Raw genomic sequence first — 71,844 nt, forward strand, 5'->3', positions numbered from 1 at the left:
AGAATTAAAGACATTTGTTAAGCTACACAAGAAAATCATTAAGTCTGATCTGAGTGAGAAAATATAGTTGAAGTAGAAGAAAATGTAACGAGAATAATAAATGAATTAAAGTTTTATATATCTATTTTTAATTGTAACTAAATTTAAATAATTTTAAAATATAGTTATTTTTTAATTTAATCAGTTTACTGTGAAATTTAAATTTAAATATATAAACTAGCAAAAACTTTAGTTGAAATAATTATTTGTAATTATTTAAGTAAAGTTCTTAATACAAAATATTATATATTAAATTTTTATTTTATTTCTTTTGTTAAACATTAAAAATAAAAAATATTTGGTAATTAAATTAATTAGTTTTTGTAAACTATAAAAAAATTCTAAAACTTCTTTTTATTTTTTTTATATTTTATATACATTTTTTTCTCATTAGGCTATTGACAAGCTAAACCTCAGGCAACTGAAATGTCATATCAATTGTGTTACCAAATAGTTGGAGCATTGCAAGGAGTTGCTAGCCAAGTTAGGGCATGGGCAAGACCGCAAGGCAGAGCGAGCGCGCCTATAAATAAATAATGCAGAGATACGTGCGAAAGGGAGGTAAGAGAGAAGACACTTCACCCACACAGACAGGCAGACGCACACCCACACACACACGGGTGGAATGGCTATAAATGAAATGAACTGCAGAGCGCAATGAAGACGCGGTGCTGGTCATAAAGTCCGCTAAGAAATGTAGACGTTTTCAGAGTTCCTTTTGCTGGCCAACAAAATGTGCGGAAAATGTGACGGTCAACAAATTATCAAAAAATACCAGCAGTGAAGGGAGAAAGGAGTAAAAGGACGAGCACAAAGGACAGAAATAACAAACGCGGATGTTGGCCAAAAAGTAAAACGTGAAACAAGTGCCAGAAAAAAAAGAAACCGCAATGAGGCAAGAGCGAAGAGAAGAGCGAAGGACACAACAATTGGAGGGCGGCACGAAGGAACAGCTGTGAATTTCAACGCCCAGCGCGGAGGTCAGACGTTTAGCTAAAGAGTCAAAGCCAAAAGGAACAACAAACAAACAAACAAACAGACAAACGGACAAAGCAACAACAACAACAACAACAACAGTAAGAAAAAGAATAACAACAAGAGCGAAGCGAAACGGAAACGCGTCCAAGGAACTGGCCTACAAAATGGCCAAAATGAAAAACGAGTCAGCAGCGTACGCTACGAAAAAGCTACTCGGGTGCAGGCGACTGCGCCATGCTCGCTCAGAGGGCACAACACGACGCGTTCGATTCCAAATTTCCATTCCAAATACCAAAATAGTAAAGAAATATCGATTTTCTATATTCTGCTTCCACTTATCGATACTTGATATAATGTCTCTTTACAGATATGACCCATTTGCCTCGGCTAATTTGCCGTCAGGTGCGATATTCGATATGGTTAAGTGCTTCGATAACAATTAAAGTTATCGATATCTTATCGATTTAGATAAGCTTATTCTTTACAGCTGTGAAAGGCAGCAAATGGTTTTGTCACACAAATATCCAAAAGATGATAGAACATGAAGAGCCAATACGCCCGCTTAGCTGGTCAGACAGAGTACAGTAAAACAGAGCTGACCAGCTGCTATCGGCTCTGGTGCGGCATCTAAATAATGGGGCTAAGCACTGGAGAGAATGTGTTTATGCCAGCCTAGGCTTTATTATACTATTAAGTGAGACTCAAAGAACTGCCGAAGCGTTGCCAGATCGTTGCCTGATTGATGGCATTTGCGTATGGCGCTCTGATGGGCTGCATTTAAGCTAAGTTCTTTGCTAATTAAGGTGTAAGTATATAATTGGCATATGTTAAAGGTGCTTGAAGCAGGCGCCAGCGTTGCCAGATTGTCGTTTCTCTTAAGTAACTGTCTATTTGTCTAGAGAAATAAGTATCATATGCATTTATTGATCAGGTATGCAATATGACGAGGCGTTGCCAGACAGTTGCTAAATGAATCTCCGGTTGGTTGGGCTTACAGGCGTTGCCAGATGGTTGCATGCTACCTGTCTAAGAGGCAAAGAGTAGCTGCAGCTGAAAAGCGTTTTAGTTTGGTTTAGCTGCGTTTAGGTTATTGCGAACAAGCTTGCCAGATAATTGATGCAGTATTTGGCTTTCGAGTTCAATGGAGTTGCCAGATAGCTGGCAGATTGCTTTTAGCAGTATCACAAATAGAGATATCAGAGTAGAGAAAATAACCTATTAAGGGAAGACTAAGCATAAAACGTCATCATATCCTGGCGTTACCAGATCGTTATTAGTCATAGAGTTCAAGGAAAGTTCGATTGTCATAAGCTCCGTAGTGCTCTTGTGCTGCATTCAAATCAAATACTATCAATGCCACTGATTAATGAACTCAATTGCCAACTCAAAAACTTGACCTGCCAAAGGTTGCCAACGGATGGACAAGAGGTCAGGCGATGCCGGCAAAAATTAAGTTGTTACTTTAGTTACGAGGGGCTGTCGTTTGTTGTTGCTTGTTCCTGCTCCTTGCGTATATATGTATATATATATATATATATATATATATATATGTATATATATAAGACATATCTACTTATTGTTGCTGCCCGGTGTCCCAGTAAGCGGAGCGAGCTGTTGGGTCGTGTCTGCGGGCTGGAAAGGATTGGCTTGGGCTTGACTCGGGCCGAGGCGGTGGATGTGGCAGTGGCTGTGGTCGGGTCTGTGGACTGTCCCAGTGTTTTTTTCTTACTTCTCTGTGTGCCCTTGCCTATGCGAAACCTTTTGCCTTTCATTTTGGTCAACTTGCACTTGGCGTCGACTAGCGTCGCGCCTCGGCCATCTCACCCAGCGCTCAGTCAGAAATGTTTTTTGCTCGGCCACCCACTTTTTATTTTTTATTTTTTTACTTTTATTCCCATTTTTCTTTTTTTGTACATTTTTTGTTGCTTTCTTTTTGTTGCTCCTTTTTGTGGCTAGATACAAAGGCGGCTGGTTTTTGTGCCTGTTCCTTGTTATTGTCCGCGCTATTGTTGTTGCTGCTGCTCTAGTCCGCAAGTAGCAAAAGTCTGGGTCTGGCCTGGGCTGTGGGTCGAGGCGTCTTTTTTGTTTTTGTTTTTGTTTTTTTTTGTGTGTGTGCCGAGCCCGGTTGTTAGTTGCATGAATATGAAGTGGTCTTATAATCCACACCAAACAACAAAATGACCCAAGTGCGAAATTAAAAGGCGAAAATGTGCTGAGGGGAGTTGCCACAGCGCTAGAGTTGGGGCTTGCGACGTGCTGACTGCAAATGGACGAAACGTTCATTTTGTTGCTGGCATTCCATGAAGACGTTACGGCCGGAAGGAGCAAGCGGACAAGCATGTGACACAAAAACTGGACAGTAATCGAGTACAACTCACAAACCCCCTCTCGCATACCCCCTATGTACAGCAAGCGCCCCTTTAACTACTTTAACTCCAGCCATGTCAATTGGGATTTAAGTGGAGCAAATCTTCTGAGCATAAGCTGCAAATCCCAACTGAGCCAATTAGCTATATTCAGACTGATCAGCTTGCGCTATCCACTGCTGCTCTATATAGTAACTTAACATTCTGCTATTCTAACTATGTTATGTTAAAAGCTAACAGCTGCTTAAAACTGTGCGAAATGTTAACTAACAGACGCTCTCAGTGCGCGCGCGTAATTAACGTTCTCTCTCTCTCTCTGTTTTTGTCTATGTCTCTTATATTTATAGCAGCTGCTGAAACTTGGCTAATAGTAACGGTTCATAGACTGCCCAGCTGGACAGAGCCGTATAACTCTATTTGAATTGAGTTTCATTACTGAAACTCATTGATGTTAACTCGCTTTTTGTTGCCTTACAAAATGGAGCTCGTGCGCAGGCAAGAGAAAGAAAGTCTTCTACAACTTATATTTGCTCTTATATTTTTAGACGTATGTTAATGCAAATTCGGAGTCGCTAGTCGAAATTCCGTTGACACTTGAAGTACTTTGATAAGCTATTGTTATGTTTCTTAATTTTTAATTAGAATATATATTTGTTTATTTTTTTATAATTAATATAAAAGAAATTTTTCTTATTAATTATAAATAAGATCAAATTGTAAAAAAAAAATTAATTTTTGACTCTTCATTATTTGCATAGCATAAAAAATAAATGAGCAGTTGTAATTCAAGATGAGAATTAATCTCATGATTAAATGATTAACATTTGATCAAAAATCGTGTTGAAAGAGGAAAAAGAATACAAATTTGAACGAGCTGGAAATATATCGTGAAGGAGAACAAATTGGATTCTAAACTCAAGGAAGCTCAATCAAATACATTACTATTCTATATATAATTCTATAGTTCTATATATAATATCAAATACATTACTGTTCTATATAAAATAGTATTTTCTAAAACAAACTCAAGATCACGTAATATCTTACGCCATTTTAGACTTACAGGTATTTATTTTACTATTGCTATTTTTCTTATATCCATCACATTACGTATTTCATGTAACGTAACATCTGTAAGCGCGCAGACTATTTACATTTGATGCAACATGTTTATGCGTTCATACACCATCATCATTCATAGCATCTCGGGGTTCCTGGTTCTGTATTGCACATTGAGACTTTAACAGTTTTCTAGTCCAACTCTGCATTTTTCTGCGATCGTTGCTCATCGAAGACGCATTGTTGAGGCATCGCCAAGCTTATATAAACAAATAAAGTACTGTTAGATTGCTGTAGTATATACGAAAGCATTACATTTGTATTTTCATTTACATTTGTGTTCAGTGGACTAATCAATTCATGTTATGAGTTCAATGTTGAATCAGAATTTAGTACACTTTGGTTGCCTTGCAGCACTGCTGAAAGCTTTCCTAACATTAACATAGTTGTGATGCAGCTTTCAGTAACAGTTGATGGAAACGTTACAGCTTGCGAGCTCTGTTAACGCGCTGCTAAATAACATCGAAGCTTGTTTCGCATTGGCACAAACTTTGCCTTTGGGACAGCACAAAAAAAAAGCTTTGCAAATGGGGATATTAGGGGATATTTATTAAGGGGAAATTTGTGAAATTTCCACTTCGAGGCAATTTTAATGGTCAACTTTTCTGGCCTACTTAGTGGCATGCCGTTAAGCCTTAACCTGATTGCCTGAACGTGAGCAGATTACGTATACGCCAGCGTGTCGCAATGCCGATTGCACGGCCCGTTGGCTGGGCGGACTTATCCGGGTGCAGCTCTGACTCCGGTTCCGGCTGCTGTAAAAGCCAGCGGCTATCAACGCAGCATCGATAAATAGAGGAGACAAAAGCGTAAACAAGGCCAACGACAAGTCCATTGTGTATAATAAATTTCCAATTATGATCGGTCGACTGTTTGCGGTTGCCAACGCCCGCCGCACACCCATGCACAGGCCCCACTCTGCGTGCGCGTATGTATCTATCTGTGCTTAATTTATACGCTTAACAAATTGGATTAATTATGAAACCATGAAAATTGGGTTAATACCTTTTGGTTAAATAATTGCCAAGCATTTGCTGGCCATTGAACTCAACAACTGTTGCAGCTGCATTTCGGCCACTTTCCTGCCTACCTCCCCCCCCCCCCCCCCCCCCCACTCCATTGCGCTCAGGCGCCTCCATCTGGCGGCATGCGGCAGCGTGTGGCACGTGCTGTTGCAATTACAATGCGCTAATAAAAATAAATGAGTTTCACGCGGCGATCAGCTGCCATTTAATGTAATTATTTAAATACAATTTACAATTTGGCTCGCTTAAACGAATGCGCCAGGTCAGCAGAAGGTGCCAAGCCAACAAAACGCCAACCAATCCGCCCAGCCACCCCAATAGTTGCCTGGCTTATCCACTCCTATCCATATAAATATATACATATATATATATTTATATATGGCCTATCTGTATCCAGTTTCCCAACTGGCCAAACGTTAAACACGTGTCGTCCGCTGCTTAACTCGCGCTTACTTCGTTTACTTATGTTTTGATTTCCATAAGTGTAATTAATATTTCACATGATAGCGCAGCAGTCCATGGCAAAGGGGGCGTGGCACACAGAACAGCACACATTTAAAAATGTGTCGACAAAGCGGATTTTGCCCTTGGTTAATTTGCTTTTAATGGGATACCCTCGGAGGCTTGGTATTCAGACTTTTGCTCAGAGTTTGAAACTTGTTTTCGTTTTTTTTTACCTTTTTCAGGACAGTTCCAGGCTGAGATGGCTTTACGAACAACAGAATATACAAAGCACAGCTAATGCTGGAGCTGTAGCTGGCATTGCTTATTGATTTAAAAAGCCATTGCAACATTTCTTTTATGTTTACTATTTATCTTGCTTGACTTATCGAGTTTTCACATAAATTCCCTCTATCAACTGTCAGCAAATACTTCAACTTTCCCAACTCAAAAGCTTTGCTGGCGCCCTCTACAGTTTACAAGCTGCAACCGTTTCAATCGAATTTCGAGCTCACAGCTCTGGGAGCTAACAGCACATGAGCTTTGGCGTTATGCTAACATATGTTAATAGTACTAAATGTTAAGTTAACAGTTGAAGTTTAAGCATCATATTAAAATAAAGCATATGTAAAGAACTGTTATAAAATGTAACTTTGAGGCAATCTAATTAGATTTATTTGAATTTATGCTCAAATTTGATTTGAAATTATTGAAGTTTTTTCTTTTATGTTATGTCTTGGCATAACATATATGCTATAAATATTTGTATTATGATTACAAGTTACACTAATCTGCAATCTGTAAGTTCTGTCTCTCTCTCTTAAACACTGTTGCAAGAAAGGCTATTCCTTGGTCCCACTGCATTTTGCTCTATTTGTGCGCACGTCATGCTAAACATTGAATCAATAAATAAAAATAACAAAACCAACTAGTTAATGAATTTAACCCCCTCAGGCCCCACTCCCAACGCCTGTCCGCCCCTTGTCAACTGCAACTTGGTCTCTGGGCCACTTTGGAATCTTTATTCATAGAGCGTTGGTGACGTTGTCAGCCCAATTATTTGGTTATTAGTTATTTATGAAGCCGCTGTCGCTTATTCGTGTAAGCTGCTCAACTGGCCACAAGCCGGAGCCTAGTAGACCCCGAACCCGAACCCGAACCCGAACTCGAACCCGAACTCGACGCCTGCCGCCTCGTCGCTGCCCTCTGCGGCAGCCTTGTCTAATTGCACAACATGAGTCGCCTGTCAGTGGTCAAAATATGTTGCTGGTTGCCCATTGTCCAGGTAATCAATTGGCCAGCTGACTGAGAATATTCGATGGCGTGGCTACTCATTAGTGGCCCAGGGCTCGGGCCGGGTATATCTGACGACGGGCTGAGTGCGGCACGTTTTTTAGCCTTCCATCAGCTTCATGCATAATTTTTGATGATTGTCCTTTAATGAATGCAGCAAGCAGCTAAAGTGGCTAGAGTATACGACGAGTAGATACCCTACACATTGAAAGTGGGATTATCAAAGGGTGTATTCTTAAGGCTTTTCATAGCTGACAACTGGAGTCCCGTGCTGAGTCGATAGAGCTGAAGTATACACGCAATCCATATACCTTATACCTGCTCTGGGTACAGGGTATATTTAATGAACAAAAAATATGGAAAGCGTTTTGCGAAAAGTTAAAAAAAAAGAACAGCCGGGCAAACTAACTAACGGCTATTGTTTGGCCAAAGGGCCATCATTTACATGGGCTATCACGGACTCACATGGCCTAGCCTCTTCCTTCCTCTCTCTCTCTCTCTTACCTCTTTGTCGCACAGTTTCAAAATATCGACTGGCCATTTGGCATGCCTTTCGATACAAAATTATGTTGCCTGAGTGTGTGTGTGCGTGTGTGTGTGCCTTAGAACAATGGCTTTAAATGAAAAGTGGAAATCAGCGGCAAAATATGCACAGCGCGTGCCGTCTCTCTCTCTCTCTCTCTCTCTCTCTCTCTCTCTCTTTCTCCTGCTCCCTCTCTCTCACTCGCTCTCATTGCCAGCTACATTGCACAATGGCCTGCATTAAACATAATACGTGTAATTATTATCGTTTTGCATCAGTTTCTATATGACCTATGCTCAGCCCAGTGGCGTCATCAGCTGTGCAATGAAGGCAAATTTGCTACTGAACTGTGAATGGAGTTAGTAGAGCGAGCGATAAATCCTATTCTGCAGATAGAAAGTGTTTCAAAAGAGGCTTAGCTGCGTTCAGAGGGATCCAAATATTTCTTTCATATGATTCCATCACTCTCTCTCTCTCTCTATCTTTTTCTGTCGTTTTCTCTTTCAGTCTGTTCCGCTTTCACTCTTTCTCTCTTTTTAGCGCTCTCTTTCTCTCACTCTCTCTCTCTCTCCCTCCTTCCTTCTTTTTCTCTATCTTTCTCTCTCAGACTACCTTTATCTCTCTTTCTCTTTCTTTCTCTCTCTCTCTTCTCCCATCTCTCGTTTCTCGTCTCTCTCTCTCTCTCTCTCTTTTTCTCTCTCTTCAACTATCTCTCTCTTTCTAAACAGTTGATCTTTATATACTTCACACCTTTAGTCCATCCCATGTCGCCCTCTATCGCCCAAGTGTGGCAACTTGTAACCCCTCTTAACATCTACGCCCCTGTTACAGGTTCTCTTGTTCAGTTCAGTCAGCCACACGCTTATTGCCAATTTATCGTTGATTGTTAACTATTTATTAACGAATAACTTTATAAATGAGTTCTGCACACACACACACACACACACACACACACATAGAGCGACATGCATGTAGACACATGCTACACAGACAATGGCAGTGCAATCGTCAATGGTTGCATTTCAATTGCATTTGCAAAATGTAATTTTGTCATAATTCCATGGCAAAGTCAATTTGTTCTCTCACCTGCAGCCAGGTGGAAGAGCCGGGATTCGAGAATCTGGGCGGCGTGTGACTCATTAGCGTCTGATGCAGCGATTGATTGATTTTAATTTGTTGTTCAATTAGTGGCGCCCATTCAATACCAATTTCAATGCAATCAATCAAAAATTAGGAGAATTTACCTCAGCTCTCGGCTCGCACCTGATTTTCAGTTTCAATTTGAGTTTCTTTCGTGTTGTTTCTTTTTTCGGTTTCTGTAATTAAAAATTTGATTTCAATTTCAGTTAAATGTGAACTGATTCCGTTCGCAAATGAGTTTCTGTGTGTTCATTAAACGTGTCACGGAGTGAACTAGTTGACGTTTGAGACTAGCTGAGCTTAGGAACTCGGAGAAAAACAGACTTCAAATTGTATTCATATCGAGCAGTTACTTACTTGAGCCAGGCAGGCAGGGTTTTCCTCTCTAGAGTATGTGTTCTGAACTAGTTCCGTTATGAGCATAATCACTTCTAGCTGTGGTATTTTAGGTACTCAACAACTTCACATTGATTGATCTGCGATGTCCGTTTGAACTGGTTCCAAAACTGAGTTCAATTTTATGAACTAGTTCACAGATGTTACCTTTAGGTATGCGCACATGAATTCATGTTTTATTTATCAACTGCAGCTTAAAGTGAAAAACTTTATAAATATTTGTGTGGCACACAAAAGTGCACAACTTGCGTATCGATAGTTTTTGTAGCTTTTTTTGCGCCTTTGTTATCGATGCATAAAAAGCGGCTTGTCCGCCGAGCACATACATAAATTCGCACACATTGCGCCCACAGGCATGCAATAAAACTTTATTTATGATTCGCAGATAGTTTTCGAATAGCATTTGTCCAAACAGTGGAGCCAAAGCCGCTCTGTTAAAAACCAGGTAATGCCGAGCTTTGAAAATCTCGTAACTCTTCAAGTGATTTCTATAATCGCATTTGGCTTTGCTGACTTTGAGGGAAAGAACGACGAGGAGGCTGCGTGTGAGGCTTATCTATGTTGCTTTTCATATATGCACACGTGTATAACTATATATATATATATATACAGATACAAATATATTTTTAATTTTCTCTATGCGTTGGGGCTTTAAAAAAAATGCTTAAGCAAGCATTCAGATGGCGGCCAGGTGGGTAGCTAAGGTCTTTGCGGCCGCCAACAAGTGCCAGCAAATGTGCCGTGAAGAAACCATTTAGGATTAGTTTAATATGATACAAGCGCACACACATGCACACACACACACACACACACACTCGCACACAATGCGCTAGTTGAGGCACAGTGGCTAAGGCAGCTGAAATAGGCAAACAGTACTTAAAAATGGCCAAGCCGCAATAAAATGTTGACTACTTAGACACGCTCACACACACACACACACACACACACTCAAGGACAATACTATTAGCAGCGCAACGAAGGACCAAAATGAAAGCTAAGGCAACAGCAAAAAAAAAAACTCATAAGAAAAGAAAAGAAAAGTTGAGCCGGCATAAGAACACGGACAAGCAAAATATTGGTTAGCTAAAGCAAGCAGCCATCGCCCCATCTGCTTGCCACAGCGAGGACACACGCACAGAGGCAAGAAAAAATGACAAATTTGCAAATGTTAAGACGAAAAGAAAACATCAACATAAGTTATAGGCTTAGTGCGTAATCGTTTTTCGTAAAACGATGGCAGCCAGCGACAGCCCCATGGCTCCGTCCATGGATGAGCCGCAGGATGAGCTGCGGGATGAGCCGCAGTGTCTGATGCTGGCGACGAGCGCCAGCCATTTGCAGCAAATTGCAACATGGTGGCAACTCGACACACTACAAAAGCGCCCTTGAAGCAAAACTGTTATCGATAAATTACAATTACCTAACGGTTCAATTGGGCGTATGCAGCTCAACGCTTGACTACGTTACTCGAACAATAACAGTCTCTAAATGATCCCTGAATAGCAATTGTTTAATGTATTTAGCTGCACTTTTATGTAATCGATAAAGTATCGATAATTGTTTCAGCGTTTACCAACACTGCTGGATAGGTGTCAACTTGCAAATCGTTTAACGATGTGCATAACGCGACGTCGAAAATGTTATCGATGCATTTATCGATATTTTTTTAATCGAAATCTTATCAATAACAACATTATAACACTTCTCGTTGGTAATTAGTGCTGCTAATTATTTTCCAACACTGGTTGACAAATTATAATTGAAAACAAAAATGATTTATGCAATGCAATTATCGATACATTTTTATTATAATCCTATCGATTGATGTAATCGATCTTTTGCTCTATTTTGTATGCTAATTATATAACATTTTCTGCTCAGGTATAGCCTCTTGAGTCTAGCCCAGCAGGCTGAGGCACCACGCCCCCAGCGCCCACAGGATTGTCCGCTGCTCAAATTAAAAATGCATAAAAGCAAAAATGTGGAATTATTGTGATAAAATAAACACAGGAAAGCAGCCGCAGCGCAACACTAAACTACGTGAATAATACAAAGAGAAAGAGATGGCAAACACGTAAGACAGACGGAGAGAGAGAGCGAGAGAGATAGAGAGAGGATAATAAGAAAAAAGAACGTGACATTGGCCTGGCCATTGTGAGGAGTCGGTTCTCGGGGCTGATGATGTGGATAAAATAAACATGGGACATTGGTTTCGGCTTGGCTGGGGCACAGAGTGAGCCGAGGGGGGCTTGGGGGTGGCTGGGTGGCTGGGTGGTTGGGCATTCAACAAGGACAAGACAGACGAAAGCGTGTTTAAACATTAAAAGGACCATTAGATACGCCTTAAAGTATGCTTCAAGTAGATTATCTTCCATCAGTTTTGTTTGCTTACTTGGAATTGTTTCGCTTCATTTTTCTCGTTTGCAAACACACACACACACACTATAGAGAGATGTATGTGTGTGTGTGTGTGTGTGAGTGTTCTTTCTGCACAGCTCGAGTCGTTCGCCTTGGCTTTACTTTACTTTACTTTACTTTACTTTACTGTACTTTACATGGGCGCGCGGGCACACAGTGAGGCGTCATTTGGTGGTCCACGACCAGGACGAGTCGGCAGTCGGCAGTCGGCGTTATTATAAATTGTGCGCGTGTCCTTGTAAAATAACATCAAGTGAACCTAAAGGCCAGCACAGACCAGCTCACCCACACGCCTGGCCATTGCAAGTTTTGTCCCTGTGCTGCTTCTTAAATTACCAAGAGTGCGCGTTTTGTGGCGCTTATTGCTTTTGCCCCGCCTGCTTGGCCGCATTTTCAGTAAGACGAGAAAAAAATTGAGACACCGAGAGCGAGAGATAGGCAAGGGAGAGGTCAGGCGCGTCGCCTTGGCTCAATTTAAAGCTGCATTTGGCTTACTTTTAAACATAACCTCACTTCGACGTGCCTAACCTCACTTTGTTCGACTGAACCGTAGACACATGCAACTTCCTTTGAGTAACAAGAGTTGCCTTTGCCTATCTACATACATTATGTGAGCAGTCTCAATGCAGAGGTAAGGGTATCAGCTAGTCGGCCGCTCAGCCCACTGGAGCCCGCTGAATGGTCTTTGGAGTCGATTCGGTTAATCAAGCATATCAGCTTATGTAAACGCATGTGGCCGTATTCCCAGCTGCAAGTGCTGCATTTTTAATTATGCCATTTGATGCAAGGGAGCCGCAGTTAATCGAATCCAAGTTGCGAGCATCAACTGCAATTGCTTCCAATTAGTCAAAATTATCAGCACAATTCCATTAGAGCGTATCGGCGCAATCAACAGCAATTACATTAGCGCCTGCCAGTTTGCCGAGCCCTGCGGCAGCTCCTGCGGGCTGCCATTCAGCCCGCAACGTTGTGCTCATGCGGCCACCGGTTGGCCTCTTGCTGCTCTGCAGCTGCTGCTGCTGCTGCCTGGGCCTGGGCCTGGCGCCAGAGCAACTCTTTGGCCGGCCGCCTGTCGATCGGGATGTACAGCGACTGGGCGAGGCCGCGCTGCATGTGGCCAGCCGTCACATTGCCACCAGGATCAACACGCTTCTGGTGCGACAGCACTGCCTGCACTGTCCAGCAGAGCTGGATCACCAGCAGCGTCAGCTAACGGACCAGCTGCTCCAGCAGCTGGCACTGCACATGTCCGTCCTCTTCTACAGGGCATCCGCCTTCGTCCAGCAGCCCTGGGACTACACGCTCTTCGTGGTCAACGAGGCAGAGGCTTTTGAGTGAGTACTTCAAGTGATTCCTCCTCTTGCTCTCTCCTTTAACTTAGCATAGCTTCATTTCAATATCCTCTCCTCTCTCCCTCGCAAGACAACTCCATCTGAACTATACGCATCTGCTGCACGAACGTGAGTTCTACTTTCTGATAGTCCTCATGGTGCGGCAGCCGGCAACGGAGCTGCAGAGCTCTGTGACTCGCATATGCTATGCGGCGCTCGTGAAGCGCATTATCAATGTCGTCGTGCTGGCGCAGCAGGACGATGGCAAGATCGCGCTCTATTCCTACAGATTGTTCCGGGAGCACTGCACGCCGGGCATCCACACCTATCGGAGCAATCGCTTTCTGTCCAATGGTAGCTTGTTGCATCCGGAGCTCTTTCCCGTACGCTTCACCAATCTGAGCAATTGTGCGTTCAATGTGACTGGACACGTATTGCCGCCGCACTTCATGTACCTGCCGGCAGATGGCGCTATTCTGCCGGCGAACGGGGCGCTGATTGACATGCACGATTTGCATGGGATCGGCGGGGAACTGCTGCGTCTGGTGGCCACCGCGCTGAGATTTCGCATTAATCTCAAGATACCCATGGAGAAGAGCGAGATCTTTAGCACTGACAGCCTGAACGGCTGCTTTGCACAGGTGAGACATGGTTGGACAAATACCCTCGAAATATTTGAATGCTTTCGTTTCTCCCTCCACTCAGCTGGCATCGGGCGAGGCTGATCTGGCGGTAGGCGGCTTCAGTGGCTCGGATAAGCGTCGCCATCAGTTCGCCACCTCGGCCGTGTATCATCAGAGCTACTTCATCTTTGTGGTGCGCTCGGAGCGCTATTCGGGACCCTTTGGCCAGCTGATACGTCCCTTTGAGCCCGTTGTCTGGCTCTGCCTGTTGGCCACGCTGCTCGCCGCGCTGATCTGTGCGCGCTGCTTGGAGCAGCGCGTACGTCTGCAGCATCCGGTCGAGAACTTGATAGCCTCAACGACGGGCAATCCGGTGCCGTCGCATCGTGTGCCGCACAGCAGCTTTCTGCGCCATCTGCTGGCCAATTGGCTGCTGCTGACGCTTGTGCTGCGCTGCGCCTACCAGGCGAAGCTGTTCGATGTGCTGCGCATACCCAAGCAGCAGCCGCTGCCGCACGGCCTGGCCGGGCTGCTGCGGCAGAACTATACGCTGATTAGCAGCGGCTATCACGACTTCTATCCGCGCCAGCTGACGCAGCTGATGGAGGGCAACTTCTCGGAGCGCTATCAACGGCTGCAGCAGGCACGGAAGGGCACGCGCCTGGTCACCATCTCGCTGGACAACAATCTGGCACACTGGCAGCGCAAGCGCCGCCGTGGCAGCCGACTCACACATATCCGAGAGCCCATCTACTTGTACCAGCTGGTCATCTACTTTCCGAACAACACGATCCTCAAGTTCAGCATCGATCGCAAGATCGAACAGCTGCGCAGCTCGGGCGTCCTGTCGCACATCGAGCGTCGCTATCTGCCCGCGGGCAACTTTGGGCAAGTCGACAGCAATGTGGAGCTGGTCACACGCATCACCAACGATATGCTGCATGGCCTCTATCGCTGCTACGTTGCTCTGATGGCCATGGCTGGCTTGCTGCTGCTGCTCGAACGGCTGGCGGGGCGTTGGAGCAGGCTGCGGCGCCTGCTAGACTGGCTGCAGTAGAGTCTCAGGTCTTAGCTGCTGGCTGGAAGCTGAGCACTCAAGGGCTTTGAATGCTTTCAGCCTGGTTAATGGTCAACTCAAATGCTGAATGCCCACACTCTTGCTGTGCGTGTGTGTGTGTAGTAGTAGTAGCTCTTTCTTTGGATTTGTTGCACACATGGCCTTAACAATTGATTCAAGACTTGTAATGCATGACCCTATTGCTTCTGTGTGTGTGTGTATTTGTGTGCGTATTTGTGTGTGTGTGTGTGTGTTTGGAGCAGCGGCAACTGGCCAAGCGGCACGGAGCGACACTTGAGTTAAGCTGCGCAAACGTTTGCATAATCACGTTCCAATTTAAATTGCTCTATTTGCCGTTTTTCCTCTCGTTCCTTCACCTTCAGCGCGTCCCCTTTACGCTCTCTCTCTCTCTCTCGCTCTCTCTCTCTGGAGAGGGGGCGTTGGCGTTGGCATCTCTCAAATTGGAAAAACTGGACAATTTTTATTAGCTGTCGCCGCTGAAGCGTGGCTGTTGATGCTGTCCATTCCACAAACGCCCCTCAGGCATTCACTCTGTCCCTCTCCCTCTCCCTCTCCCTCCGTCTCTCTCTCGCTCTCGCTCCGCTTGCTTCACCCTCTCCTCTCACTCTATATATTTATCTGTTTGTTGAGTGTGCTGCAACTATGGCAACATCTGATTGTGTTTTTGATTTCTTTCTATCTCTCCCATACGCCCATCGGCAGCTCAAGTGGGTGTGAATGGGCGGGGTATTTTTGCGGCTTGTTGCTCCAGGTACAATGAATTCAGGTGAATGCAGTTCGCCTGGCTGCTAAGCACTTCTTTCTTGCCAAACTGTTTTTCTAGACGCAATTTCTCAAGAGACTTAACGAAATATTTTTGCGAACTTTTCTTTATTTTAGATATGGTTAGGAAATTCGAAATTGTCCTCTTCAGACAACTAAAAAAAAAGCAGCAAATCTTGATTTTATTTACTATTCAATCCAAAATTAGTTCAATAAAAGTTTCAAAACTTACTAAAGTTCATTTTGGCTTTCAAAACAATACGAAATATCCGTAGCTCATATGATGCCAAAAGCTCCAAGGCTGAGAGACTAGGCGCGCATGATTTATTGCTAACTCGTTTGGTATTGGAACTAGTTCATGTAGTCATATGAGTTAGATATATAGCAGATGGAACTGTCAACATTTGTGATTGGAATTATTGTAAAATATTTAATTGGAACTAGCTTGCTTGGACCAGTGTACAATTGGAACCAGTTCACAATCTTTTATGAAAATTTAAATTGGTTCACATACATTACAATATATTTACAATTTAGTTGTCTATTACGGATAATTCTGGAACCATACTTCATGTCGAATCATTTGGCACTAGTTGGTTGCCGAATAACCTCCGCTAGCTTAAAATGAGTTAATATTTTTGACGAACTAGTTCGCAAATTTTGGAACTAGTTCACAAATTTTGCAACTAGTTTACAAATATTGGAATAAATTCACGTGTTTTGGAATCAGCTCATAATTCTTGGAACTAGTTCACGTATTTTGGAACTAGTTCAGGATTTTTGGAACTAGCTCCATTTACCTTAGCTAAATCCAATGGCTTTGTCGTCGCGTATAATTGGATGACCACTTAGTGCATCATCCGGCCGGCACTTAGCCGGATACACCCGTTGACCCACGCCAGGATTTTTCTGGTTGCCATGAAACTCCAAAGTAAGTCTCTCCCAGTCAAAGATCTGATCGTTTTTAAAGTACAGCTTGATGCTCAGCTGACGGAACATCTTGCGCAGCTTGTTGTAGTCCGGCTTGGCATCGAAGCTCAACTTGTGGCAGTAGTTCATGTACATGGTAAACTCGCTGGGATAGTTCTGGCAGAGCACCTCGTTGCTAATGGAGCACTTCATCGCGTAGATGGCCTGGTATTTCTCATGCTTGGTGCTGGCCACCAGACCCTGCCAGGGCAGGTTGCCCCGTAGGAAATATAGGAGCACATAGCCAACGGAGATCAGATCATCGCGGCGCGACTGCTCCAGGCCCTCGTGCGCAGCGATGGACGCATAGCGCGCTGTGCCCGTCAGGCAGCTGTTCTCCCGATAGGGTATGTGCACATGGGTAATGGGGTCCCAGTACTTCTTGGCCAGGCCGAAGTCTATCAGATGCACCCGCTTGCATGTAGTGTCGCGGCCGATCAGAAAGTTATCCGGCTTGATGTCGCGATGCACAAAGCCGCGCCCGTGCACATACTCCAGGCGCGAAAGCATCTCATCCGCCAGCATCAGCACGGTCTTCATGGTAAACGTTCGACTGCAGAACTCGAACAAATAGCTTAGCGATGGTCCCAGCAGCTGCATGACTAGCGCGCAATATTCGTCCTCCTCGCAGAAGTAGTGGATGTAAGGCAGCCCCAAGGCCGGTCGGATTGCCTTGTACACGCGATACTCGTAGGCCAGCTGTGGGTACTTTATGCCCGCCTTCTCCATCTTGACGGCACAGCGCTCGCCGGTGTACAGAGATGTGGCCAGGTAGATGTCTCCGAAGGTGCCCTTGTCGAACTGGCCTTGCAGCTTGTAGTCGCCCACGAAGGACTCGCGTGTCTCGTTCCCGCGCAGCTCCTCCATTTCGTGTGGATGCCTGTCCTCTGGTATTCGCTGTTCCGAAAATTTCCTCTAATAAAGTGTGTAAAATATTTTTAATAAATTAAATTAACAATAATTGCCAAACAAGCGTTGAAGTTCTAGTTTCAGTGAACAACTGACTTTAGCTGCAAAGCTTTCGGCACATGAAAGCTAGAAGCAGAGTTGAGCTCACATGAGTGAAGAGCTTAGTGAAGTTTAAGCAGCTTTAGATGAAACTTTGAAAGCTCAGACAAGCTACTGGCTGGGAGCTAAGCGACGAAGACTTATCAAGCTTCTCTAAAGCTAATTTTGGATTAACTCGCTAAGATGCAATGGGCATATCTCAACAGCTTTGGACCACTAAAGCTGTTTGAAAACTTAATCTCATTAAGCTTAAAGTTCTATTTTGACTTCTTTCCATAAAGAATTTGTATTATAATTTCAAATTTTTCATTTCAATAAACAATTAATTTGATTTATTTTGTATTATATCAAACGCTCTTAAAATGAAATTTGTTATAAGCTTAAATTGGTTTTTTCTTTCGGGACGGAACAGCAAATTAAAAGCCAAGGAACTTGAAGCTGAAGTTGAATGTTTTAAAGTCCGGGACACAACAGGCAGCAGCAGCAGCAGCAACACACGCTTGATGATGTTGGCTGATGGGCTGACATGGTCTCGGTTTCCAATCTCTAGCTTCACACATGCACAGAGAGTGCGAGAGAGAGAGAGAGAGAGATAGATGGAGTGAGAGGGAGAGAGCATGCAATGCGTGTGCGTATCGATTATCTGCGCCATAGCAGACGGAGACTATCCGTACAAGGATGAGGCGTATGACAAAAAGAGAAGGCAAGGCAACAAGCACAAGCACAAGCACAAGCATGAGCAGCAGTTGGAGTTTACGGCGACGACGACGGATCAACTAGCCAGTAATAATGTCTTTCGCTGACATTTGACATTTTGGCTATATTTCACTCACTTTGTGACAACTGGCAACTTGGCATTCAAATATAACCAGGGCCAAGCTACAGCCGCAGTGCCATACCCACTCTCGATAGCAATACCAATGCCCAGACGCAAGTTCCAGTTAGCTGGCACAGTCATTCATTCATGCTCAGATGTTTAAGAACAATAAATTTGTGACTGAGCTGTGTGTGTGTGTGTGTGTGTGTGTGTGGCGCAGACAGACTAAATGTTTGGCAGCTGCAAAGCCCCATGACAAGACGAGCAGCGACATATTTGCCTCCAACAGGAGTCGCAGCTAGAGCAGTACTTGCAGCCGGAGCCAAAGTCACAGCCGGCGTCGCAGTCGGAGTCGGAGTCACAGCCGGCGGATTGTGGTGGCCATTATCATCAGTGGCAGCAGTCGAGTGGCTCGGCATTTACATCATAACATGGCCAGCTGATGGATAGACAGATAACCAGCATTAGCATTAGCGGCATGATGATGACCCAATCCCCATTTACATGGAGTCAGCTTCAGATAGATATCCCATACTCGCCCCTCCCATGCGCTGCTTGTGCGTGTGGGCGTGGCATGCCACGCTGATGTTGAAACATGCGGGTAAATTATCTTTTCATTTCCGTCAACGTCGTCGCTGTCGTCGTGGCAATTGCCACGTCCTCCCGCATGCAGCCACAGCAGCAACAAATTAAAGTGGAGAATGTTCGGCTAGGCAATACCCTGTAGTTGAAGGATATCATCAATCAACGACTGGCAGTCGCTTTCAGCTTCTTCATTTAATGCCAACGATATTCATCGATTTTCAAATTGGTCAATTGGCAATTTATCGATAACTTCTGTCATTGTATCGGTATATGGGACGAGCGGCTGCCATGCTCTGTCTGAGGGCCTCCCCCAAACCACTCGCTGCAGGGTATATATTAACTGCGGGCAGTCAGACGAACGGACAGCAACGATTCAATTGCCGGCTCTTAAGCTTTTTGCCTATCGGACATGCCGCCCCCTTCCCCCACCAGCCGAAGGGGCAGCTCAAGTCCCATGTCGAGTTTCATTAAGAATGCCGCGAAAGGACATACGTAAACAATGGACGCATTCTGTCATTGTGTGCGGCACTTAAAAGCGGCTTAAATCAATTTTTCTTCTTCCTTTTGCGCTAATTGTTATTATCAAATTGTGTACGTTCAAGCAAGTTGATTATCGGACAAAAACGAACGAGTCGCAGTTCATAATTTATCGATAGTCATTTCCATTTGCAAGTCAATGATAATCGTTAGCTTTGCGGATGTGTGAAATGCCTTCAATCGATAACTATCGATGCTTGCAACGATCTGTTAACGACGTGTGGCTTACCTTTACGACAGCGTTGCCACCTGCTGAGCAGCTTTTTGGCAATTTCCCCTACATTCCAACACTCACGACAGCTGCATGCTTAATTTGCAGAGCGAATTCCCCGACGCGTTGTGATAAACTACGGAATTTGAACGTGACAAAAGTTGTTGATGACTAAAACAGCAACAACAATTGACACAACAACAACAACAACAACAACAACAAGTTGAAGAACAGAGAGGCAAAAGTGCAATTGCCGGGGTGGGGACAGGCGGAGGTGGAGATTGTTGCTTGTTAGACGAGCCGTAGCAGCCGTACAACAAACAGCAAAATAGAAATGACTTTAATAGCTCATCAATGATTCAAGCGGAAATCCGGGCTGTCCAAGTGCAGTCGGTTTATTGGATACCGGAAAGGCATTATGTAGCCGTTGTCCGTTGTCTGTTGCCTGTTGTCCGTTGCCTGTTGTCCTGCCCGTACAGTTCGCCCTGTCTGCTGCTATTGTTGTTGTTTTTGCTGTACTTGTTTATTTGTTTGATTGGGCTGACTGACTGCAGTAGCAGCAGCAGCAGCAGCAGCAGCAGCGAAAGCTGGGTGTCTGCTTAGCTGAAATGATTTTCACGCTGGCTCCAAAAAGTATGCAACAAAATTTGCATATTGTTTTGTCATACGTCTACACCCGGACCAGATGTGTGTGTGTGTGTGTGTGTGTAGCATATGCACCCCATTTGTGCGTGTGTGTGTGTGCGTGTGTTCACTCACACCACGGCTCGGTTATATGGCATGACATTTCCCCTCGAACGCCGCCCTTTTGCACCTGTCTATGCGCCCGCTCCCCCGTTCCTCCGCCCCTGCTCGCTTGGCCTCCATTCTCGGTTTTATCTGGCTATGTTTGTTTGAACATATATCTGCATCATTATTATCATCATTATAGATGGCACACGGCCAGTGGCTATGTGACAGTAGCCGCTTGGCTTTTGTATCTCATTTATTATGCAAATCTGAACGAGACTGCAACTCGAACTGGGACTGCGGCTGGTTGGGGGCTAGTGACTTGGGACAGGGGTCTGGGGGTCTGCCTTCAATACGGGGCGGCAAATGGTCAACAAGTTCAACAGCTACAACAATTATGTTGTTGCACTCACACGAAGCAACAACACGTTGAATTACTGCACATAGACAGGTCTCGTCCTCGTTCCTCCTGCTGCCCCTCCTCTGCCTCACTCCTCATGCTCATCAGCATTGAACATCCTGTGCTTTGGCATTGTCGCCTTCATCTATTACTCTGCAGCTGCCAGCAATTACAGTTGTTGCTTTCTATACTCTAGGAGAGGGCACGTTAATATTGGGATAAACTCTGTCTCTGTCAGTCGGACTGGTGTTGCCACTGGCCATGCTGAAGCGAGACTGCAATGCAGGCCTATATATATATTATATTACAATTATGTTCATTATCATCATGAGCTCGAACTTCATTATCGTTATTACCATGAAGAGCATCCGACTTTCGGCCTATCGAAACGATCCCTCTTTTTACGCCTTGTTTGTTTGCTATTTATTTATTTATACTTTTATAAATTATGAATGTAATTTTTAAATTATTGCACACCCGCACACATGCACACACACTCACACCCACGCACAGTGCGCCCATTAATAATGAAGCTTATCGAGAGTAAATATTACAAATCAACCAAATTAAACAATTTAAACGCCAATTTGAATACTGAAGTGTAACTCGTGAAATTTTTAATGAATTTAAAGCAATTAAAATTGGCCCAGTTGGGTGTTGCCAATTAGATGTTTCTCGGCTTCCCGTGGAGAGAGACAGAGCAAAGAGAGGCAGATAGAAAGAGAAAGGGGGAAAGAGAAAGAGAGAACAAGACAGATAGTGAGAGAGAGTTAAGGAGAGTGAGAGAGATAGCTAGAGATAGAGAAGGAAAAGCTACAATGACGAATAAAAGTTGCTTAAATAACAGAAATTTGATATCGATTTTAATCGATTTCATGGCATTAGAAATATAAATCGATTACGTGACGCAAACTTGTATGAAGGCACAGGCAACGCAACACTGACTCAGTCCAGCACACTGTCAAGGAGTAAGTTCACTCTGTATGGTCGAAGAGCTCAGAAAGAGTTGGGAATTGGCCGAGTCGAATGCAAAACTGAAACTGGAAAGTGATACATAATAATGACATGCAGATTGAAAGCTGTGCAAATGCTTAATGCGAGCAAAATTGATGATTAAAGTTAGGTCGCGGAGGCGTGAATTGTCGCCAGGCAATAATAAAATGTAAATAAAAATTTCAATTTTGTCAGTGTTCATCAATTACGTGTTTTAATTGAAAATTCCAAAGTCAATAGCAAAAAAATAAATATAAAAATGAATATAAACCCATAAACAAGCTCTATATACACAAAAGCATATATACATATATAATATATAGAGCTGTATATGATATATGTATGTTTATATATATATATATATATATATATATATATATATATATATATATATATATATATATATTAATTTCAATATAGCTTATCTATCAATTTCAAATGCACAGAGTTCTGTTTATTCAGGCCTATTGAATACGCCATGCGGCAGTGGGAAGGAGAGAGTGGGAGCGAATCGTTTGCCTGATAGAGAGAGAGAGACAGCGATAGATATAGACAATTGGAACTGTGCGCAGTGAATCGTCGCATTTTGTTTGCCGTCAAATTGGTTTTCAATTAACATAAAGCCGCAAAAATTAAAACGCGATTGAAGCAACGAAAACAATTGTATTTACTTATAGAAGGACTTTCCATAGCAGAACCGAAAAACAGCAACAACAACAAGAGAGAAAAAAATTAAAATATATTTACTATATATGTAGGCAGGGGCAAGCGAAGGGGCAGAGTAAACAAAAAAAGGAGTAAACAAAGAAGCGAAAACTCAAATTACATTTACAACAAGGCAAAACCAATTTGAAGTAAGTGATTCAAGAAGAAGCCAAGCAAGTGTCTCTGGCAAGTAAGCTATATGCAGATTATAGTGTAGCTATATAGCAGGGTGGACTGTAGTAGCGTATGGTAGACTGGACTGGGGTATGGTACAGTATGGTTATAGTACAGTATAGTATAGAGTATATGGCATAGAGTGGTAAACTGTGGTAGAGTATAGTGTAGTGTGGTATAGTATATCTATAATATGGTATATGGTATGGACGGGTATGGTAGAGTGTAGTATAGAAAAGAGTAAGGCATAGAGTAGAGCATAGACTATAGTATAGTATAGAGTGGTTGAGTAGAGTGTAGTGTGGTATAGTATAACAATAGTATGCTATATGGTATGGTATGTTATAGAGTAGAGCATAGATTATAGTATTGAATAGTGTGGTAGAGTAGAGTGTAGTATGGTATAGTATAACAATAGTAGAGTATAGTATGGTATAGAGTATGGCATAAGTATATAGAATAGTGTGGTAGACTGTGGTCGAGTAGAGTGTATGGTGTAGTATAATACAATTATAGTAGTGTATAGGTGCAGTACAGCACAGTATAGCATAGCATGGTATGACTGTAGTATAGTAGAGCATAGCATGCGAACTCTATGGAGTCTCTCTTGAAGCGTTGTTCATTAGGCGTGCGATAAACAAGCTGCAGCCGAAGATAATTTTTGAAGTATGCGCCACACAGGTCTTAATGGTCAGGAATCTGGTCTCACTCCAAAATGCAACGATAGTGGGAAAAAAAATATTAAAAAAAAAAAACTAAAGAGAGACAAAGACAGAGAGAGTCGAGCAAAAGAGAGAGAGAGAGAGAGAGAGAGAGAGAGGCAGTAGAATAGCGAAAAGGACATTTTGCACTGAGGCTGTGTGAATTGTTTCGACGATGCTGGCGATAGGGAAACAATAAGAAGGCACATCCGAAGGCAGCCAAGGAATGCACAGCAATCCAGGCGAGGCGTCCTTGTACAACTGACGGTCTGTGTGTGTGCGGGTGTATGTGTGTGTGTGTCAAAACAAATTTCATTTCACATTCAATTAAATTAATTTTAACACCATTTGCAGGCGGCAGCACGACAGCAGGCAACACCAGAAGATGCCAATGCCAATGAGGACACAGCAGGATGCTGGACAACAGAGATGGAGTTGGTAACTGGGGAGCGGGTGCTAAAGTTGAGAGTTCTGTTCGAGCTGCCGCATGCCTTTGCCACGTTTTCCACATTTCTTCACTTTACCGTTAATGGTTTTATCTTTTCCTTATTGTTGCCGCTGAAGCATCGCAGCATCGCCGTCCCCCACCGTCTATAGATCGATCGAGTCCGAGTCCAAGTCCAAGTCCAAGCCTGAGCCTCTGCCCCGGCCGAGCCAGCGAGCGAATTCGAACAGCGAGTTAATATAATTACAGAAATAAAGTCTGGAATTTTAATTAAAACACAACTTCATTTACAGCCGCAGACGACAGGCGAACGCTGAACAAACAGTCAAGTGGGGATGAAGAGCGGAAGCAGTGCGGTGTGTGTGTGTGTGTGTGGGGAGGGTGTGGGTGTGTGTGTGAAGTTTGCGGGGTGTGTGTGGCAGGTGTTGCCGCAATAGACAATGACAAACGAATAGCCGCAGTCCCAGCTCTCAGCTTTCAGTTCGCAGTTCGCACAGTTCGAATGACTGTCATTTGGACTAGAAAATTTCGATAATGAAATTTGAACAATTAAGAATAAGCGATAAAGGGACGGAGAGTAAGAGACACAGAGACAAAGGGATAAAGTGCCAGAGAGCGGGCTACAGGCAGAGAGAAGAGACAAACTATGACTATAAACTGAGGAATGTAAAGAGACAGAGAGGTAGAGGCAGAGGGAGTAAGAAGGAGGCTAAGAGAGAGGCTAAGAGAGCTAGCAGAAGAAATCGATATAGCGAGTGAGGGAGGGAGATGGAGGAAAGAAACTGACAGAAAGATAGGGAGCGAAAAGGAGATAGGCAAAGAGTGAGAGAGAGAGAACAAAAAGAGACTGCAAGTGAAAGTGAGACTGAAGAGAAAGAAAGAAAGAGATTGAGGGAAAAAGAAGCCAAGAATCAAAGGGAAAAAGAAGGAGATTGATAGCTAAAGACTGAGAGATCAGCAGTAACAGATTAAGGGAGAGTAAGAGGGAAAGCTAGAAGGGAGAAGAGAGAGGCTGAGTGATGAAGGGAAGGAACAAGAGAGGCAGACAGCAACTATTTGAAGGAAAGAGAGACGGAGAGCGACTTACAGTGAAAGAGAATGAGCAGAAAAGAGAGAGCATGAGTTCAGATGCCATCATCTTGGAACTGCTTCAACTGAATTCTTTAAGCTATGTGATACAAATCTTCCTTGCAAATGGAAGCAGTATCTTCTGGGCTTAATTAAACAATCCGAAATAATAAAAAAGCTGGCATCTAGCAGACTTAAGCTTGGCTTTGGCTGGTGATGCGTAGCAGGCAAGGGTTTTCTTGCAACTATGCAACTATGCAATGTGCAACGTGCAACATGCAACATGCAACGTGGGACAACGTTTGCTGCAGCCAGCGCCGAAAATTTGCTGCTATTGCTGCTGGTTGTCTAATCAAAAACAGAAGCCGCAGCTGTGACAAGCGTTGGTGGCAGCTGGGCTAGAGGCGTGAGGCGTGAGGCGGGATGCTGGAGGCGTGGTCGCAGCTACAGCAGCTGGTATATGCACATGCGAATACCAGAGTGTGTGCGCGTGTGTGTGTGACATTTTGGGCTAGGTTTGTCATGGGCTGCTTTTGCGGGCACACGTTGCGTATGCGCAACGCATTTTTGGGGCAACAACTAATGGATAAAATTTCAGCTAAAATTTGCAAAATTTGCATTTTTTGACGTTGTTTTTATGCAATGCCTGCCCTGGCCATACACACGCCGCCCCCGAACACTTCTGCTGCCCCCTCACTTCTCGCTCGCTCTCTCTCTCTCTCTCTCTCTCTGACCGGCTGTTTGTGTTGCAAATATAATTTTTAATTTAAATGCAAATTTTGGAAATCATTTTCGAAGCATTATGTGCCCATATTGATACGCAAATTGCTGTCAGCACACGCATAGACATAGACATAGACATAGACACAGATATAGACGTGGGCATACACGCACACACACTGTGTGTGCACACACACATGCAGATTTAATAACGCATACGCGTCAGTCAACCGCTGGAACAGGCCGCAGCCAACAGTTTCAGAGCATCGCGCCTGACTCGACGTGCGCTGTGACCGCCGTAGCCACCGAAAAGCTGACAACATCAGCGAAGCCAAACACCGAAACCCACCACACACACACACACACACACAGACACTAAAACTGTTGTGTGTATTGATTTTTGAAGAATTTGTTAGTTGCAGAGCGCTCAATGATGGGCCGCCTCGAAATGCCTCTGTTTTTAATGTTTATTGGCGGTGGCACTGCGACGGGAACAGCAACAACTCGAGCTACCATTAGTGATAAGCCTGCCCAACTGCTAAATACCCTGCAACATTCACTTGTTGGTCTACACATTTATTGATACTCGCTGATTGATTGATATAGCTTGAGAGTGAGTCGAGTCTTGATTGATTGAGTGACTGATTGTCTGCTCGACTTTCAATTGATTGACTGATTGATTATCACGCTGATGCATCTCTGATTGACTGAACAACTTTCAATTGATTGACTTGCTACTTGAGAGTAAGCTCACGCTTGATTGATTGGCTCACAGACTGATTGAGTCACCAATCAACTTGCAATTGATTGACTAACTGATTGATTGATTGACTATCTCGCTGATTAGTGGATCGTCCCTTGATTACTTGAATGTGACTTGATTGACAGTTAAATTGATTGACGTAATTGACTGAATGACTGAATGATTGATTGATTGTTTGATTCATAGTCTTTCGATGAACTTATTGATTGATTGACCGACTATCTAACTATCTAAAGACGTTGAACCACCTACCTCTACTGGACAGCTGCAAGGGCCACAGGGTATAGCCAGGCACAACAACAACGACAGAATTGCAAACGCAGCCGCAGCCAGCGAAAACAACAACTACATCATTGGGGAAAAGCGTGTAACCAAGCGAAGGTGTCACTCTGTCAAAAGAGTAGGCAACTCTATTCCCCCGTCCCTGGTGTTGCCCCCTGGGCATGTGGCGCTCGTACTTTGAATTATATTGCCCAACCACTCATCAAAGGCACTGAAGTGCGAAATACAAATGCAAAAGTCCGCCTACACTGCGCCAAAAACCTGATCAACTTATCAACTTCAATTCAATCAAAGCTCAGAAATTCTGAGCATTGAACTGAAAGCAAATTCGGGGCGGGAGCTCGGCTCGACAGTAGCTCCAATTTGATGGGCCTACAAATAACCTTTCGGATTTCCTATGAGAAGTAAGTACTTAGCTCTCCGAGGGTTACATGCGTACACTTAACTAATATCTTTTAGTTTCTATATCTGAGTTGGCGATCAGCTTGCCGTTACCTGCAAATGCTATCTAGTTTCTTTGCCTGCATGTCCGATGGTTACAAGTTTTTGCTCTCTGCTGTTTGACGCGCTCCCCATCCATCGAGGTTGGTTAAGTGCTGCACCTACTAGGCGCCAGCCCACATCTGCCCGCATCACGCGCTGCCAGTCATTTAAAACCATTTCACAAGTCGTCAAATCCGATTATGAACTCATTTCACTATTTTGCCCATGAACTACTTTGATGTTTAATTTGCAATTTAATTTTAATGTGCCTAGATGGCGAGCCCTAACCTCCTCCACAATCCCTATGGCCTCATCCCCTGCCAGTGCTGCCGCCGCTGCTGCTGCTGTTTGTGGGCGCGCGGCCACCTGGGCGTATGAGCAATTCGGAAAAGGATGCGCACGCTGCCATGTTTTGCGGATGCTTTCCATGGCGATAATTTTATTATTGTCCTCGCTGCTGTTATTGCTATTGTTGTTGCCGCTGCTGATGCTATTAGTTGGTTGCCAGCTGGCCATTAACGTCCATTTAGTCAGACGCCACGCATTTCTAAGTTGGTAACATTTTCTAATTGCTGCTGCCAGTTGTTTCGCTTGGCAGTGGAGCACGTGCGTGGGGCGGTGGCTTATGCTAAAAGGATGGGGGTTATATACTGCATAGCGACTTGAACGCTTATTACAACTGACATGCTGCAGCAGTGGCAGAGGCGGGGCTTCGGCTAGGTGAGGTTTGGCAACCTTCGCCATCGATTTCACCCACATTTCCACTCGCCCCGTGGGCGCGGCAGCAATTAGTGCATCGTAGCTGCAAAAATCCCTTCGACCTCAGCTGGCAGCGCACTTATCACACACAAACGACAAATGCTTTTTGCCCTCCAATTATGAATATTTTAAAATTTAGCTGCTTTGTTGTTGCTGCTGCTGCTGCTGCTGCTGCTGTTGTTGCTTGTTGCTATTGAAATCTAGTCGGAAATTAAGTTGTCCCGCTCGACTGCAGCCTGCAGCCATGACATTGGCATCCTTCGCCAGCGCTACCTGAGACACCTTAATGGACACGCCAGACCAAAGTTCAGCTGGGAAACATGCTGATGTGGGCAGCTATCAGAGCTGGTTGCGAGACCTCAGCCCCTTGTGCAGCCAGAGGTGGCGAAAAGGGTGCGAAGAAGCGTCTAAGGGCGACTGATTAGAGTCTTGGGCATGGCCAAGTCTTAGATCGTATAGCAAGTTGTAGAATCTCACAGATGGAAAAATATATTTTCCATAATGAAACAGTTTCCCAGTTTCCAGATTGTGCTCTGCTAGCTGTGATTGCTGCACAACGCCTCTGGCTGGGCGCATGTGACCCGCATGGCCGGAACGTTGTCAGTGCTAACCAACTCAAAGGAAGCTGTGCAAGTGCCGGAGCCGGAGCTGGAGTCAGGGCGCCATAGAATGAACCCCTGAGACGAGCAGGAGAGTCAGCCCGGAGCGTCGGAGCTTTCACCAGTTTCACCTTTTGGCTTTTGCCCTGCCAGCCGGCCAGAGGGGCGCAGCACTTTGCATGCAAGTCGAAATGGCGACACGTTTGGCAGCAGTAGGCGCCGCTGCCAGTCGAAACGGAACTCGGTTCCAGGTCACGTGCCGACTGCCAGCTCCTTGCTACCTTCAGAGGCTAACAAGCTCTGGGAGCAAGCGAGCGTGAGGCGTTTTGCTGGCGGTCAGGCGGGCCGCCCGAGACGCCGCGTTAATGTTTCTTTTACGTGAGTGGGCGCCACGTACCCAGGCCCTCCTCAACCCACTGCCCCTTTCTCTAGCCTGCCGCTAAGGCCAAGCAACTCTTGGCCCCTTAGCTCATTGTCTGCTGCTGCTGCTGCTGCTGCTGCTGCTACTGCTCGCTCGCACTTGTTGGGTAATGTAAGTTAATAGCCATAGCCGTTGTCTCTCCTCGGCTGCAGCTAAAAAAGGAAAAAGGTAGAAGCTTTATTGATAATTATTGTGCCATGCTTCTTACGTTTATTCATCTTGTTGCTGCCGCTGCTGCTGCTCTTGTTGTTGTCGTTGTAGTTGGGCCATGCATAAATTTAATTTGCTTAATTAATTAAGAAGAAGCGGGCGACGCTGGGTGGGCGCACTCTAAGTGCAAAGCAGACAACGCCGAATAGGGGAAGGGGTGCATAAGGGGGGCAAGGGGTGGGCCGTGTGGAGTAGGTGCTGCGGGAGGTAGGGTCAAGGCAGCGCAGCGCTAATTGAAAATAAAGACCAATTTTTTAATTAAACTTTAAATTAATTTATTGAAGTGCAGCACGCTGAACTTTGACCCGCAGCGAGCGTGTTCACTCAGCTCGAAGATCAAAGCGTTGGCCAAAAAATAACACACGGAGACAGAGAGAGAGAGAGAGAGAAAGGGAGAGCGTGCCAGCGAGAGAGCCTTAATTTTACACATTTTTTTTTATTCAGCCATCAATTTGGCACGTTGCACAGTGGGCGTGGCAGCTGCCCAAAAGCCAACAATGCGCTAATGCTCATTTAATGCGATTTTGCACGTTTGCATTTTCTAATACACACACTGCACACACACACACACACACACACACACACACCCACACACACACAGAGTGAGAGGCGCGCACGCTCGCATGCATAGCTAAAATTTATTTATCCGAGTTTTACGCAATATTTGCACTGTATTACATAACCGCATTGTTGCCACCATCAATAAAAGGGCAGAGAGAAAGGGAGAGGGAGAGGGAGAGAGGGAGGGAGAGCGAGATAGAGGCACTTCACTGCATTTGTATGCACTGCGCGAAATTATGCGATAATTTGCATTTATTTAGCCATTTGTTAACAGCGCCAAATTTGCGTTTGCATCAAATAATAATAAACAAAAGCAATTAGCGCAGTGCTGCTGCTGGCCAATGCCTGGCTGTGCCCCACATCGATGCGCGATCTGCGGACCGAAGTTTGCTTAGCGTTTGCTGTGTGTGAGCAAGTTGTAGACGAGTTCCAAGCAACGTGTGATACTCGTCCACCTAAACCAAGAGTGGAAATTAAAGTCAAGCAAATGAATTTCTTTTAATCCGTCAAAACAGCTTCCAGATTTAACTATAAAGACCGAATTTCTGGCTGATCTATAGAGCAAGTCAACGGCCAGCCAATTACCTGCAATTCAATATTGGAGTAATGCGATTTCAGGGTAGATGGGCAGAAGAAGGCGTGTCAGACCAAATAAAGTATTTTCTTGATCAGGAAGGCGAGCTGAGTATATTCAGCTCTGTCTGTCTGTCTGCCCATCTATCCGTCCGTTCGTCGTACGTTCGTCCATCCATCCGTCAGTCCATCTGACCATCTGTCAGTTTTCTGTGCACAAAACGCTAGAGACTAGTGAGTTTATCAATTTTTATCCTAATCGATAAAAATCGATCAGTTTTAGCATACCTTGAATACTACAAAAGATGGAAACATCCAACTTAGCTGAGATGAACGCAGTTTTTTTTATATTTTGTATTTTAGAAACCTCCAACCTTTCCCTGATCGTAACGCGACTCTAGCTTTGCCTAAGCATAAACATGGTAATGTGGGCCAACTCCAGTGGATATCTTTGTCTACAATATCGACGCCTTTGAGCATGGAACAGTTACCGATGGCTTCCAGCATATAAAACAATCGAGTCCAGGAGGATCGAGTCATAGGAGCAACATTTGTGCCCCAAACTCCAGTTACCTTTCGTGGGAGACCTTGGCCATGTAGTAAAGTTATTTATAGGAAATGGAACGTTACAATTAGAAGATAATTTTAATTTATTGCTGTCGCTTAACAGAGGGACGAGCAGCCCAAACACCTGCAATGCTTAAAGTATTTGAGCTTTGAGGCTATGAGAGGAGACCTCAAAACTAGATATATATTTATGTAGAAAAGGGATTATCGATGATTAATTTATCGATGCATATGTAGTTAAGCATTTGATTGTGGCAACAGCTTCAATCCATTTGCTTGCCCAGAGAAGGCGCCGCCTCATCAAGCGTAACCCAATTTCCCTCTAGCTCTAATACCTCAAGCAAATTGCTCAAGATTCATTTGAGTGAATGGATATTTGCCAGTTGACAGACTGATGTAGGTAATTGAAAACGCAGTAAACATGAAATGCGTTAATTAAACGGGCTTGACTTGCTGGAAACTGAAGTGAAGAAGCCTTTCAGCTGACAACCATTGAATGGAAAATAAATTCATATGCGATTAGATATCGAATTGCGGTTACCTGTGCGGCAGATATCGACAGTTTCATTGGAAAGTGACTTCAATCAATTAATTTCGAAACTTGTGATGTAAACTGTAAACTGTAACTGCAAATTGAATGGATTACAGCTTGAATAGCTTCATAATTTGTGTGCAGATAAGTGCATGCACACACACACACACACACACACACACACAGACACACACACATGCATATGTTTATGTATATTCATGGCAAATATGCAAATATGCATTGTTCAATTATCACCTCATTAGCTGCTGCATTCAAACTGTTTGACTAATTGACAAAAGTGGCTCTTGAGCGGCCCAAGGGAAACCCGAACCCCAGAATCGAGACGCTCAGTCCACAGGCAGCACTTCAAGCGCTTTCGAGTGCCGTTTGCCCTTCGTTGTTGTTCTTCTTGTTGTGAGTGAGTGAGCAAAAAGTGTGCACGCACACACTCACACACACACACACGCACACACAAGCAGAGCAGAAGACAAGAGCAGCAAAAAATATACAGATGCTGCAGAGTGTGCCTGGCTATGAGATGCCCTGCAAAAGGCAGCGAGCTGCAGTTGATGTCTCCGAGCTTGATGTGCCTTAGCTGTTATAGGCAGAGCTTGTAGCCAGATAGTTGAGCAACCTGAGGTATTGTTTGAGATTGCTTAATTATATTCCTTAAATATGTGAGTGCAACTCATCCGAGTTGTAGTTAGTTGTATAGTATACCCTTTTTCATTGGGCTACAGGGTGTGCACATTAAGAGATGGAGCGCAGCTCGAAGCCCCGCGGCCAGGTCGAGGCTGAAACAAAAAATATTAATTAAATTAAAACCACAAAACCAAGCCCGCAAATATCCGCACACAAAATGTTGTAATCACGATTTATGCTGAGTTGGTTATTTACACTTTGCACTTAATGTACACACACACACACGCACACACACATGCATATAAATTTGGAATGCATGTTGCACACGTTGCGCGAGGCTTTTTGCATGTTTAGCAGAAAATAATATGCAAATTATGCAATTATTTTTAGCTATATATGTGCATGAATGTGTCTGTGTGTGTGAGTCTGTCTCTTTCATTTTTTCCCTCTGCTGGTGTGTGTGTGTGTGTGTGTGGCAGGTGCAACGTGACCAACACACTGGACAACTGCAACAGCAGCAGGCACTTTGCCTGATTGCTCCCGTCTGCTCTGTGTCGACCTCCGGACTCTAATCGCTTTGCAGGGCAGCAGCTCAGAGAGGGTAGTGGGTGGCTGGCTGGCTGGGGTGGTGGTCTGCTTGTCAGTATGCAGCAAGTCGGCTTTGGTTAGTGCTGCTCTTAAGCGGCTCTGATTTCTGCCAGATCATTTGCCAACTTTTGCCCAGCCCAGCCCAGACCAGACCAGCCCCGCCTAGCCTTGTGCTTAGCCTTCTGTTGCTCCTGCTGCTGGCTGTGTTCGTCCTGATGCTGATGCTGGCTGGCATCCGTAGTCCTGCTGCCAGACAACCGCACTCATTTCCATTGTTGTGCTGCTCAACGTTTTGGCACTGCATATTGTTTCTTTGCACTTTGGCTGGAGTGCTAAGGCTCAGCCTTAGTCGCAGTCTCAGCCTCAGCCTCAGCCTCAGTCTCAGTCGCAATCGCTGTCGCAGTCTCAGCCACTGTTTGTTGTCCACATGCTCGGCCCTCGCTGCCTCGCTGCCTCGACTCAAAATTTATGACAACATTTGGCCAAAACATATGTTGGCAACGAGAGCATTAGCAGCAATTGCTGCCAGTGCTCGGTCCCATGCTTCGACAGCCATCCGCTTATCCAGTTCGCATTTGCTTTTCTATTTTTTCCTGCTGCTTCTACTGCTGGCTCGGTTTTGTTGATCAGGCTTTTGTCAATTTGGGCCTAAACCATTGTTGTAATGCCACTGCACCACAAAGCGGCTGCCCTGCGCCTGCCACTGACTGGCATTACGTATTTTTTCCGCTGCCCTTAGCTGCTTCTGCTGCCAATCTACGATTTATGGCCATTGTGAGAGATTTGTTTACTCGTATTCCCGAAGCTGACGGCACCAAGGAATTCATCAATTTTTTTAACTAATCGGAAAACTGTTTCTCCTAAGACAATGCTCGAAGCAAGCTTCAGTAACTGACACTGATCCCATGATTCGATGAGGCAATCTCTTGAGAGGCTTAAGCTAGTTGCAATGTATTGAGAATTACAAAGAGTTACTATATATATAGCATTATGAAATCACTCAGATTAAGCGCAGTTCGTAGCCCTCAAGCTGTCGCTGAGGCCAGCGCCCTCAAAAGTATGCTATGATTTCCTGCACGACTCGATGTGACTTCATGTTTGCCAGAGGGGCGTGCAGGGCCTGGCTAGCTATATGAAAGCCACTCAATAAACTTGAAAAGGGGCGTGGCTAGCAGCGGGCGTCGCCCCGGGGTACATACATTTATTAAAGCCGCCCTCGGCTGAATGCCTAATGAGCCCAAATGTGATTTGTACAGTTGGGTAAAAATTATTTATTGACTTTCATATGCAAGTTGGCAGGCAAAGTGAGTGTGTGTGGGTGTGTGCGGGTGTGTGTGTGTGTCGCTTAAATTATGCAACACCCGATCTCAGAGCTCAGGCAGAGGACGGCCCATAACAAAGTCACTTGTCAAATGCAGAAAGCAAAGCGAAGGCGAAGCAGAAATTAAAAGCTACAACAACAACAACAACAGCAACGGCAGCAACAGCAACACTTAACGCCAAAAATATGGATAATGTCATTTTTATTTTTATTTTTTTTTTTCCTTTGCTATTGAACTCGATTCGAAATCGAATCGCACCACCCAGCCAAGCGCCCAACCGCACGCAGGCAGCGCTCAGGCCTCGCTTCCTGATGTGATTATGATAAAATATTCTCGAGCAGTTTTATGATTTATGACTTTGAATATGGAAAACAAAACGCCGGCCAACTTGTATTGATGGCAGCGTGCGGGGTGTGGGGGCGTGGCACAAAAAGAAACCGTCTGCCGCAGCAACGTCGCAGCGCGAGGGGCAGCGACTGTTCACAATAAGCACTCGAGTGCGTCGGCATAATTTATCCATGTTTGCTGCGTCGCGTATTGGCAAAGTTTTTTATGGGCAACTGGACGCTGAGCCAGCAACCACCTGACCAGGCTGTGGTGCGAGCTGCGGAGCACGTCTGGCTGCCACTTTTCGCGCATAATTTGCCCCATTGTCAGGGCTGAGGCTGTGCGGATGAACTTGAATTGCTATTGGCTGGGCCTAAGCCGATGCGAACAGCACGCAGATCGAAGCGTCTGCTGGAGTGGGCTGGAGTGAGCCGTCTGCTGTGTGGTGCGTGGTGTGGGCGCATCCTTAATTTTCATCATTTTGAAAGCCACTTGGCGGCATCACGCCCAGAACTTACAAAAAAATGTTGAAGCAAGGGTTCTTGGGCATTGTATTTGGCTTAATTCGTTTCACCTGCAGGCGCAACGGATTTTCAACTTTTCGTTGGATTTCGAGAGTTTGTAAAGCCCACAAATGATTATTGATGGCGCGCCCTGAGAGTGAGTGTGGCGACGAGTAACTGGCTTTATAGTCACATCTAGGCAACTGTAGTGGGATCGATAGCATGATAACTATCGATAAGTATCGATAGTTATGCATAATATTACTGCTTGCCTTCTGCGAATACTTTCATCTTTCAATGTCTTTCTCATCTTAGAAATTTGATTTAAATTTATAAAAAATTGATTTATATGAACCAAAGCGCTAACATATTTCACACATCACCACACACACGCACACCCACACACTTGTGTGTCTAGACAGCGCGGACCACGCGTCAATGCAAAGTTTCTGTCGATGGTCAAGTGGATTGGTTGAATAAGTTTTTGGTGGTGGTGCAGCTGCAGTCAAGCTGATATGGCCACTAGCTCTGCGAACTGTGGGTGTGCGGGGAGAGAGGGGAGGGCGGGGGTCAAGGGGGTCAAGGGGGTTCAAACGTTGCCATTGATGCCAGAGCAAAAGTCTTCTGATTTTGGGTGGTTGCTCTTGATGATAAAGCATCAATTGCCACAAAAGAACACACAGAGAGAGAGAGAGAGAGAGAGAGAGAGAGAGAGAGAGAGAGAGACACAGTAAGAAGGCAAAGCGAGATAAGCGTGTGCGTATGTGTTGCTTGAATTTAGTTTATTTTGATGAATGCAATGGTCACGCACAGCTGAACCCGCCATACAAATGAGACATATGAAATGTAATGTAATGAATTTGATGATCTATTGTCACAGTCGGAGTCTGGGCGGAGGCCTGTCGGCCTGTTGGCCAGTTGAAAGGCTTTTTAAAGTCAACTCGTTGCCTACTTTGTATGCGTGCCAGCTACTAGGTGTGTGTGTGTGTGTGTGTGGTTGGCTTGCCTCCCCTGCCACTACTAACCAGCCCATCTTTAGCATCTATCAGTCTGTAAAGCTTCCTTCCTGCCAGGCCAGACCAGCCCCGAATTGAACGTGCGACTATGCGTGCGTCTACCCTCTGGGATGTGGCTCCCAGTCTTTGCAGACTCTGATATTTTGGAATGCGGCGACAGATATGCATATGTGAGCAGGCGCGCGCACACACACACACATACTAACAATGCATGCATGCGTGTGTTTGTGTCTGTGTCTCTCTCTCTGTGTGTGTGTGCTCATTCATTCATTTCATTCGAAATGTCTGTATGCATCTCTGTCACACACTCGCTCCACCTCTAGGCCGAGTGTGGGGCGGCATATTCAATTTAGCAACAGAGAAGAAGATGACAAAACGATTGCTTTCGACTGCTTGTCATATGGATGATGAATTGTTCCTGTTCCTGCTGCTGCTGCTGCTGCTGCTGCTGCCTCTGACCCACCAAAAACTTCCGTTAAGACCCCAGCCGCCAACAGGCTTTGTTTTTGTCCTGCTGCTGCTCTGCCTCTGGCTGAGGCTGTGGCTGTTGCATATTTATGCCTACTGCGCTGGCAAACTTAAAGCGGAAATTAAATTTGGGGCAATTAGGCGACTGAAAGTGAAAAGGCGCCACCTGGCGTTTGCCAGCATGCAACTTTCTTTACCAATTACTTTGGACAATTTCGTCTAGCTGCTATTTTAGCTGAAGATTGTCAAGGAATTTTGGTTGACAGAGAGAGAGAGACAAGAGATAAAAAGTGAGAGATATGTAGGGAATAAGAGAGAGAGAGAGAGATAGAGAGAGAGAGAGAGAGAGAAGAGATAAAAAGTGAGAGATATGAAGGGAGTAAGAGAGAGAGAGCGCGAAATATAGAGTGAGTGATAGAGAGAGAGAGAGAGGGAAGTAGACAGAGAAAGAGAGAGAGAAAGAGATAAGGCGAGCATGGCAGAGCTAGCGAGAAAGGCAGAGATAGACAGTGAGAGAGAGTGAAGGAAAGATAAATCGAGAAACAGAGATACAAAGAGTGAGCGAGTGGAGAGATCAATGGAAATAGAGACAGATAGATATAGGAAGAAAGAAAAAGAGAATGAAAAACAAATGAGAGATTTTAAGCATCTCCTGGCAGAGCACCTCCCGCAGCTATTTATGCCTTGCCAACAACAACTTAGCAGATAGTTCCGATATTAAAAAAAACTATTATACTATAGCCAGGCTATTCCCAACAGGTTTCTAGGATCTTGCCACATGCCAAGCGAGTGAGTTAGTCCAGCTGCATTCAGTGGACGGCAAACAGATTGAGGCGCACTTGTGGGCAGGTGCAATTCGAAGACTTAAAAGCTTTCGGCTGGATTTGAAGTAAATTCATTATGGCGGAAGCACTCGAAGGTGGCAGTCAACAGCTGGCAGAGACTGTTCAGTGTCAAGGAGCCTGGGTTGGCTGGGCGTCGAGTGGGAGCAGCACCGGCAAATCAATTAGTTCAATGCATGCAAAAGCGCAAGCTGGCATTATTTGGCGCACTTCCGTTTCCGCTGCATTGCCAACAAACAAAACTAATTACAAGCATTTTCATTAACGCCTACAAGCGAACGACTTTTGCCCCAATACCCCCAGCCCCCAGTCGGCGTCTGTTTGGGTGTTTGGTGTTTGGGTGTGTGGCAACTACTTAAAAGTCGATGCGCCAAGAAGGCAAAAGCAAGGCTAAAACACTTTTGCAGTTCGCTCGCTCTCAAGTGACAATGAGGCTTTGTTGGGGACTAAGGGGTCGCGGGGTCGAAGGGGTCCACACCTAAACACTCCCACACAAAGTTCCATGACGCTGTTGCAAAACTTTACCGCCAATGCGGCGCGGCTTCAATCTGTGCCGTCAACAACAACAAGAAAACGGAAAATAAGAAAAGGAAGGAAAATTTCGTTTTTCCTTCTACTTTTTTTTTGCTTTTTTTGATGCGCAACTAAAACCCAAAACAGGGCCTGAGACTCGAGTGGCGAGTGGCGAGTGAATTGTCTAATTACAGCTGCCAGTTGCAAGGCAGTTGTTGTTGTTGTTGTTGTTGGCGCTGTTGTTACGCGTCTACCGTTGTCAGCGACAGGCAGGCGAGCCGGTGGCGGGCAGGCAGGCTGGCAAAACGCCTTTTGTTGCCATCTACTGCGCCAAGTCGAAAACATCTTAAGCACATTTTTAATTAATTTAAATGCGTTAAGTTGCTTGTCACTTCATTTGGCGATGTCCTCAACATGCCCCCTACCCCCACACACACACACATACCTACATACACCTAAATATATATATGTATATAAAGCAGATCTATGAGCTTCTTGTGTAGTTGCTGCCACTTGAACTTTGAGAGCATTGCCAGCCCGTCTCGCGTCTAGGCAGCGCAAAGGGCCCGCCAGCCTGCCGTCTGATGAAGCCGGCAGCTGCTTTCTTCTTCTTCTCCTCAGCTCTCGCTGTCGATAAATTTGCAATCGCATTGCTCTAATCCTATTTGACGTTTCATTTGGCAGGTGAGACGCGCCTTTGGCTTAGTCCTTAGTACAATTAGGCATGGCCCCAAGTCTAACAGGTAGTCAAGGCACTTGTTTTGCTTGATAGTTTCAATGGGAATAGGGCTGTATAAATATATATAAATATACTCTATAGCCGAGTTGTGCTCATCTATATATAATGCCAGAGATCAAAAGCATATAAAAGTTGATTTAACTTTCGATATTTCAAGATGATTTCTGTTGTTTGAAAAGTCTTTTAAGCTGATTTTGATTGTCAATCTGAATATATTTATATAAGTATATATATATATATGTAAAGTCTGGTTCAATGACATTTTGTGGAATTTGTTCTCGTGTCATTGAGCCTGTGTGTGTGTGTGTGTGTGGAACAGGTTCGACTGTGAAATGCCCAAAAGTCTATTATGTCGACAACTGGCTACAAATTGTCCAACTTAATTAAAGAAACGCTGTTAAGCTTTGCCATTGAGCGCGACCACGCCCACATCAGTCCCATATGCAGCCGTCGATGGGGTTAGAGGGAATCGAAATCGGAGCCAGAATTCGAAAAGGAATCACATTCAGTCGCCGGCCAGAGCCAACTAGCATCGATGGAGGCCAACGCAAAGAGCTTTTTGCATTATAACACAATTCAATGGAATGACTCCAGTGACGAGAAGGACGCGCACAAGGATAAGCGCTCCATGCGCTGCCCACGTCTGCGGCTGCACTTCATCGCTTTTGCCAAAAGGGGCAATTTCCGTGCCGAAAACCGTTCGCGACAACAACCAAAAATGAGCAACAAAGCAAGTGAGAATGCGCCCGCACCCACCTCCCCCCTTTCTGAAATATGCCCGACTATCAGTTACCCTGCAAGCGCAAAAGCTGAAAGCTTATTAAAAAAGGATTTAGCAACTGAGAAAAGTCAGAAAAAATGGGTAAAATTATGAGACAAGGCGAACTCAAGAAGCAGAAGCAGAAAGTAGTAGAATACTACTTTTTACTCTTTTCTACTATTTTTATAGTAGTCTAGTTCTATGAGCTAAAGTTAAGTCAAGAAGATTTCCTAGTACTTTTTAGTACTTTCTAGTTTATTCTGCTTAGTTCATAAAGTACTCTAGTTTTATGCGATTTTGTTTATGCAAGAATATTTTCTACTGCTTTCTACTACTTTAATGGTTGTTGAGTCCTATGAGATTAAGTGACATTCAGAACATTTTCTATCACTTTCTGCTATTTTAATAGTAGTCGAGTTACATCTAGTCTATACAGAACTCGAGTACTTCTTAGAGATAAGCAGTTTTAATACAAAGTTTTGCTACTTTTATCATACATATTTCAGATGATTTCCTACTACTTTTTTAGCAACCTAGTTCTATATAGCTCAAATGAGATAAGTTCTACTACTTTTTAGCACTTTCTACTACTTTTACAGTAGTTAAGTTGTACATAGCAAGTGCCTCAGCCGCAGATAGATCTGTCGTTAGTAGCTTACGAATACAGCAACAGCTTTTCAGGCAGCAGCAGCTACTTTCGGCGCTCTGCTTGTTACAGGGTATATGCATAAAAAAGGGCAAACAGAGAAAAAGGAGTGAAAAGAAAAAGGTATGCGAGACAAAACTGAAATCGTATCTGCGCAAAAACTGTGCGCTGCTTTTAATTGAAAACGCAAATTGGTCATCAATTAATTTGACATATAGACGCGGCGGCCAAAAAGCTACGGCGACCATTTGCAACTATGATGTCGCCTGCCCCACCAGTCGACCAACCAACCACCCCATCACCCCACCACCCAACCAGCTGGCAATCAATGGGCAGTTTGCCTCTAGTCTGTAAATTTCCTGTTGGCCATTGAATTCAGTTACTGCCCCCATTTAATAGAATCCAAATCCGAATTGAAAGCCGTAGCGCTGTCAATATAGTGGCTATCAGGTAACTATTTTACGCTGCGCATTTGGCTGACACTTCAAGAAGTCAATTTGGGCCTGTTCATAACATGAGAATAATGCAAATCAAATACCCTAAAAGCAGTGTAAGAGAGAAGTATCGATTATGGTATGAGCTGAAATATCAAGAATTACAGACAAAACTCTATAAGTCAAACCTAACTAAGATTCCAGCTCAAGCACAATCCATTGGCTGCCCTGATTCGATCTGGGGCCAATCAAGAATGAAGCTTCAAGGTTTAGTGTGTAGATGATAAGCTAAGCTTAAGCATACCCTGCGTAAGCTTAAGCATACCTTTTGGCCAGCGTGCATAGTTATATAAAGTCTTTCAAGTTAGAAACTGACATAAAGCACAAAAAGAAGATTACGAATTTCTGTCATCAAGTGCCTTGGCCAGACACGACCAATCGTGGCCAACTGCTGCCACACCTTACAGCCCCGGCTCTGGCCCGTTGGCCACGCCCACTGCATGGCATAAATAAAAATTTTGTTTGGCAATATGCGCGTCGCGTATTTTGTTGCAAAAGTCTTGCATTAATCTAAATATTTGCATGCCTGCAACGGCTGCAAGGGGTTGGCGGGGGTGGCGAGGGCGGAGCAGATGGATGCCAGTGTGGCAGCTGGTCAGGGGTTGGGGGCGGTAGAGGACGCTGTGGAAGTAATGCGAGTGGGCTCTGCGCTGGCTCTGCGTTTTGGGCTTTTGCCTATTTATTTATTTTCATCGTCGACGCCAAATTGTCAACGACTTTTAAGTGGGCAGTGGCTGGGGGGATCGCTGCGTGCTGGCAGGGTGGGGAGGGGTGTGGCTGGGCTGTTACTGGGGACTCGTATTGTAATGGGGTAAGCGCTGCTGCATTTTCACATTTCGCATTTCGTATGCGGGCGAAAAAGTCGCATTTAAAATGCATTTCGCTTGCGACGGCAGCGCGGGGCATTTCCATTGCAAATGCAGCAGACGGAAAAGCCAAAGACAAACCCAAAGACAAAGACCGAAAGACCGGAGCCAAAACAATAATAATAATCATAATCATCATCATCATCATCAGTGTCGTCATCATCATCATTGTGATGGGCATGTGGAGCTGGGGGCAGTTGCTGCATGCAACAGCGCCGGAAATATAAAAAATGCTTTATTTATTTGTATTTTCTGCCCATTTCGTTTTTCCACTTTTTGTTTATTATTACTTTTATTGCTGTTGCTGCTGCTGTTGCTCTTGCTGCTGCGTTTTAAGTAATCAAAATCGTTTAAGCGAATTCGTGCCATTTGCATTTTGTGGGCAAGTTTTAGGCATTTGCAATTGGCTTGCATATTTGTTTACTTGCGAAACGTTTTGGAAGTGAAACAAAAAATAATAAAAATAAATAAGAAAGTTCTAGTCGGGGCGCCCGACTAAGAGATACCCTGAGCCCCAGGTTCTTAATGTTTCACATGGCTTGCGTCGATCAGAAAAAAAGAAAGTCAAATAAATACATATTATATAAGTCTATAGTAAATATAGGTATAAATATTAATACATAAATTACTTAACATTTTTTATGCTTTTTCATTTGTTTTTTTTTTTTTGACTTTTGGCTTTTTTTATCTTAGACATTTTTGTATTTTTGAAGAAAGAAAATTGTCATAAATATTCATTTTGTAATACATAAATAAATTATTAAGCAAACATTTGTGAATGTTTTTGTTATTTTTTAATATATTAAATATATTTATAAATAATACATTTGTATTTCTTTTGTAAAACATTTTTCAATATAAATAAATATTTAATATATATGTGCAAATATATAATGTTATAAAAATGAAAATTAAGAGAAGAGACTCTCTGCCACTTAGCACACTTTGCAAATAACTTAACTATATCACAAGGAGATAAATAAAATAAAGTGCTCTTAAATATTATTTATATTGCTAAATATATAGTAATAACAAGTTTAGTAATTAACAAAGAGAACAAAGCAGCAAGGGTATTTGCTTCTCAACTTAATGATCATGATAAAATAACATTGTTAATGATCATTATCGTTAATGATAACTACCAGTAATAAACATGAGCATAAATGATCATTCTTCCAAATGATCATTGTCGCTAATGAACATTACGACTAACTTCATTATAATATATATATATATAATATATAATAATATAATATAATAATATATAATATATAATATATAATAATATAATATATATATATAATAATAATTACAAGTTACTTAAATACTAACATTTAAACATTTAAATATTAAATATTTATTAAACAAATATACAATAAACTAAAACAAAGAAAAACTTAAATATATACTTACACATTTATTAAACAAAAAACCTTAAATATAAATATTTAAACATATACAATATTATTAAATAAATACAAACTATTTAAACTTAAACAATTAAAAAAAAAAACTTAAATTTATTCACTATTTTCACTGAACCGCACTGCGACTGACCCAGTCCAGGTCATGAACTTGACTGATCGTTCACAGCCGCTGCTGCGCCCTTTTATACCCAAAAGTCACTCAAAACGCAATGGGCTCAGCCCATTGTGAGTGAGAATTTCCACTCATCTTGCATAAAGTTGGAAGCAGAAGAAAAGGCGAACGGACCGAGCTAGCTATAGGCACGCAACTTGTCATTCTCTATAGATATACTTCATATGTATGTGAATCAAATGTGTTCTTTCTTTCTGCTGTTGAGCACAATTTCTATTTTTTTTTTACTCATTTCACATGATACAAAAGACAGACAAATACAATACAATACAATACAATACAACATAATAAAGAAAATAAATATTAATATAATAATATATAAATAATAATATTAATATTTCTAAATATAAATTATATAATATAATATTTAGAGCCTTTATACAATATATATTTATACCTACATCTAATGCCCTTCAAGAATTATTTATTTATTTGGTAGAGTTGATGCGCATTGTGTAGGCAATGTTGGCTCGAATCTTGGTGATTCTATTTTTCTTAATATTTGTCATTTTTTGGTTAATTATTTTAGTTATTTGATTCATATTCATCATTCCTGCTCTTATCATTTTAAAGACATACGATCAATTAGCAGCTGCTGCACAATCAATTTAAGTTTTCTGAGTATTCGGAATGGATTTCAAGCTCTCTCTCTCTCTGTCTCATCTCTCTCGCTCTGTCACGGCTCACTCTCTTTGGTGGCCCAGCCATAAAACGTTTGCTATAAACACGCTTGTTCGGGTTTGTGACTGTGCTACAAATTGCATGGGGCGTAGCCACGCCCACAAAGACTGAAAACTGAAAGAGTTAGCTATGCAGTGGCTGTCGGTCGCTTTGCATGCGAGAGATGTTAATGGCTATCCATAAATTCTCACAGCTCGCACCGCCTGAATAATAACAATAAATCATAATTGTTCTTTAATAATTATTAATGCAACATTTTTGATTTTTATGTGTGCGAAACAAAAAGTCACGTAATTTATCGAATGAAACTGAAATATGCGCTGGCTCCATAAGGTTTTCTTTGTGGCAATATTTGAAAACCAAGTGAAGAAGTCGCTTAAATTAACTAAACGACAAAAGTTTCCATATGTGAAATTCTTTCAGAGTCGCACCAGCCTTAAATGATAAGAAAATATTTCCATACGGAATCTGTATTTTAGCTTAAAAATGGGAAATGCTCGCTGCTACGGAGGGATACTATTTTTTTTATAAAATTCTATAAAAAAATTCTTAAAACTTTCCAAAGAAAAACCAAAATCGCTTTAAGGTTCTGATTCACTTTTTCATCTGTTTTGATATAATAGTATGAAGATATTGATAGCTTAAGTATTATATTTGTCTAACTGATTTCAATATATAACCCAAAACAAATGAGTTTTTGGAAGCTGGAACTGGAAGTATCAGAACTCTAGAAGTCTTAGCCAGCGCTGTATTAGTCCTCTCAAGACTCGACCAAGATAGCTGTCTTTAAATACTAATTCCGATATACATCAAGTAGCACAGGTAGTAGTCAGTGTAAAGAGCTTCCTCAGCCTTTATTTGATAAGCTAGACAAGATTAGTTGGCTGCGACAAAGCTCACCTAAGCTTGCCGTTGCCTATTTTTTCTGGATCTTGGTCTGTGCCATTTTATCAGTGGCTCTACGTCTCTTAGTCTTTGCTTATGTTATTCACGACTCAAATAGCCACAGTATTGAAAGTAGTTTGGATTACGCCCATCCAACCTTAAGCCGCATCGATTTAGATTCATGTTGAATATGTTTTGCACTCGAATTTTGATATTTTGGTGTTTTTATGGTCGATTTGCAGATGCAAAATTATCAACTAATTTACATATTTCGACTATTGGCACTTGGCTAGCGGCTCTGATGTGATCAATTTCATTTGCAGCCACTCGTATGCCCCAGATAATCAAGCACAACAACAGCAACAACAACAACAATTAGCTAAAACAAGAAACAACTATTTTGTGGCAAATATCAAATAGTATTCAACAATAAAGTGCGTTTGAAGGTTCGACTTTGGCAGTGAATTGCTGCAGCTGTTTGGTCGGCAGCAACTGGCAGTCATGCTCGACTAGCACATACCCATTAGTTGAGTTTGTGCTCTTAACTCTTAGTTATTTTATCGATTTAACATATTCTCTAGTGCCGAAACTCTCTTATATCAATATGCGCTATGGCTTCCATGAGTAGAGCTTAGATTAGATGTTATACCCCACAGGGGCTTTGGAGTATCACAAGTTGAGTTAGTCAAATTGGCAGGATTACAAGCACACACAGCTGTCGAGATAGGAGAGGAGAGGCGAGGAGAGGGATGAGCAGTGCAGAGATATGGAATGGCTGATGCCGATAAACTCGAATTGCACTTGAAACTTAATTACAAACTCGCAAATGTGAAATGCAAATGCAAATACCTGACAAAGCCGGAGCCCAAACTGATGCTGATGCTGAAGCTGAGGCTAAAACTGCAGTCGAGACAGCAGCCCAAGCGAGGGCCGCAACTAAAATGTCTGAGCGCCTGGTTAAGTGCTCTGTGTGCGTGTGTGCCACATGGCGTATGAGTAATATGCATGAATGCCAACTGCATGTGTCTATATTGTCTGTAATGGTCTATAACTCGGGCACTTCTTGTCGTCATCTTGTTAAGTAAATTCTAAACATAGTTGCTAGCAAACAGAAAGGCCCCACGCACACGCACACACCCGCACACACACCCCAAATATGCTGTGTGTGAGTGTGTCCATTCACTTATGTAATTAAGTGTCTTGTTAAAACGGAAATGGAATTTGGTTTTCCCTTTAATTTACATTAATTGACGATGCATTTATGCCAGCGAGCACTTTGGGAACCTAAAGTCCCATATCTCCATCTCTCTCTCTCTCTTCCCCTCTCTCTCTCTGTCTCGCTGCTGCTTGCTTAGCTACTTGTTAGTATTTATTGTTTAATATTAATGTTGGTGTCCTGGACACAAGCGTTGCCTTTGAAAAATGCATGACACGAGCACATGAGAGCTTTGGCTAACTTGGCTTTAATCGCTCGGCATTAGGCCCCATGCAATATGCATATGCAGACAGCTAGGGGTACTGGCCGTAGCTCGACTCGGCCACACACAGACGTGCACTCATGAAGAGTGTAACCGGGTTATGCACTGACCCCGATTGCCTGCCGCTGCCGCTGCCGCTGCCGCTGCCGAAATGCCAATGGCCAGCGGGCATTATTAATGGCACTCGGAGTGCACTTAGTTGTGGCAACAACTTTGATTTATTCATTGGGCCCCCTCCCCCACCCTCGCCTCGCCTCGCCTCACTCATTCATTCAGCATTCAACATTCAACATTTAACTATTGCAATTATTATTGATACGCACTGAGACACAAGCTGCATTAATTGTCTGCTTGTAGGCGAGACCTTGTTTGTTTTCACAGTTCCCATTTCATTAGTCTCAGATCTCTCTCCCTGCCTCTCCCTCTCTGTCTGCGTGTTGGGTTAAATCTAACTTATGGGCTATATTACAAGTGCTTAAGCCAAGGCTCTGTTATTTGTACAGCAACTAGGTAAACTTGAATGTGTCGAAAGGCTTCTGCTTCTGGGAGAGCATAGTCTTAGTGCCTGGGACTACAGGTAAAGGAAGTCCTTCATTGAATGCTTCTAATCTGCTTTCAATTTGATGCTCATCTGCTGGAGGGCGGCTTCAGTTCTTCAAGCAAAAAGAGATTAGAGAAAAGAGAATACACAAAGAGCAGCAGTAAGAGAAGAGAGTCTATTGTTGGCCGTTGGCTGACTCAATCAAACTAGCTGAAATCAGAGCCAAGCCAGCAGCGAGTGTTGCCACATTGTTGAAAAGTGGCAGCATGGCCACACTGGCTGTGCGCGTTGTGCAACACTGGACACGTACTAAGTAGCTCGCATTATGAACACGCTTTCGAGTCATAAAAATGCGCTGCCTGCGGGTCGCGAGAGCGAATGCGGTGCGGCGTGTAGCGCAGGGGGTGGGGCTGGCTGGGTAACAGGTAACGGTAATTGAAACAAAAGTTGAAGCCAAGAAACTGTAGCATACGTTGCGGCGCCTTAAAAACCCATTTCCAACTGTTGACACGTGCCGCGTCGTGCCGCGACCTGTAACCCCAAGCGCCCCCGCCCCGTCCCGCGCCCAGCGCGTCGCCTGCTACACACACAGCCAACTGCCTGACTGCCGCCCCGCCCGCGTCGCTCTCGCAAAATCACGCGGCCGCATGCGAAGTAAACAAACGTGAAATGAAAGTCATGCGTCGCATTTTAAAACGCGCCGCTGGATGTCTCCCAGGACGTGGTCCCTGTGGGCAACAACAAGCTGCCAAGCAGCCAAGCAGCCGCACCCCTCGCCCATTGCCCAACACCCCACAGCCCGTCGACCTGGCCCCGTTAAGAGATGCGCATAATTTAAAATACAAATTTGCCACCCGCCGGAGGAGTCGCCGCCGAGAGATAGAGCTCAGGTCAGGTCGGAAGGCGGGGCCGGTAGGGCGTTGGCAGCGCAATGCATTTGTAAATATGCCTCATTATTGTGCAAGCTCCACACACCACCTGGCCGCCCCAGCCGCGCCCCATTGCCGCCCGCTTCATCACTTGTCACGTCGCATGTTTTGGGGTCTCGTGCAGCGAGAACGGAAATGGCAACAAAGTACAAAACAATTTAATAAATGCCGGAATCACGTGAAGGTGTTAAGCAAAACATTTGCGGCAATGACCACAGTGAAACCGACACGAATCTCCATCAAATTGAAACTCACACACACAGCAACTAGTCAAATGGAACACAACTGTACCTGAGTCATGGATCAGCTGTAGGAGCTCCACAGCTTTCCCTGTCGTAGAATGTCTAGAGCTGCAAGCTGTGCTATGTGTAGAAGGGTCCAGCTCAGTCCAGCTCAGTGCTGAGTGCTGCCAGCTCCTTTTGAGACAACTCTAAGCTGCCTTTGGCGCCCGCTTAACAAATCTTTGGAGTTATGTTCAGAGTTGAGTTCATAAAGAACTTCATTTATTGCATGCTGGGCTAGACATGTAAGTTAAGCCCCTTAGATTCCTCTAGTTGCAACTTTTTTCACATTCAGCAGCATCTGCTCATAACGGGCCTCAACCTCGGCCATGTAAGCTGCATCGGATTCATGTCGATATTGGGGCTCGTTATTCTCGATTCTAACCTTAATCCTTTGACCTCGACGACCGTGTCTCCTGCGCTGACGCACGTATGCGTACTTCTCGAACAATTGACACATCTCCGGATTGTTTTCCTGGCACAATTGACACATGCGAAACACCCGGATCTGGTCAAAAAAGCAGCGTGGCGAGAATGCATAGTAGCACGCAGCCCAACCCGACATGTGCAGCTCCTTAATACGAAGATATACTGTGAATATATAGAAGTCTAGTCAGCATTCGACTTACAAAATTCTCCATTGCAATGTCCGCTGCAGAAAATCCTCAGTCAACTCACTGGCAACTGACACTTGGCTAGCGATTGAGCGACTTCTTAATATCGATTATCAACGTGGCGGCAGTGCTTAAAGCCTGTAGCCAGTGCTGGGAAACTCTTGCGAAAAGCCAAATAAGAAAAACAAATTTCAGTTGGAATGTCTATATAGTTTGATGTCTATAAAGCATATGGCACAGATTTGTTTTGATTTATTCAGCTTCGAGTGAATTTGAATGCCAAATCCCAAAAGTGCCTTAGATCAGAGTTTTATTTAGTATGCAGTACATACAATAAATATGCAGTCAGTCGCATTTGTCTCATAGCTTCGCTTCAATATCGAAGGCAGAGCTGTTGCAGCTGCCTTTGCCGTCAATAATTAATGAGGTGCAGCGGGTTGGCGTATTAAATACGGCGCTGAGCTCAACAATAACACAAACAGGAACTGTAACGCTGACTCCGGCAATTGGTCTTGATCTTGCGCCCATTTCCCATTCCCATTCCCATTCCCAGTTGCCAGTTGCCTTCCTCTTTGCCCAATCCCAACGCCCCCATGCGCCCAGCCTGGGGCACTGGCAACAGGACATTCGACGCTGGGTCATTGCGTCGTTTGTTGCTATTGTTTTATGGCCATACCCTGCACACATTCAATGGCCAGCAACAGGGTATGCTGTGTGCCCAGAGTGAGAAGCATGCGCCGCGCCTGGTCGTGATCTTTACGTGATCAGAAATGCAATCGCTTAGCTGTTATCGATTACAGCTCAGCTAAACTTTCTCGTCTTTGTTGTTGATGTCGTTGCCTATGGCCAGTGTTGCGGCATTCGCTCATCGTCATCGACATCAATTTGTAATTAATAATAATAAAGAGGAGAGTGTGAGAGAAAGATAAAGTGTCAGAGAGTGAGAGAGAGACAAAAGAGATATGTAAATGGAGAAAGACAACATGAGCGAGACAGAAACAAAAACAGAGTGAGTCAGAGAGAGACCGTAAGAGAGTGCGTGCAACTATCGATAAATCGATATATATCGTCAACTCTTTGCCCTGTACCGCGCTGAATCAACATTGCAGCGCAGCTTTACAATTGTTGCATTATTTACTATAATCGATATGTATCGATATATTCCACTAAATATTTCCTTCGCTTCGAAGCACATAAAAGAAGCAATGTAAAGAAAATATCCAGTGTGAATGCTATTCAAATTTGTTTTCCCGTGCGACCCACAGAAAGCAATTGACTTGGAGCTGGGTCTGCCATGGGCCTGCTGCGAAGGCAGTGGGAGAGGTGGGAAAGTGGGAGAGAGAGGGAGAAGGTGGTAATGGGAGTTAAGTTTTGAGCTGCTGTCGACGGCGGCGGCGGCGGCGGCTGCTGTTGCTGAGGACTCTCCGTCGCACGGCGTTGCGGAATGGCGGCTGCTGTTTCCGCTTTGCCCGAGCCTCTCCATTAGACATGAAAGTGTCAACTTCCGCGTTTTTGCACACAGCCACACACACACACGCACACACACACACTGGCTCTCACTTGTGTTGTCGCTGGTTAAAAGCATGTCAAATTTTTTCACACACTCAAAACTGAACGAGGAACGAGAAGCCTGCGAGAATGCATGATTGAATGATTGAGAAATTAATACACACACACACACACACATGCAGAGAGAGAGATATTCACATGCACATATCGACCACACAGAACAGAAAAGTAGAGCAGGAGATTGCCGCGTGAGTGGGGCAGGTGGTGGGGCAGAGTTGAGGGGGAAATTGTGGAGCGCCCATCAGCATCAACGTGAAATTATTCCATTTCACTTTACAACTGAATGCAAATTACATGCTGTAATTTCCTGCAAGAAAGCAAGAAATGAAGCGAAATGAATGTGGCACACACACACACACACACACACACGCACACACACACAGCAAATGTATTTGCGCCAAGCGGAAATAAAAATAAATTCGAAAAGTTAATATTAAATGTGCTACATTGGAAACATATTGTGTGCGCTGCTGCTCTCTTTCTGTGTGCGTGTGTGTGTGTGTGTATCTTACCTCTCTTTCTGTCCTTCCCTTCGCTCTCTCTTTCTTCTCGCCTTTGTCTTTTTGCCTCTCTTTCTCGCTGTCTGTTTGCAGCGTCGCTCGCTTCGCTGGCGCTGATTTTCCACATGCCTAGCAGACAACAAGGCAAGCCTTTGCCACACACACACACACACACACACACACAGCCACACACACACACACACGTGCAGCACACCCACATCAAGACACAAGCGCCCGCGGGCATATCCATTCAGCCTATCAGCCTGCCCTGCACTCAGCTCCGCCGCCCGCCGTGCTGCCGTGCCGCTCGCTCTGTCCCGCTGCCACGCCCCGCTGCCAACGCCGCCCCCCTTCGATCCAGTGGCCGTAAACAATTGTGCATTTTCAGCGCCGTTTGCTTACATTTTTTACGCTTTTCCCTTCTTTTTTCGCTTATATTTTCCAATTTTTTTAAGCTTGTTTTTTTGTTGCTTTTCTGTTTTATTTTTTTTTTGCGTGCATTTTTTACATTTTTATATGGCGCATTTTCATTGCATTTTTGTGTATTTTCATTTTTTTCGCTCTCTTTTTTTTTTGCTTTTTCGCTTTGGTTTTCTTTTTAATTTGCGCGCCATTTTTTTGCCCGTTTGCAGTTAATTTTTTATTGTTATTATTTTCATTGTGCGGCAACTGCTGGGTGGCTGGGGGTGGCTGGCTGGCTGAGTGTAGGGGGCGTGGCAGCCGCCACTTGGTCAATGGCCAGTTTTTTAGTCAACGCGTAAAATATGCTTAAATATTTTAAATTTAATCACACGCTCCGCTGGCCTCGGCAAATACGTCAATGCATATGCAAACAAATAATGCCAGCGGCTGGGCAAACTGTCAGCCAGCGCCGCGCACCCCTGGACTAGTCTCTGGCTACTTTAGACCGCGGCCAGGCTGTGCGCGCGTATGAGTGCCATGCGCTGATTGACCACATATTAACAGCAATTAAAGCCGCCCGAACAGCCTTTGCAAATAGTATCTTGCTGCGCACAATTATTAGCCATGGAAATATATCCATATGCAGCTATACTAAAAGTGAAGACTCAAACGTGGCCACGACTTAGTGGCCTTTGGCTTGGCCATTTGCAGGGCAACAATGAAGTACCTTAAGCCGTTTTGCCTCTTTGCAATTTGTATGCAGCTGTCCCCAACTTGGCCAGAGCTGAGCGCAGCTCTGCTTGAAGTATCTTGAGCACAAAATGTGTGCTATTGCCGATAACTATATTTGAGCAGTTATCGATAACATCCAGCTGTGGTAAAATTCGATTAAGCTGGACATAATATATTAAATTTTAATTAAATTCTGAGTCAGCTCAAAGCCTCCTCCTGACTATTCACAGTTGATATGAAGTGCAGAAGATAAGACTCGAGAGAGTCTAAGCTCCACACTTGAGTTAGAGGCGCAGTGCCTTTGCCATTCAGCTTTTGGCAAATCAAATCTAAAGCAGACACTGTTTTGCCACTAATGAAATTTGCTTTCACATGGTCAGAGTAGGGACAGAGTGAAGCTATCCTCACTTCAGCCGAAATGACCTTTGGCCAGACGCCAGACGTATCATCTGCAAGCCAAGCTCGCCTGAGCAATTGTTAATATTTTAATAATAATATTTAGTTACAGCAATTCCTTTGTCACGTATATCACCTGTATTGAATAAAAAATAAATTGCTTTGATTTTTGATTGGGAATTTCGGGAATTATTGAGAAATTGCAATCGAAGGCAAATCTCATAGCTGAAAATTTATTTATTCATATGTCATATAACAATTAAGTTTGCAGTGTTGATGCGATGGAATTTACATTTAATTTTTAAGGTATTCACAAAGCCTCATATAAATTTGATTATTTTTGAGTTCCGGCAGCACAAATTGCTGCATGAGGCAAGCAGCGAGTGGTAGCAACTTTTGATGCCAGCGACGTGTCGTTCACTAAAACCAAACAGTGCAGGGCTCGACTTCAGTTGTAGCTGCACAAATTCTTGCCTTTATTAACTATGGATGTGCGTAGGTGTGTGCGTGTGTGTGTAGATGTAGATGTATATGTTGGCAAATGCCTCCAGAGCCATTTGACTCCGATTTCGGTTTGCGGCCCAAGTGAAATTTATATGCCCAAATTTAATGAACTTGAAGCATTTGCACGTTGTCTCGCAACGTGAGCTGCCTCCCTCTCTTCCTCTCTCCCTCTCTCTCGCACACTTTTGTCTCGCTCTCTTGGCAAACAATTCACTTGCGCCCAAATGCACTTTGGCTGCCTGTCTTTTTGGCCTTGCAACAGCGCGCAGTTGAGCTTGGCCGGGGGCTGCTTGGGCCTGCCTGGGGCTCTTGTGCATCCTGTGCCTGCGTCCTGATTGGGCACTGTGGCCATTTGCTCTCAATTGGCATTGCCAATGCATTTGCTAAAACATAAACTAAACCAATGTAAAGCGCACGAGCTTCGCTGCCTGTGCGGCCACAGCCAGCCTCCCTCTCCCTCTCTCTCCCTCTCTCTCTCCCACTTTATAGCATAGCTCTAGTCCCAACACGAGCTTCAACTATTGCTCTCAGCAAGCTCTAGCTGTGTGTGTGAGGGAAAACAGCATGAAAATCATATTATAAATAAATTATGCAATTATAATTACACAAGAAAACTACTTCGGGCGAAACAACTTACACAGAGAGAGAGGCACATAGAAGCACACTAAACGCCAGCAGCGACATGTGCTGCATGTGTGTAAGTGTGTGTGTGTGTGTGTGTGCGTGTGTGTGTGTGGAGTCCTGACTGCTGTCTCAGCAACGTGTCTGGGAAAAATGCTCCAAGTTGTCAAGTCGAGCGCGTCTGACTGCCTGTCTTTGTCCCTCTCCCTCTCCCTCTCCCTCTGTGTGTGTGCTGAGCTGTCCTCGCCTCGTCCTTGTCCCTGCTGGCGCCCTTTTGTTGCGCAGTAACAAATAGCACAAGTACAGGAAAATAATTACATTTTACGTGTTCCTATTAATCTTGCTGAGTTTTTAGTTTTAGTTTTTAGTTTCAGTTGTTTGCCCACTAATTCACTTTTTGTTTCTCGCTTTCTTTTCCTTTGCACTTCACACCAGTCGCCCCCTCTCGCTCCCACTCTCTCTCTCTGAGCTCTGCGAATTCAATTTTGAAGTTTATCTGGCAAAGGCTTTCGCATGTCTTTGCCATAGAGCCAAGCGCACATCGTATCACACATCAAGTTTATGTTTCAGCAATCCATCTATGGCATCAGAGCACATGCAGCTGGCCTTTAGTCGGGCATATCTTTTACTAAGCCAAACCATATCACACATATTAAATCACATCAAATATATATTGATATTGAGTTGAAACAGAGTTTAATCTCTTGCCACATTCATATAGCTGCGCCCTAGGGCCAACTCGCAACTGCAACGAATTTATTTCGAATTTTCCCTTTTAATATCAAAGTTTCTACGCCATTTTATTGTTTAATTTAGCATAATAATTTATTTACAAAGTATTTAAATGCATTTCTATATTAATTTGAGTATTTTCATGTTTTATTTTAATCGCTTTAAAATGATTTTCAAACAATTGCTGCGAGCCCGGAGCTATAGACAGACAGAGGGAGAGCGAGGGAGGCACTGCGAGAGATAGGGCGGGAGGGAGAGAGAGGGAGTGAGCTTACTTTATGGTTTTTGACCTGCTTTGTTTTCAATTTACTACTCGAATAGTTTTAGTTTATTGCCAGGGTTGCAAGCCACGAAACAAAAAATGATAAAAAAAAATAATATATCACTAAGTGACCAGCGCTAGGGGGCGTTAGGCGTGGCTAGCGCACTGCCTGGCTGGGCGGCTGGGCGGCTGGGCGGTTGGGCGGCTGCTGTTGCATGCAACTAATTATGCTTTTTGGCATTTGGTAGTTTGCTCTTTTGTCACTTAGCAACATCATAAGCCGCTTAACCCACTAAAGCCACACACTCACACACACACGCACACACACGCAGAGCCACGCACACGTAAATCTCATTAAAGTTAAGAGAACATGCTTCAAAATTAATTTCCGTAATTCTTGAGTTGGGGCGTTTTACCCTGTTCAGCTGTGTCGGAAGCATTTTTTGCTGCTTCTTTTTTGCTGCTGCGTGTATCGAAATATAAGATAAAAACTATCCAACGTTTAAATGCCATTACGCATTCGTGTCTCTGCCTGTGTGTGCGTGTGTGGGGCGTGTGTGTTGGCCTGAGTTGCATCTGCATTGGATGGCTAATAATTGAGTTGCTTAAAAGTTGTATTGAATGGCATCAAATGCAATTCAATTTCTTCGAATGCAAAGCGAGTGCCCAGGGCATGGCCGAATGCTTAATACCTTTTTATGCAGCTGTAGCTAACGTGGCTCTGACCAAACGCCTTTATACCTTTTTATAGAGCTCGCTTGCTGTCGGGTCTGACGCACTGCCAATGCTCGTTGCCCTTTCAGACTTCAGTTTGCTGTCTCAGTCTTCTCTCTTGTCTCCTCTCGCTGCTGAAGACAACCATCTTTTCTCCTTCCATTATTCTCCCGTAAGGCATTGCCAACAGCTCTTGCCTGTATTAGTCTACCTCTTAGCTGAGTTTGCCAATTTTAGTAATTTCAGTGAATCAATCATATTTCGAGCAATTGTCTTCTGCTTGGTATAGCTGTGTGTGGCGCTGCTCAACACTGCCACGTCAAGTGTTGGGCAATACCTGCGCTCAGCCATGTGCAGTTCACTGAAATAGAGACAGCAACTCAGAATTTCTCATCTGCATAATTCAATCAGCTTTATTTATTTATTTTTTTTTTATATATTTCTCGAGGTTCGTCGACCGATTGATTTATTCTGGCTATTCAGTGGACGCTTACATCATGTCGTTGAGCTCGCCGCCTAGTTGAGACTTGGCTAGCATGACGCCCCTTTCGAAGTTCTCGAACTTAAGGATCAGACTCTGCAAGAGTTGTATGGCCTGCTCCTTGTTCTCCAGCGAAGTTGTGGTCGGCTGCTTGTTGTCATACTGTCGCTTGGAGAACGTAAGCTTGAGCTTGAGCAACTCGCATTTCTGCACTATCTTCTGCACGGGGCTCCTGTTGTTGATGGGGTCCGGGTGATATATGTACTTGTCCAAGTACTGGCATATCTCGGGATTCTTCTGCTTGCAAGTCTCGCACATGCGGAACTCCCTGATCTGGCCGCGGAAGTAGCGCGGAGGGAAGACGTGATAGCACTCCGTGCAAGTCAGCATATAAAGATCCTTCAATGCGAAACAAGATTGGGTATGGGCGTGTCTGGCAATCGTGGCCTCTACTTACATATTTATTAGCGTTCGAAGGCTTTCGGCGAAGCAAACGCTTTTTCAATTTTTTTTCTCTCTTCACAGTTCGTGACATTTCGCTGGCGATTGATTCTCAGCACTGAGCAAATCTAAATCTGTTGTCAGACAGCCAAACCTCATCGATTGCCCTGTGAATGGGCCTGTCGATAATACTGAAAGCTCAACTCTTTTCGATAGACATATCGACAGGGCGACTGAGTGAGTCAATCTATCCCTAAGTTCTACGCCTAACTCTAGCTCACTTCTGCTGCATCACACACGTGTCGATTATCCTGTTAGAAAACAGTGTTGGCTAATGCCGATACAACGGCCTTGAGTGGGGCAGTCCTCATGGCTTGCGACAGCTTTGCTTCACACAACTTCCAACACTGGCTTCCGTCATGACAATATGCGCTTCAAATGGCGTTGAACAACACTGGCCTTTTACAACACTAGCTTCAAGACGTTTCGCTCAATTATGAGTGGCTGGTCGCACAAGCTCAGTGGAAAGCAGAGCAAGAAATGCAGGGGGAATGAAGTGCTTCCACACAGGCACATCAGCATATGTGTGTGGGTTAGCGTGTGTGTGTGTGTGTGTGTGTGTGTGTGAACGTTCATTTGACTGCTGTGCAGCATTTCTCTAGTAACGCTTTCAGCGTATGCGATGCTCTGCTCTGTTTTCAATTTCGTTGTGCACAGCGAAGCAGCAGGCAAACCCAACACCTGCAATTTGGCAACCAGGTGGGAGGGAGGGAGGATGGTTTCGTATTTAGCTAGCGACTGGGAACTGGACAAAGGTATAACCACGTCGCCTTCTCTCCCATTCACTCACGCCGGACGGCCGCAGTCCATTGCTGGCACCACTCAATTCAAATGAATCCCTGTTTGGCTACCACTTGACAATGGCGACACACACACACACACACACACACACACACACACACACACACCCTGGGAGAGATCTCTCGCTGAGTGTGCGAGTCAGTGAACTTAATTGATTCTTTTTACGGGCACACTCTTTCACACACACACACACACACACTCAAACATTAAGCTGTTATTGTTGTGCCATGCAGCAGCACACTGAAAGAAATCTTCAGTTTGTTAAGATTTCATTGGCAGCTTTGAATTCTGAGTGCCTTAAGCAGTTGGTCACAGTTTTAGAGACACAGCTGAGTGATTGGCTAAGTGGACGTTGTAGAGTTCCAATCTAAGCAAAAATCTAGTCCTTGCTACAGTTAGAAAGTTAAAGTTTTAGATGAGGATGGCAAGACTCAGGTAACACATTTGCAGTTGTCAGTTATAGAGCCGCAGCGCAGCCTCAGAAATTGTCAATTCGATGAACTCCTGAGCAGCAACTCACGCGAGTTCAAAGCGAATGCATTAGCAACTGTGTGCCTAATTCTCTCAGTGTAGTTTTAGCTAGGGGCCAGAAGCCAGTTGCCAGGTGCCAGCACCCAGACCCAGCACCTAGAATCAACAACAGCAGCTGCAGCAGCAGCAGCAGCAGCAGGAGGCAAGGCCATGGGGCTGACGACGTTTTGTTACCTAGTGCAAAACTCGTTTTGTAATTTGTGGCTGAAACAATGCAATTAAGTTGACATTAAGTGAAGTTCGCCAGCGCTCCACGTACCCGCAACTACCCTCGCCCCACCCCTAATACGACGCCCCCAAGGCCACCTGCTGGCGCTACGATGTAGACACATCGACTTTGGCTCCAGCTGCAGCTCCAACTCCGGCTCCGGCTTCATTCCCATTTGTAGTCAACATCGCATTTCATCAGTCGCACCGCAAGCGCATTCCATTGTAATTCGACTCGTGTGTGTGCGTGTGTGCGTGAGTGTGTGTGACAAGCAAGAGGTCAGTTCTGTGGCCAATTTGACAAGATGCTTTTGCATTTTGCAGTCGCCGCTTGACATCGATTTCATGTTATTTCATATTTCAGTGGCCTGCTGTTAAGTCACACAAGCGAGAAGAAGAGAAGCCTCAAGTGCGTCTTCAATGTTAAAAGAGATATAGAGTAAAGTATAAAATAAATTGAAGTGTCGTTCACAACACTTGAAATTGATTTGACAATTGTTGAGCTCCGGCATCTCTGATGTTTGAACTCACAGATTTGCTGAGGTGTAATATTATCAAATCGAATCATCGAATCATTTGGCCAATTGAGGAATCAGTCAGGCTTTCAATCATTTAGTCAGCCCATCAACAAAATGGGTCAGTCAAACAGTAAATTATTGAGTAAGCCAATCAGTCAATCAGTCAGTCACTCATCAAGCTGGCTAATATTGTTTACAATTATTAGTCAATCAATCAATCAGTTACTAAATCAATCTGTCAGTTGTACAATCATATACTCAGTCAATCAATTTTTCAATTAATCAGGCTGTCAATCATCATCAATCATTTCATAAGTTAGTCAATCAATCACATACAATGTGCTTCAGTCAGTCAAGCAGGCATTCTCTGGTCAATCACTCAAGCATCTGACTGCCCATCGTGTGATTAGTCAGTCAATCAATCATTTAGAAGGTCCATCCGTTAGTCAAGCAGCCAATCATTCACTGAGCCAATCAGTCAATTTATAAGTCATCAATCAGGCTACGAATCGTGCAATAAGTCAGTCAATCAAGCACTTAAAAATTCCATCAGCTAGTCAATCGGGCCCTGGCTCAATCAATTTCCAAGCTAATCAGGCAGTAACTACATCGCTCAATCAGTCAATCGCTTAGCATAGATACATCAGCTCTTCATTTCGATACATTTTCTGTTTAATGGCTTAGCTGCTCTCTGTGCCAATATCTCCATTTAAGGCTTCCTTAAAATGAAATTCCGTTCGGTCCGCCTGACGAATGCCATTTTTGAAGTATTTTTGTGCTTAAGTTGGTTAAGAGCCTCGAATGCATTTGCCCAGCATGCGCGCATTTCTTAAATGGCATTTGTGCCTTGAGCATTTGCTGGTGACCAGGACACTGCCATGCTCACCACTCTCCACCTCAACCACCACGCCTCCTCCGCCTCCAGTCGTCTTTAACGCCTCTGAAATTTGAAGCAAATTGTGAGCTTGGCTCAAAAACATTCCGCACCATTCCGAGCATAGTCTGACACAAAGATAATGCTGCGGATAGCAAAAAAGATTGTGAATTGTTAAGTACACACACACACACACACACACATATATATATATATATATATATTTACATACATGTGTATTTAGACACACACATAGAGCGTCGCCTGCATGGCGCGAGCAGGGGCGAGTGCAAGGACATGCCTATGCCTCGTTGTTTCTTGGCACGCACATAGGCATGTGAGCGTCTAACCCCACTGGCCCCGCCCCACCGCAAGGCCTATGTATGCTTTTGGCCTTTGTGCGGGGGTGGCGTGGCGACTGCGCGTGGAGGTCTTGCTGAACTGCATGTGACAAAAGCAGCTGCCTTTTGTTTGACTAGCGCGCCCTTGGCGCCCAATGAATGCGTGTGTGTGTTTTTGACTGTGCGTGTGTGTGTGTGTGTGTGTGTGTGAGCTGAAGCATTCAAATAATTAAACTCATCAAGTTGCCTTATGAGCATTTCACGCAGTCCACAAACCCACAACCTGCCGGCCTAGAGCTCTGCCTGCTCTCCGCCTGCCCTCCGTCTGCTTCTTGGTTTTAGTCTAATCTTCTTTGTTTTTCTTTCTGTTTTTTTCTTTCTGCTGAGCACAAAAGCCGAGCGCAACGAGTCGAGTGCAGAGCGGCGACCTGTCCTCGAGCAGAGCAGCGACCACATCAGCGTGCCGCACATCCTGCACACACACACACACACACACACACACACACTGAGGCATATGCTCTATCTATCTGTGCTGGCACGCATAATCCTTGATCTTTTGTTAGTTGTTTGCTCAACTTCTGGCTGCTGTTTGTTTGTCAGCGACAGAGCGCTTCCCAGAGCCCGTCTCATGTTCGGCTCGGCTGCTGGTCTTTAGCTATCTTTCTAAATTATTAATTAAAGTATTTAACAAATATGCAAAAGTTCGCCCTCTCGAAGTAGCCCCAGCCACTGCGTCTGCCGCCTAATCCCAGAGCGCCTTGTGTCACGCCTGCTCGGCAAGCGCCCTAGCCAAGTTCATTCAGCAGCAAATTGTCGACTAGTTAATAATGTGGCCAGCACACAGCCATACAATGTGTATGTGTGTGTGTGTGTGCGTCCCTGTGATGTTGACTTTGCATCTTTTTGATGTTTCATTGCCGCATCAAAGACATTTGGCAAATAGTTCGCCAGAGCGTCGTTGGCTCGTGACACGAGCAATGCTCGAACAGCTCAACAGTTCAAGCCTAAACAGTCCAAGTTCAGCTCTTCAAATCTGTCCCTTTATAAGATCTATATCTAAAAGGATGTTTAACTTTAGCCTTGATTGCTATGCAGCTCAGTATCTCCTAAGCCTAAGTCCAAGTTGGCATATTTCTCTAAGAATTTCTAGGCTCTATTCTCTTAAGAAATATGACTCGTTACGTCTAGATATTTGTCTTTGCAGGCCTTGGCTTAGCTGTCTTTCTGATTGCCGACGCTAAGTTCTAGAGAGAGAACTTGCTCAGACCTTGCAAATGAACAAAGCTGCAGAGAGCTTTGCCTTGATTACAACAGGCGACTGCTTCAGCCATTGGCTTGTTGTTGTTGCAAGGACTCGTTGCTGCCCACTTAAAAGCTGCTAATAGAAAAAAAACGAACTGAAGAGACCATCGATTGGCTTGCGAAGGATGATTCGTTGGGTGCGATTTTCCCTCTTGAGGTGTCTGCAGGCGTCGCTGGGTGTAAGCAGCTGGAAGTGCAGCGGCTGCCACGCCCTCCGCTTTTTCAGGTTTCGTCACTTGACTTGAAGTTACTTAGCAGCAGAGGGACTTAACATTTGGCGTCGTCCTGTCAGCTGCCAAGTCCATTCCTGCTCCACAGCCCTGCTGCCCGCCAGCTGGACTGCCTGCTTGCTGGCTTATAGCATGGAAATCCTTTTTGCGTAAATCCTCAACTACATTTGACCGCATCCACGCACATTTACGTAAGCTGATTACACGCGAGTGTTGCTCACTGTCCACTGCCCATTAGCGCTCACTGTATGCGTGTGCCAGTGCTCTCTGTGTGTGGTGTCCGGCGTCCGGCGTCCGGCGTCCTGTGTCCGGTCCAGTTCCATGTCCATGCGTGCATGCGACCAGGCGCTTGCAGTGCAGCTTTAAAAGTCGAGCTGGACGCATTCGCGATGCAGTCCAGCGCTCATTAGGCAGGGAACGAAACAGAGCCCAAGGTGGTGGCCTCTACCTTCGGCTCACTGCTGCTGCTACCTGTCCACTCCATGGCCCCACCGTCTCGCCCTTAGCTTAACCCCCTTGAACAGTGCTGCTCATAAATATTTGCACAGGCGCCCAAATGAAATGACAGCTTTGGAATGTCAAGTGTATGTGCATACTTTGAATAACGTGCAACAACAGCAACAAGAAGACAAAACAATTGCAAAGCAAGATGGAACACATGTGAGAAGGCAGTGCCTGACTGCTAGATACCCTGTAAGTAGGATCGATATATATCGATAAGGCTTGACTTAGGTCTGTCTGCTTCTTCGAACTTCAGCGTAGCAGCGAATATCTGACTGCTAGATACTCTGTAAGCAGCATGAGCTGCTGACATTCGTATTTAAATGAAGGGTGCTATCGATATATATCGATAGCAGTGTTTGCTAGTTAGCGAACTTGATATACCTCTGTCTTCTGCTTCGTAGATGACAGTGTCTGACTGCTAGATACTCTCTGTAAGTAGGTCTCACTTGGATTACTTTCGCACTCAGCTGAATTATACTATCGATATATATCGAAAGCGATATTTGCTTTTCAAAACACTACGTAGCTCTGTCTTTTTATAGCATATGCATAGGTGTCTGCCTAAGCCAAGATCGGAGTGGGCTTCGTGCAACTGTCGCTCTGCCAAGGGACAGGGTATACAAATTGGATGGGCGCTTGGGCTGGAGAAGGTTGAATTTTCAACATATTCACGCATGTTGTGGTTCCAATTGGGCCGGGTTGTTGCGGTGGCTCGGCCTGGTGGCTTTCGCCTTTGCAGTTGCTGTCAAAAAATGTAAACGTTGCCAGCTTCTGGCACTTAAAACAAAAACGAGAGACGACTGCGCCACGCTTTCATAATAATGATGATGTTCGCGAGCGCTGATAATGATGAGAATAAGCGGGAATGAAACTGCGCAGGAGAATGAGAATGAGAATGAGAATGAGAACGAGATGAATGTTGAGGATGTTAAGGATGATGCCAGCGCTCTTTAATTCAAATGCAAAGAGTCGAGCGAACAGCCTCGACCTGCAGTCGCAGTTGCATCTTCAACTTATAAAGCGGGGGCGGCGGCAGTCAGTTGGGTGGTTGGATGGCTGTGTGGCTCGGCGGCTCGGCGGCACGGGCTGGGGTTGGCACATACCCTTCACTTTTTGGCGAGTGCTCAACGTTTCATGATAAATAATGCAGCTGTAGCAATGGGGTTTATTTTTTGCTATTTCAGTTTTCTTCAGCTGTCGCTGTCGGTCGGCTCAGAACTTACCTGAAAGCTAGCCACCTGGCTGCAGCACCGCTCCACACCACTCCGCACCACTCATTTGTTGACACATAGTTTGTAGTTGGCAAACAGCAGCAACTGTGCGGCACCTGAAGATGCTTTGTATAAATTTGAATATTTTAACAATAAAAGCAACATTATTGCAATGCAAAATGTGAGAGAGACAAAGAATGCTAAAAGAGAGAGAGAGAGGGAGAGAGCGAGTGGAAGGGATAGTCGCTCTGCAGATGAACAACACTGAAAGAAATGTAAAACATTTTACAAATTACTAAACTGAGCAAGCTACAGAGGATGTGCCTCGTTGCTTTCAAAAGTAGCTGAGAGCACTTATCGATAACTATATATTGGAAGCTATCGATAAGAAGTAGTGGGGAATATTTAATTGGATTTTCGATTTGATTATAGGTCAGGCTAAAGAGTAGTTCAAAACTTAATAAGCCTTGCTATACGAAATTTATTTTGCGCCACCTATTGGCGTAGTTACGTAACTACCATTAATTATACCTTGGGTTGTTCTTTTAAAGTTACACAAGTTTACATTATAATAGAGTACAGATATTTATTTTTAATATTAATGGAACGCGCTTTATTGATTAGAAAAATGTATGACATTAATGTCTAAATATGTTTTTGGCTACGAGACGCAATCTGAAATGCCAATTTTTACAATGAATCTTGATTGTTTTCAAGACATTTGGACCAATGACTGCGCCACTCTTGCCTTACTTATCAGGTAAAGCAGCATTTACATACATATATATGATGTATGTATATACATATATGCAAACAAACATATATACATACATGCATACCTACATATAACATACATTCATTCAGACATACATTTGAGAGAGCGCTGAGAGTCAGCAAAATTTTCTGTGCTAGCGAGAGTTCATCTAGAGCATCTCGATGGATTGTTGATCGAGCCTGGCAACTCGTAGTTGTTCCGGCTATGTCCTGTCTGGCTACTGGTAGACACTATGTAACATGCACTTCGTCAGCTGATAAGTTAAAGCCAACATCCAAATGCAGTTTGCTGCGAACTGAACCCAACCAAGTCGAGACGGCAGTGCTACAAACACTTCGCATTGCTGCAGATCTGCAATACTGATTGCCGCCCCTGTAAGGCGTGGCATATTGCACAGCCTTTCACTTGCTATTCAAATGAACTTGCCAATCAGGCGACTGCATGCAGCTGAAACAGAATGTAATTAAAATTCATTTGTTTGGCTTAGCCTCGCCTCGAATCCACCTGATGAAATGAAAGTACAAACAGTGATGTTGGTTGACATTTAGCTTTATATTCATTTATTTATTTATTTTTAATTAATTCATTAGTTTTTATTTATTCTTAGACCCTTGATATCCTCAGAAGTGTGTGGTTTATTTTATAATTCAACTTAATACGCTTAAAATATATATAAATATATATATATATATATATATATATATATATATATATATATATATATATATATGTATATATATATATATATATATATTTATTAATTATTACATACACATACATATATAATCAGTATTATTATTAGTAATATTATTATTATACTGTATGCATATTGTTTTATTCGCTTGCTTGTAATATAATGCCATATATAATTGTTCTTCATACATATCCATATATATATATATATATATATCCACATATATATATATATGTAAATATATTCATATGCTTAGTTATAAATCGTCTGCTTCTCGTTTGCTTCTCTCTTCGCTGCTTTCTGCGCGCACTTTAGTCGTTATCTTAGCATTCCTTTCGGGCTTTACGGGACTTTTTCACTAGGTTTACAAAAAAAAATTTTTTTTTACTTTACGTTACTTTAAGTAGAATTTGTCCTACAATATTTTTGTTTTTTCTTTTTTTTTATATTATTTTCTATTTGTTGTGAAATACATAGTTGATATACTACAAACTTTAAGTTTTCTTCTTTTTTCTTATCTTTTCTTCTTCTTCTTTGTGAGTGTGGTATTTTGTTTGGTTTTTTCGTCTAGTAAATATAATTTGTTCCTTTTTTTTCAATAATAATAATATGAACTGTTTTTTTTTTTTTGCTTGCTTTACTTTATTTTGTATTTAGTTTATTTATCTTTTTTATTATATCTCATAAATTCTTGTTGTTGCTAAATTTTGTTTTCATTTTCTTCATCTTTGTTGTTGTAGTTGCAGTTTGCTTGTGTGTGAGTGTGGAAGTGTGGTGTGTGTGTGGCAGTGTGTGTGTGAGTGTGTGTGGCAGTGTGTGTTTTGTATCCTTTGTTGTTCTGTGCAAAACGTTTAAATGTTAATTTTTTTGTTTATCTCAATTGTTTCCCTGTTTCTTTATTTGCTAAGTATTTTTTATGTATTTTTTATGTATTTTTTTGTTGTGTTTTCTGCTTGACTTTGCCTGTATTTTTTATTTGACGGCGCTCTAACATAAATATACTAAAATATCATTTTATGTACATATAAATATTTTTTTTTAGTTTTTTTCTTTTTACTTAAGCCATTTTATGCTTTGCTCTAATGTTTTTTAGTGTGCAATTCAGCTCATAGTTCTTTGTTTTTTTTTTTGGCTCCTTTTTTGTTTTGCTTTAGTATTTTTAGTATTTTGTTGCTTTTGAAGCAATTTTTAATGTTTTTTTAGCTTTTTGCCATGTTTTGTTTTGTTGGTTGTTTAACGCTTGCCAAATTCTAATAGGTAACTGACTCCTGCTCTTTATTTTGTTTGTCAAATTGTTTTTTGGTTTGCCAATTAACAAAAGAAACCCGAATCGAGAAAACAAAGTAAAACGTGTTCAAAGTACAGTACACACAAAATACATACCAGATAAATACCAAAAATACCAATTGGTATTTTTTTAGTCGTTACATATACATATATAGATATATATGTGTGTGTATATATATATTTTCATTTCGTTTTTGTTTTTTTTTACATTTACATTTAGGTATATATATAAATTTTATTTTTATAGGCGCGAGCGACAAGAAAAGCCACAGAACAGTTGAAACAATAACAAAAAAAAAACAATGTACGATGCTATATACTCGTATGCGTTATACAACACTGGTTTGCTAGTTCATTAGTTTTTCATTATAGTATTTACACTTACAGACGAGAAAAAAAATCGCGGATCTTCTATGCTGAGCTGCATTAGGGCTGTCGCGACGTGACTGTACCTACGACTATATTTATGTAGCTGAAGCTTTTGATATAACGCTATGTATGCTAAATATGTATGTATGCATGTAGGCGTGGCACACACACACACGACCCCAACGCACACATACACGGGCGCATGCATTGCGCTGCACTCTACATACATATACAGACACACGTACACATATATGTCAATGTATCAAGTAAGCAGTTGCTTAGGTCGGGTGCGGTGTTTGCCAAGTTCCATTAATGAGTACAAACTAAACGTGTTATCGTTATCGTTATTGACTAACGTCTATTGACTAACGGCTATCGTTTATCGTTTATCATCTATCGGCTATCGTCTATCGGCTATCGGCTATCGACTATCGGCTATCGGCTATAGGCTATCGTTAGTATTAGTTTTCTGTTTCGCCCATTTTTATATTTATTTTCTTAATTTCATTTCATCTTTTGTTTTCATTTGGTTTTTTGGCCACGTTTGCAAAATTTTTAAAAAATTTTCTTATTATTTTTGGGTTTTTGCTTTTGCAACTAATTCAGCAATTTTTCTTTTTCTATTTTCTTTTTCCATTTTAGTTTTCTCTATGCCAAAACTATATTTCGCTTTCTCTCTGCCTGACTTAAGCGCTAAAAGATCAAGAAAAAAAAAAAACATTCTTTATTCGTATTTCGTATATTATTTTTACAATAGTTTATTCTAAGTAGTTCTTGCAATAAATTCGATAAGCACCAATTCATCAAAGAACGCAAAATTCTTGCCAAACTGAAATCGCAATTCAAGTGAAAACTCAAACTCGTGTTGATGTCTGTCTTCGAAGCTTTGGACGGAGAAAATGAACCAACTGCACTGTGAACCGAAAGGCGGAAAACGAATCTCGACTGAATATTGTTCTTTTTTTCTCTGGAATTTAGCATGGGTATTCCCGCTACTTAATACTGTTTCTTTTTATTTTCTTTTGTGAATGTTTTCTTTTTAAATTTTAAGTTTTATTTATTTCGCATTTCTCTTTATTATTTTTGCTCGTGTTGTTTTTTCTTTTTACTCGCAAAACTTAAAAATAATAACAAAACATTTTACATATCATAATTTGTAAGGCTAAAGTTTAGTTTAGGATGCAAAAAAAAAGGATTTATGTAAATTTATAATCAATGCGTATGTATAAATATTTGTTTTTTAATTAGTTTAATACTCCTCGCAATAATAAATTAATTAAATGTAAGCGTAAAAAATAATTTAAAAAAATTATTAAAATGATTTTTGTTTTGTTTTGTAAAAGCTAAATTTGGAGTTTAAAATTGGATTTTCATTTTAACAATTTTGCTTGGCCTGTTTTATTGGCGGCGTCGTTTTACAGTTACAATTACAGTTATAGTTATGGCGCATATATATGTTTAATATATATTTATATCTATATTTTAGTTGAATATTCTTTTATGTTTTACTTTCTTGCATTTTCCTCTCCTATACGAAGTTGGGCTACATATGCATGCATATATAGCATGAGCTTGTGTTCCATACCTTATCGCTGTCTCCGTCTCTAGCTCCTCTGTCTGTCTCTTTCTCTGTGTTTGGTCTAAACTTGGCTTAGATTAGCTACAGCTGCGACGACGCCTAAAACTAACTTGCATTTCTTTTTTTAAATATTTAAATATATTTATATACACTTATTATGGAATATATATATATTTATGCATATATATATGTATGTCTATATATATATATATATATATATATATATATATATATATATATATATATGCATGTATGTGTACACATATAGTATTTACTTATGGGACACGTAGCATATGTTCGTCTCGACTTTCGCTCAATTTTTGCTCTGTATATATATGTGTGTGTGTGTGTGTGTGCTTGTGTGTGTATCTGTGTTTTGCTTGATTTCGTTTAAAACTATGCCAGTCTCAAAAAGCTCGAGTACCAAGATTATATAACAAAAAAAAAAAAAATTCCATCTCTTCTTTTTCTATGCGTTTTCCACTCGTATTATTCGATAGGTCTATGCCCTATATCATGCTAGGCTGCTTCAAGTTGTTTATTGTTTGTGTGTTGGTGTATATGCACATGCATATATATATATATATATATATATATATATATTTATTTATACTCGTATATATATATATCTAAAGGTAAGAACTGTCGTATGCTTATATATGAGTATATATATATATGTATAGCATGCTATATAGACACACGCACACATATACATCTACACACTCACACAGACACATACACACATATATATTTGTATCTTTATATATGTTATAGCGCTAATGGCATGCCATATATTATTTATCCTTTACGTTTTATGCATTTGCTCTGTCGCATTTCTAGTCTCTAACGATTAATAATAATAAAAAAAATTGTTTTTAGCTTGGACTTAAAAAAAATGAATTGAGTAACATATATATTTGTATATATTTAATTCTGTAGGCCTATTATTTAGTATTTAGTACAGTTGCGCCTTCTCTCCATGCTCCACTTTCGTTTGCTTTAACTCTGCTTTACCTCTGTCTCGGTCTCTGTATCCGTTCCTTTGCTAACCCCGTGGCTATAATACTCGTATTTATGATAGTTATAAATATTTAATTATATTTAGTGGGCTTTCCTTGTGTTGTTTCGTTTTTGGGGGGTTTCCAGGAGCTAACACGCGACAGGCGGCTCTGCATCCGCCGTCGCATCGTGCTCGTCCGTGGACCAGTTAAGACTTCGCCTTCGCCGCTGGGTATTGGAGACGCCGGCCGCGCCGCCAGTAGCGCCCTTCTTCTTCACGAACTTGATGTTGTAGGGATCCTCGGCGAGCTCCGGATAGAGAGCGACATCGTGTATATACTCACCCTCATAGTTGTTGGCATAGCTCTGCTTGAGGATCTCGTCGCTCTCCTGCTGTGTCCACTCGAGTGCTGTGGTGAGGCCGCTGCGTAGTGCCTCCTTCTCGCGATGCCAAGCCTTGCGCACCGCCGTCAACTTGGCGTGATGCATCAGACGCTGCTGCTCCTTGGCCACGGTGGTGCCGTATCTCAAATTGATAATCGCATGCGCGCCATGGATCTTAACATCCAAGTAATTGCCGCCCGATGAGCTGCCAGCAGCGGCACCACCGGCTGCTGCCCCAGCTGAGCCGGCTGGCGTCGACTCGCGTGTGATCTCATGGAAGGTGGTGTTGACCTGACCCTGCAGACGCTTCAGCTGCTGCCGGTCCTCGCTGGCGCGCCACGCATCCTCCTTGACAAAGAAGAACGAGTCCTGTTGTGCATTGTGCACCACAAAGGTGAACGGCAGCAGCTTGGAGCGATTGAACACGCTCGTATAGACATCCCGATAGATGGCGTTCGCTGCCGGCACACTGGACACGATCGCCTGGCCGTCAGCGGTGCGCGAAACGACAATACCCTTGCCAAACGGCGGTTCCGTATCGGAGCCGATGATCCTCGGCGACGGATCCATAACATCGCACTTCAGGGCGGAACGCGGTGGCGCCGACAGCTGCTCAAAGTCGGACATGCGGCGAACGTTGAGATGTGCCAGGAAGCCGCTCTCGACGGCCATGGTGGGTATATTGTCGAAGGGACGGCGCATGTTTAGGGCAATTGGATTGGTTGGCGGGCGACCCCACAGCGCTGGCGGCTGCCACAAGTCCTTGGCCAGCTGCGGCATTAGGTTGCCAACGTTGTAGCCAAGAGTACGCAGCCAGCTGGCAAAGTCGGCGGGATAATGACGCTCCTGGCCCACATTGATTGGATCGTTGCCATTGAAGCGATACAAGTGGAGGCGAGTGGGCGTAATGATGCGTTCAGCGACTCGCTGCCAATCGGGTGACATCCACTGGCCAATCAATGGATCATAGACCCGTCCATCGCCCATGTGCACCAGCGTTGTCACCTGGTCCAAAATGCCGCCACAGAAATCGATGGGCAAATACAAATACGGATTGGAGTCGTAGACGATGTGACCGAAGGGCGAACGCATTATCTCCCTAATGCCCTCGCCGTACTGATTGAACAGCATCAGCGGCGTGCCGCTCTGGTCCGTGGCCACATAGTACTTGTGCCTGTAAACCTGCGCATAGATCAAATGGCCCACATCGTCGTAGGTCAGCGACATTAGCTTGCCATCGCGCGGCGAATAGATCTGCGAGACCTCATAGGGACGCTGCTGATTCGTATAGAAGAACTGGGTGACATTGCCAAAGTTATCCTTGCGGGTAGTCAGGCGCTTCAGATGGTCATAGTAGTATCTGACATCGAAGCGTCCACGCTTCGAGGCGCGCACCAACAGCCCCTGGGTATTGTAGTGGAAGCGCTCCTCCCTCGCATTCTGTGCGACCAAGCCTCTGGCATCGTACTTGTACTGGCCCTCGCCGAACTTGACAATACGATCCTGGGCATTGTACTCCATGGGTATGGTGTTGCCGCGATATGTCAAGGATAACAGATTACCATTGTCGTCATAGCGGAAGCCCCAGGGCTCCTGCGCCTCGACGCCCACCAGCTGCCCATCGCAGTCCCACGTATAGTTCTTCACATTCGTGTAGCTGTTGACTGCCATGTTGCGGGTGTAGGTGCGTGTCTGGGAAATGCGTCCGTGCACGCCATAGGTGAACTCCATGCGGAATACCTCCAGGCGGTGTATGGAGAGGGCCATGCACTGCGTCTGGAAGCGGCCGTCGACGGTGCGCGTAAAGCCGGCGGTGCCATCGTGCAGTTGGGTCTGATTCAAAGCTGGACGCGTGAACTTGAACTGGCCAATCAGGCTGGGCTGTCCGGTGCGTCTGTCGTAGGCGTACGCCTGGCTCGGCAAGCTCTGGCCGCCAATGCGTCCCTGAAGCGCCACCACGCGCAGCTGGCTGTCATATTCATAGCTGAACTTGGCATTGCTCAGCCCCGTCTTGGCCACATAGTCGATGCGCTCCTCGGTCAATAGTCCGGCCGCATACTCAAAGTCCCAGCGGTACTCCAGCTCGCGTTCTGCATGCGACACGGTGCTGGGCATGCCAGTGGCATCATTGTACTGGAACTCGCTGCGCCCGTCGCCGTGCACCACCTCCGTCAGCTGACCGGCGGCATTGTAGCGATAGACAATTCGCGCTCCATCGCCGGGCAATATGGTCTGAAGCAAGGCGCCCGCATGGCTGTAGTGCTGCAGATAGGCGCGCGTGCTGCCTGGCGGCGTATAGGTGCAACGTATGAAGCCAATGGATGTCTGCATGCTGAAGCTGTGACGTGTGCCCGACGGCAGGACGACATGCCGCAAGCCGCCAGCATCGTCGTACTGCAGCACAAACTTTCGCTGGCTGGCCAAGCCGATCTCGGAGACAAGGTTCCAGTCGTTGTACACGAAGCTGATGATGCCGTCCTGCTGTGAGGTGATCTCCGAGAGCAAGCCATGGCGGTCGTAGCTGTACTTGAGCTCTGCCGGACCCCAGGCCCAGCCCTCGACACGATTGAAGCGATCGTAGGTGATATTCACAGGATATCCGTTCGTCGGATAATAAGATTTCGGCAAACCGGACTGATCATAGGCCACAATCAATATGGGCGTGCGATTCGCATCGTAGAACGTCTCTCGATTGGTGAACTGATCGAACTCGACGCCAATAACACGCGACTGATTCACCCAAATCTCGCGATTCAGCGTCTGCTGCGGATTGCGCACATCGCCGACCAGATTGTAAACGGAGTACATGGAATTGGTTAGACCATCGCCCATGGTGACGCTCTGATGCGACCACATGGCCAACATTTCCGCCTCAACTGGCAGCGCAGCCTCTAGCAGGGGATGTCGCGCCACGGCCGAAGCCTCCACGACAACTCCATTGGCGCCATGTATAACCAGCGTATTGTTGGCCTTCAGTTCGGCATCGGCGTGGGCGCGTCCGCGCTTCAGGAACGTGGAACGAACGCCACCCAACACGAGCAGCTCGTTGGCATTGCTCTCGCCAGAGCCGCCTGCGCCGGACATGCGCTCCCTGGAGAACAGCGATTCGACGGAGGCGTGCACATAAATTGTCAGTCCCTTGTTGTCCGCCAGCTGAGAGGTGATGCGCACGATCTCGCCACTGGGCAGTATCATGCCCGTGACACGGCCAAATTCATCGTACTGGTAGATGTACGTCTCACCGCCCGAGGAGCGTGAGTTGAGTAGACCCGTATTGCTATCATAGTCCAGCTCGATCTCCTGACGTCCCTTCTCGCTCAGCTTGGTCATGATGCCGATGCCATTGATCTGTATCTCCGACTTGTGATCCTGTGTATTCTCAATGGAGCTAACCACATTGCTATAGTCACGCAAGAACTGTATCTTGTTGCCCGAGGCGTCCGTGACGGTCGATAGTCGGCCAAAGCTCGTGTTCTTCGAGTAGAGGAAACTGTAGCGTGTCTTGCCCGATGTCAGATCCTTGGTGGCCACATGCTGACCGTAACGATTGAACACATAGATCTCGCTCGACGGCGGGAATGGTATATGGAACTCGCCGTTCTCATCGTGCGAGGGCAAATAGTGCTCCAAGGCGAGTACATGGAGAGAGCCTGCAAGCGGAGAAGGTAAAGGGATTTTGTTATTTAGAGACTTGAGTGGATAGATCCTGGCATAGACATCATTGAGCAAGCTATATACCTAGTCTA

General features: G+C 43.9%; 5 protein-coding genes across 5 annotated transcripts in view; 1 reads left to right on the top strand and 4 right to left on the bottom strand.

Moving 5' to 3' along the window:
- Window positions 1-12,713: 12,713 nt before the first annotated feature.
- On the top strand, window positions 12,714-14,749 carry LOC111598849. The gene is made up of 3 exons (XM_030223474.1): window positions 12,714-13,072; window positions 13,161-13,710; window positions 13,775-14,749. The coding sequence occupies exons 1-3, from the start codon at window positions 12,714-12,716 to the stop codon at window positions 14,747-14,749; spliced, it is 1,884 nt and encodes a 627-aa protein (XP_030079334.1).
- Window positions 14,750-15,931: 1,182 nt separating this feature from the next.
- On the bottom strand, window positions 15,932-17,493 carry LOC111598840 (casein kinase I). The gene has a single exon (XM_023314276.2). It carries the CDS (start codon window positions 17,366-17,368, stop codon window positions 16,334-16,336), a length of 1,035 nt encoding a protein of 344 aa, XP_023170044.1. The 5' UTR covers window positions 17,369-17,493; the 3' UTR covers window positions 15,932-16,333.
- Window positions 17,494-47,652: 30,159 nt separating this feature from the next.
- LOC111598867 lies at window positions 47,653-48,310 on the bottom strand. The gene is made up of 2 exons (XM_023314315.2): window positions 48,094-48,310; window positions 47,653-48,038 (listed from the first exon to the last, which is right to left on the bottom strand). The coding sequence occupies exons 1-2, from the start codon at window positions 48,103-48,105 to the stop codon at window positions 47,724-47,726; spliced, it is 327 nt and encodes a 108-aa protein (XP_023170083.1). The 5' UTR covers window positions 48,106-48,310; the 3' UTR covers window positions 47,653-47,723.
- Window positions 48,311-54,932: 6,622 nt separating this feature from the next.
- LOC111598860 lies at window positions 54,933-55,572 on the bottom strand. Its single transcript, XM_023314302.2, has 2 exons — window positions 55,449-55,572; window positions 54,933-55,390 (listed from the first exon to the last, which is right to left on the bottom strand). The coding sequence occupies exons 1-2, from the start codon at window positions 55,524-55,526 to the stop codon at window positions 55,001-55,003; spliced, it is 468 nt and encodes a 155-aa protein (XP_023170070.1). The 5' UTR covers window positions 55,527-55,572; the 3' UTR covers window positions 54,933-55,000.
- Window positions 55,573-67,539: 11,967 nt separating this feature from the next.
- LOC111598861 (teneurin-a) overlaps window positions 67,540-71,844 on the bottom strand; it is a 168,811-nt gene continuing 164,506 nt past the window's right edge. Inside the window, exon 16 of the mRNA XM_023314305.2 lies at window positions 67,540-71,748. Within this exon, the coding sequence (XP_023170073.2) occupies window positions 67,865-71,748 (3,884 nt within the window). The 3' untranslated portion in view covers window positions 67,540-67,864. The remainder of the gene's footprint in view (window positions 71,749-71,844) is intronic.

This window comes from Drosophila hydei, unplaced genomic scaffold (assembly GCF_003285905.1).
Source record: "Drosophila hydei strain 15085-1641.00,03,60 unplaced genomic scaffold, DhydRS2 tig00000215-arrow-arrow-pilon, whole genome shotgun sequence".
In the NCBI taxonomy this organism is placed as follows: Eukaryota; Metazoa; Arthropoda; class Insecta; order Diptera; family Drosophilidae; genus Drosophila; species Drosophila hydei.

Coding starts and splice junctions, on each gene's coding strand:
- LOC111598849 (XM_030223474.1), top strand. CDS start 12,714: ATGCGGCCACCGGTTGGCCTCTTGCTGCTCTGCAGCTGCTGCTGCTGC. Junction 13,073..13,160: donor AACGAGGCAGAGGCTTTTGA/GTGAGTACTTCA, acceptor CTCCCTCGCAAG/ACAACTCCATCTGAACTATA. Junction 13,711..13,774: donor TGAACGGCTGCTTTGCACAG/GTGAGACATGGT, acceptor CCCTCCACTCAG/CTGGCATCGGGCGAGGCTGA.
- LOC111598840 (XM_023314276.2), bottom strand. CDS start 17,368: ATGGAGGAGCTGCGCGGGAACGAGACACGCGAGTCCTTCGTGGGCGAC.
- LOC111598860 (XM_023314302.2), bottom strand. CDS start 55,526: ATGTCACGAACTGTGAAGAGAGAAAAAAAATTGAAAAAGCGTTTGCTT. Junction 55,391..55,448: donor CTTCGAACGCTAATAAATAT/GTAAGTAGAGGC, acceptor TTCGCATTGAAG/GATCTTTATATGCTGACTTG.